At 36.6% G+C, this 72,089-nt stretch overlaps 1 protein-coding gene across 2 annotated transcripts; it reads left to right on the top strand.

The window, feature by feature from the left end:
- Positions 1 to 37,556: 37,556 nt before the first annotated feature.
- On the top strand, positions 37,557 to 42,698 carry LOC149126542 (endogenous retrovirus group K member 24 Gag polyprotein-like). 2 transcript variants are annotated; one of them, XM_089332817.1, is made up of 3 exons: positions 37,557 to 40,054; positions 40,846 to 40,931; positions 41,689 to 42,698. In XM_089332817.1, exon 1 carries the CDS (start codon positions 37,939 to 37,941, stop codon positions 38,656 to 38,658), a length of 720 nt encoding a protein of 239 aa, XP_089188943.1. In that variant the 5' UTR covers positions 37,557 to 37,938; the 3' UTR covers positions 38,659 to 40,054; positions 40,846 to 40,931; positions 41,689 to 42,698. The 2 variants fall into 2 exon arrangements, 1 of the variants encoding a protein (XP_089188943.1); XR_016233823.1 differs by having other exon boundaries at positions 37,558 to 37,788.
- The last annotated feature ends 29,391 nt before the right edge of the window (positions 42,699 to 72,089 follow it).

The raw sequence follows: 72,089 nt of genomic DNA, 5'->3' as shown, positions 1-72,089 counted from the left end.
TAATGGAAAGCAAATCTCATTCAATTTAAAGAAAAACTTCAAAATGCTTAGGGATAGAGTGATAAAAATTCTTAAAGATGTTATGAGTTACTAGGTATTTCCATGTGAGTTATTTTCTTAATCTAAAATATTTAACCAGAAATTTCCCAACTTAAATTTTTAAGAACATGCTTGTCACTAATTTAGAGCATTAAAGATACATTTCTTGGTAACTGTTGAGGTCCCTGAGCTTTTTGCTTTCATAAAATTTAAGGAAAATTTTTGTTAAAAAATAAAATGGATTTTTAAAACAATTATGGTTAAATACGTTAGGGGTCATTATCTTTCTTTATAAAAAAATCCAGGTAAACATACTGTCTATGGAGGTTTATATCATTTATCCTAAAGTAAATTAAACATTTGATTTTCAGTTTAATGTCAAATAAGTCATTAAAACAGCAAATAGTCTCACCCTATTAATTGGATATAATTATCTTTTTTGACTTGCATGTTATTAACATCCTGAGTTAAAACCACTATTTTCTTTTAATATATGAAAAATATGCATAGTTGGCTTTGAGAATAAAGAACAGAAATGCAAAAATAATTTAGTCATTTCAAATGCAAATTCATATGCCTGTAATCCTCATTTCCATTCATGTGACTCCAAAATGACTTTATGTATTTAATTGCAAGGAATAACAATCATTCTGTATAGAAAAACATCTGCTACATATACATAGGAATATCATTCAACTTGAACAAAAATTTACAACATGTATCAAATTGACATTACAGAGGCTGTAAAACAACAGATAATGAAATATTATCCAATGAATTGCATTTGTTTGAGGACACTTACAATGATGAATATAGTCACATAAAAACACTTCACTCATCTGTTTTGATCTAAGTTTGCATACATATCATATTATTCATTTTCTTCATATATCACAATGTTAAAAAGTAGAAATAGCAAGAAAATCAGGCTTTTATCTTGTGCTTAGCAAGAATATTACGTATTTTATAAGTATCCTTTATTCCTTAAAAATTCAGTCATCAATTCTAAATATCTTACCATCTGCAGTTACAAGTACAGTAGCATGCTTAATTTCTTAACCAGAAAATAATAAAATAATAATGTCAACTTGCTTAAGTGACTTGTGCATTATTGCATATAAGGAAAGAGAGAAATACTTTTAGGAAAGCAAAAAAAAAATACACACACACACAATAAGTCAGTGATGCATGAGAAGCAGAGCTGGTATATTTTAGTGGTAGAGTTGTTACTTTAAAATATTAAAATTTATTTTTCAAATTAAACAAAATATTAAATTATTACAAATATACCTACTTTATCATAGAAAGAGAAAATATAAATCTGATTTTTTTTTTTGACAGGCAAGTGGACAGTGTAAGAGAGAGAGAGACAGAGAGAAAGGTCTTCCTTTTGCTGTTGGTTCACCCTCCAAAGGCCGCTGCGGCCGGCGCACCGCGCTGATCCAAAGGCAGGGGCCAGGTGCTTATTCTGGTCTCCCATGGGGTGCAGGGCCCAAGCACTTGGGCTATCCTCCACTGCACTCCTTGGCCGCAGTAGAGAGCTGGCCTGGAAGAGGGGCAACCGGGACAGAATCTGGCACCCCGACCGGGATTTGATCCCAGTGCGCCAGCGCTGCAAGGCGGAGGATTAGCCTATTGAGCCGCGGCACTGGCCAAATCTGATTTTAAATTCATCTTCTACCTGATTTATTTCACAATATAGAATGGATAATTTATGAAGATGCTATAATAAATAACCTGTGCAGAGTTAAACCTTAGGACTGTGAAAGGAACTTGGTTGGAAAAGGCATTCATCTACAAACACATTCAAATTGCATGATAATAATCCTATTTACCATAATCACTTATAAAAGAATCATTGACAGAAAAAGTTGGTTTAAGAAGAGTTTTATAGAAAAAATGAAACCCCGTTCTCTACTAGGTCTCAATTGTTGAGAATTATAAGTATTATTATTTTTTGAGATGAACGCAAAGGCTCCTTCTCTGCAAGACCACTGCTCCAAAAGTTTGGCAGTTCTTCGAAATGTTAAAAATGGTGTTACCATGTGACTCAGCTATTCCTGCTATAGAAATAACACATGTTCAAACAAAAAAGGCTTGTACACTCATAACATAACAGCATTATCCATGATAGCCCCAAAATAGGAGCAAATTAGTCTCAAAGGTAAATTAGTCTCATCCAAACAAATATTTTTTAAAGAAATACTGATGCAGGTACCAACCTGGATGAAGCTTGAGAACATTCACATAAGAGGAACCGGTCACAAAACATTACAGATTGAATGATTCCATTTATATGAAATATCTAAGCAAATCTTAGAAACAGAAGCTAATGTCAATGTTTACCTTGGATTGGGAAGTCTTGGTAGCACAAAGAAATGAAGAGAGACTGCTAATGAATGCAGATTTTCTTCTAAGGGTGTTGAAATGTTCTAAATTTAGATTTTCATGATTGTTAACATAATTCTGGGAATGTACTAAAAGTTGTGAAAAGATATATGGGTGAATTCATGGCATATAATTTATATTTCAAAACTGTTTTAGAAAACTGGGCATATATAACATTCACTCCATCTCTCTACATTAAAATTACAGACTTTATTTATTTACAAACATATATTTTTCAGTTTCTAGATCCACTTCAGTATTCCACATTGCATTTTGTTGTTACATTTACTTAATCTCTTCAATCTAGTTGTTTTTCCTTTATTTATGTCTATTTTAGGAAGCCACTTACTAAGTCCAGCTTTCAGTCAAAGGTAGTGTGATTAAGTTCCCACTTCTTGATGGACAAGCAATAGAGAATTTGTGATGATTTGTTAAAATCACCAAAGCAGAAAATGTAGAGTTAGCTATGTGAAGGTGTGCAAATATATAATTTCTGTTTTATGTTTGTTCAGTATATTTGTCATTCATCAGTGGAGGCAGTAATTAGTAATTTCAGTTCTAACAGTGATTTTATTTTTCCTCATTTGTTCTACACTTTTAAGTTAAACTTATCCTGAAAGAAAGATTTATCCTACATATGTTAATTTGATTTACGTATTCAGCAACATATTTCTATTATTACATACTTATGATGTGTACTTTCCCCTTTCGAGTTATAAACCAATACTCACCTTTCATTGTCCAGTTTTTGCTACTCTATGCTTCTGAAAATTACTGTGAGTTCCTGTGTCCTTCCAATACGTATCATTTTTTAATGCTTTCTTATTTTATACTACTACCAAGCAGACCAGGCCTAGTTTACATTTTCTTGACCCTATCTCTGGTATTAACAATTTTTTTAGGATCTGGGTTTGTGTTTAGAGAATGCTGTTTAGAAAGCAAGGTCTGGTGCTAGATGCACTCATAGATGCTGTGGTGGCAATTTTTCTAGGCCTTCTGAGAAGACAGAGTTGAGAACTCTATCTGTATAAGAAAATATTTATGTGATCATTTCTGTAGCTATCTATCTGTGTATACTGTAGGAGAAGGAAAATATAATTCTCTTCCACCTTTCTAAGATCTTGTTGGAACCCTGTAGTAAAAGATTTATAAAAAAGTATATAAATTTCTTTCATATAAATTTTATGGAAAGATCCTTAATAAGAACATGGGGATATAAAGAATTAAGTCAACTTAAATGCTTTTGTGCTAACTTTGATAATGAGTGGAGAATCATGGAAGCATGTGACAGCCCAAAGTTATCATAAAAGTATGGTAAATGGGTGAAACTCAACAAGGACTATTTGCTTAGATTATTTTCTGTATCATATCTCTGTGTATTTAGAGATAAAGATTCTATTTTCATCAAACTGTCACATGAGATTTTATGATCTGCATCAGAGGAAGGTCATAAATCTCTTCCTGCAATGCTGTTTTTCAAAAATTATTTCAGCCTCATATATTCAAAATGTCAATGTGTCATATGTTGTAGTGGAGTGTCTAAAACTCTACCAATATAGATGCTCTTCAATTTAGGAATGGAGGTGGGACGAACATTGTGGGTTAATGCTGCCAAGTGAGAGCAACAAAGTGAGTTAAGCTGTCAAGTGAGAGTCTGCATCCTGTATCAGAGGGCCAGTTTGAGCCCCAGCTTCTATGCTTTTGGTCCAGTTTCCTATTAATACACCTGGAGGCAGCAGATAATGGATCAAATAGTTAGGTCCCTGCCACCAATAAAGGAGACCCAGGTGGAGTTCTGGGCTCCTGGCTTCAGCATACCCCATCTCTAGCAGTTGCAGCCATTTGGGGAGTAGACCTGCAGATGGAAGATTGTCTCTCTCTCTCTCTTTCTCTTTCTCTCCACATGTGTGTGCATGCCTGTCTCTGCATCACACTACCTTTTAATTAGACAAAAATAAATGAAAATTTCTTTAAAAATCTATGATGAGGTTATATCCTGATTAAACCATCACAAGTTGAAAATATCAAGAGTTACAAATGTGTTTAATACAGCTAACAAACATGATAGCATAGTTACTACTGAATTCACATCACTTTGTTATCGTCATGAAATTATGCTTCATAAGTGGAACCATCATAAGTTGGAACTCACATTTTTGCTAAAATGAGTTTATACTTACATACCCAACTTGAATCCTTCAAAATGATGAAGTGCATGACACACTACCCTAAAATATTTGAGAAAACAGCAGAAGTAGGAAGTTCACTATCACATTTCTTACCCTCTTCTCCTCTGAATCAAGTCATAAAACCTCACTGGAGAAAGCAGAGAGAGGGAGAGAGAAAGAGGGGTCTTCCTCCACTGTTTCACTCCCCAGATGGCAGCAATGGCCAGGGCTGAACCAGGACTGGGCCAAGACGAAGCCAGGAGCCAGGAGCCAGAATTTTCTCCTTGGTCTTCCACGTGGGTGCAGGGACCCAGGCACGCGGGCCATCTTGGGCTGCTTTCCCAGGCATATTATCAGGGAGCTGCATTGTAACTGGAGCAGCTGGACTCTAACCAGCACCCATATGTGGTGTCAGCATCAATACTGCAGCTCTGGCCCTACTTACCAGTACTTTTGACACCTTTAGAAGCTTTCTGCAAGCCTTGACTGGTTATCACTTTTACAGTCTTCAAAACTTACATCATAACATCATCCAATCTCTCTCTCTCTGCATCTTTCCTCCCATTTACTTCTCAATCTTAGACTACTCTGGCCCATTTAAGAGCTCTTTTGTGTACATTGACCGCAGTAGACCATCACATCTCAGGATATTTAATTTAATCATATCTATAAAGTCTCTTTTGATGTGAAAGGTAATACATTAATAAGTATTTGGAGCTGGAATTCAGACAATTGTGTGGGACCATTATTCTGCCTGCTCAAGTAGCTTAATAGTTTATTTCATGGGGCCACTATTGTGCAAAAAAGCCACTACATGCAATGCCAGCATCCTTTATGGGTGCTGGTTAGAGTCCTGGCAGTTCAACTTCCAATCCAGCTCCCTGCTGATGTGCCTGGGAAAGCAGCCAAGGTTGGCCCAAGTGCTTGTGCCCCTGCCACCCACTTGGGAGACCCACATGAAGCTTCTCGTTCCTGGATTCAGCCTGGCCCAGCCCTGGCCATTGTGGCCATCTGGCGAGTAAACCAGCATATGGAAGATTCTCCCTCTGTGTCACTCTCTGTAACTCTGACATTCAAATATATAACTAAATCTAAAAAAAGCTTATTTCATCAAACTTAATAAGGAATGAGAATTCATCAAAGCACAATAGCCATGTAAATTTCTTTCTATTTTTATTATAAGTGCTTTCAGTGGTCTTTTATTTATTTACTTATTTATTTATTTTTATTTGACAGATAAGAGTTAGACAGTGAGAGAGAGAGACAGAGAGAAAGGTCTTCCTTCCGGTGGTTCACCCCCCCAAAATGGCCGCTATGGCTGGCGCTGTGCCAATCTGAAGCTGGGAGCCAGGTGCTTCCTCCTGGTCTCCCATGCAGGTGCAGGAGCCCAAGCACTTGGGCCATCCTCCACTGCCTTCCTGGGCCACAGCAGAGAGCTGGAATGGAAGAGGAGCAACCGGGACTAGAATCCGGTGCCTACATGGGATGCCAGCGCCACAGGCAGAGGATTAGCCAAGTGAGCCATGGTGCTGGCCTGCAGTGGCCTTTTAATTATTAAATAATAGTTAAAGTTATTATTCATGTGTGGCTGTATGGGTTTGTACAGATGTTGGTTAATAAAGACTGCTTTATCAATTGTAGCTCACACTATACTCACCTAATTTTGAGAAGCCACATAGCTTTTATAAACATTTTTCAGACAAGAGTAAGCCAAATGAAACTAGTATATATTTAATGTTCTTCTGTTGGAAGATGCTAATTCCCACTTTGAATCTGGGAATTGAAGAGGCAAGGAATGACAAATGAGGAGGAAGGAAAAACATGTATTGATGAAGGTTGACAATTGCATATATAATGTTCAGTCATATAGGATACATGAGGACTTGTTTGACATCTGCGAGCTTTTATCCCACATAAATGGAGAACTGCTTAAATTATGGGATTAACAAGCACCTATTCATTTGGGGAGTACAGAGGCTTCATTCTCTCCTTATTTGAAATGTGCATAATTCAGTCCTTGGAAATCAGAAAATAAACCTTCCAGCAAAAGTTTTCATTAGGCATGCTATACTTTTAAAGCTCTCTAGATTTGGGTTTCCAAATGACTAAATCTATACTGCATAGAAAAGAGACCAAGGTTAAAACATACCATCACTTTATCACTGGCTTATCTGCACTCTTTCAGTTGATTTTATTCTAAGTGATTTTACTTTATGAAAATGATAGTTATTTTTGGAGGTTGATGATATGTTGTGTTTGGAATTTACCTCTTTTTTTTCACTATTTACCTTTAAGTGGTAAATAGTGAAGCTAAATAGTGAAGCAAATCATCCTTAAAATTAATTTAAAAGCATTCAAAGAATTGAGTTCATATTTTCCTCTGTTCTATTTTTTTCCTTTATTTGAAAAGACAGAAGAAGATGGAAAAAAAAGATCTTCATCTGCTAGTTTATTTCCCAAATGCCAGCCACAGCTAGGTCTGGGCCGGACAAAGCCTGGTGCCCAGAAATCAATCTGGGTCTCCCAGGTGGGTGACAGGGTGCTTGGGTCCATTATCTGCTTCTGCTGAAAATGTGTATTATCAGGAAGCTAGATCTGAATAAGAGGATGCAGGACTCACACCAGGCACTCCAGTGTGTGATGTGAGCATTCCAAATGGTTACTTATCTAATGTGCCAAATGCCTACCCATTTCTTGTATATTTAACTGTGTTACTGATAATGTGAATGTTAACTTGCAGCTTGTTAACTCTGTGTATTCAAAACCTATAGCATTTCATTCATAATTAAAATAATTGCAATATTAATGTGCTGTTTTGAAATGATATAATCACAGCCTCTGTTTGAGACATAGATTACTTGCAAATCTAATATCTAGCTGTTGGTTTTGCATTTTTCTCACTATTGATTTAATATATTTTTTGCTAAGCTTTCTGATACTGCATATTACCAGTGAAAAATGCCAGTTCACTAGCCAGCTATTTAATTTGCTTGTTATTTAATGAATTTATTTCTGAATATATTAATGATTTCATTTTTTACTATTTGCCATCTGCATGTTAAAATAGGATAATATCAGTTTTAAAATATATGTGATTGTTTTAAAAACACATTTTCATAAATAAACATGAAAACCACAACAAAATATTAAAGGTATATATTATCAATAAATATTTGAGAAAATTGCCTTTTAGCAAAACCTGTCACAATAAAATTGGAAATTTATCTGGCAAATTTTTGTATGTATACTCATATATCCTTAACTATGCTATTTATAAAGTTAAGTATACATGATTTAATTTTGACATTATTTTTATGTTCTACATTTTTATTGTGTATTGTGCCTCTTAGTTAAGACTAGGACTTTCATCAGCAACTGTGCTTTAAGTGAATTTTGATAGCTATATTCACCTATGAAAGAAAATGTTAAGGATTAAATTAGAATATAACTTTTATAATAAGTATGATAAAGATAAGAAGTACATTTTATTTGGAAATATTTTATAAAAATTGAGTATTTAACTTCTTTAAACATTAATTTTAAATCTACAGTTATTCTCTACCAATTCTTCCTCTGAGTGATTTTATGTACATGTGAGCTTTGCAAACTGACATATCCTTTCACTCAAAAGCATCTGGAGAACTGTATACTGAAAGCAAAGAAGTATGTTGTTTGAGTTCAAAACACATTTTTAAAACATTAATTTTAAGTCATCAAAATAGAAATATCTTTTAGGTAAGTACGTATTTGTGGCTTATTTTTATAAATTTTTCTTCTAGATATCCCAATTTCCTTGTGATGAGAGATGAACCATGTGTCAAATGTGATATTTTCAGAACACTATTAAAAAAGAATACGATTACATAGATTTATAACAAGGAAAGATGAATCTTTAAAAGTTCAAAAAAAGTATATTTTCTGGATCTCCAATAGTAGGTCATTTTCCGTGCATAAATCTGTTGCAGTGGATTCGTTTCTGTGAGGAAGAGCCTCGGGGGCAAGAGGTGCAGAGTCACCACACAGAGCCCAGGAGTCGGGTGAAAGCAGGCCTGAGGCAGGCAGCCCGCAGACTCACTTATTTCAGTTGCTACTGCTGCTTATATAGCCAAGGCAGCCAATTCTGTCAAGGGGCGGTCTGTGCCCTAACCAATCTCAGCCTGTTGCCAGGCAGTCTCCAAAGCCATCCAATCACAGCCTGTTGACAGTCAGGCTCTGTTGCCAGGCAGTTTTTTTTTTCTTTTTTTTTAATATTGTTAATTTTTATTTATTTGATATGAAATTACACAAACCACAACTGTACAATTTTTTTTTTTTTAATGTCTGAAACCATCAACTCACAGCCTATTGTCAGTCAGGTTCTGTTGTCATGTGGTTTCTGAAGCCATCCACTCACGGCCTGTTGACAGGCAGTTTCTGTTGTCAGTGGCCATCTTGGCATGATCTTCTCACCTTCTCATTCCACCACATAAATCATCGCTCAATATTTTTTGATGAAACTATAAAGGGAATATGTAAAAAGAGGACTGTACACATATGGAAGCTTAAAACATTCTGTATATATTGTTAACTGGGAAAAAGAATGTTAGGTAAATAAATGTTTTGTCATGAAACATCCAAAAAATAACAAGTACTTAAATAATACAAATCTGAAATTTATTAATTTGCTGAAAAGTCCTGTTGATTTGTTTTGTTTCTGACTCTACCTTTGAATACTTACCATTTATTGGAAGATTTCAAACGGAAAATAAAATATTGTGGATATCAACGATTAGATATGTCAGGGATGTTAAACACAGATGACATTCAAAGATTTTTCACAAAATGATAATTTACAGAGTTATAACACAATCTTGTATTTTATTTGTTAATGTTTTTTATTGTTCTTTTCTAGAAGATAAAAATATTGACTTTTATGGAGTACAAAACTTATTAGTTCCAAAATAAAACACACTGAGTTCCTTCTTTTATCTATAATATTCTGTTTACTTATAATTTTAAATGTCTTCTAACCTTTGAGAATGCATTTTCTTTTTGAATTTGACAATGTCACAGTATAAAATGTTTTAAATTAAAATGGCTTAAGTATAGATTAGTGAACAATGACATATTGAGTGTTTCTATTTTATATAATTATTAATCATCTGATTATTTATGTCTGTGATTATGGATTTCATTTTTTTTCCTTTTTCTATTTTTACTAATATAAAGGAAACATATTTAAGTATTTCATAGATACAGTTCTAAGAAGATAACCATATTCCTTCCCTACCTCTCTGTCCCTGAATCTCCCTTCCATAATTCCTTCCTAGTTTCCCTTTAAGTTTTGCAACAACATAAGTTCAATTTACTTTATAACCACTTGCTTAATGTACCACTAACCATAATGTTCCAAACTAAAAAGTAGAGAGACCACTGTTACACCAAAGTGTAGATAAGAGCTAAAAACAATAACCAAATCATAAGCTGTCAGTTTCATTCTTACACATTTTTTTGTATTCTGTGTTAACTACCACATATCAGAGAAAACATATGGTATTTGTTTTTTGGGACAGGCTTATTTCGCTAAACATAATGTTCTCCAGTTGAATCCATTTTGTTGCAGATGACAAGATTTCATACTAGCTCACAGCTGAGTAGTATTCCATAGTTTATATATACCATTTTGTTTTCTTTATCTAGTCATCAGTTGGAAATCTGAGTTGATTCCATATCTCAGCTATTGTGAAGTGAACTTTAATATCTCAGGTGGGCACAAATAACTCACTCATATGTTGATTTAATATCCCTTGGTTAATTCCCAGGAGTTATATGCCTGGGTCATACAACAGATCTATTTTCAGATTACTGAGGAATCAAGTAAGACACACAGAACATGATCATGGAATGGATCTTTGGATGAATGGTAATGATGCTTAATATCAGAGTGCCTGGATTTGATAATTGCCCCTAGGTGCTGATGCTAGTGCAGACTTGAAAAGCCATGATGATGGCTCCAGTAATTACATCACAGCCAACTACAGATCTAGATAGGGTTCCAAACTTTTAATTTCATCCTCCTGCCAGAGTGTGCATTTAGGGAGCAAGCTAGTGCTGGGATCTCTCTCTCTCTCTCTCTCTCTCTCTCTCTCTCTCTCTCTTTCTCTACCACTCACCTCTCAGATTAAAAAAAGACCAAATTTTAATTACTCAAATAAACAATGTTGATATATTTACAATATCTTAAACATAAATTTTCCTTATTTACTTTCCTAAAAATGTAGTTCATGTAAATATGGTTTCTTAGGTACAATGATATGTAAAGAGAATATACTATTTTATACATTAATTTTATTAAAAGAGATACGGTGGGGAGATTTATTTGAACAGTGTGTTTACTTTTTTTATCCCCACAGGGGCCTGCACTGTGGCATAGCCAGTGAGGCTGCCACCTGCAGTGCCAACATCCCATATGGGCACTGGTTCAGGCCCGGTTGCTCCACTTAAATCCAGCTCTCTGCTGTGGCCTGTGAAGGCATTGGAAGATGGCTCAAGTCCTAGGGCCCCTATGCTCGCATGGGATACCTGGAAGAAGCTCCTGGCTCCTGTCTTCAGATCGGCAAAATTCCAGATATTGCGACCATCTGGGAAGTGAGCCAGCAGAGGGAAGATCTCTCTCTCTTTGCCTCTGCCTCTGCCTCTGGGCAACTTTGACTTTCATGTAAACAAATAAAACCTTTTAGAAAAGATAGCTCCACTGGGGGCAGTGCTGTGGTGCAGTAGGCTAATCCTCCACCTGCGGCGCCAGCATCCCATATTGGCCCAAATTCTAGTCCCAGCTGCTCCTCTTCCTATACAGCTCTCTGTTATGGCCTAGGAAAGTAGTAGAAGATGGCTGGGGTGCTTGGGCCTCTGCACCCACGTGGGAGACCTGGAAGAAGCACCTGGCTCCTGGTTTCAGATGAGTGCAGCTCTGGCAGTTGAGGCCATTTAGGGAGTGAAGCAGTGGATGGAAGACCTTTTTCTCTGTCTCTTCCTCTCGATGACTGTAACTCTACCTCTCAAATAAATAAATAAAATCTTTAAAAAATTACCACACAGACAACTTCATATTAAAACATAAGTGTTTAGCTTATTACTTTAAACAAGAATATATAATTTAGGCTATTTATTTTTATCAATGGTGAAAAAAGCATCTTTGTACATATATTTATCACAATTTTATAAGTAAATCTTTAGGCTTATTTTTCTTTTTTTCCATTTATTTTATTTATTTAAATGACAGAGTTACATACTGTCAGTACGTATGTCCTGTGAGCCAGAGTAGAGCCAGAAAGAGAAAGGCCTTCCATCTGCTGCTTCACTTCCCAAATTAATGCAATTGCTAGAGCTGAGCTTATCTAAAGTTAGGAGCCAGGAGCTTCCTCCAGGTCTCCAGCATGGTGCATATGCCCAAGGACTTGGGCCATCTTCTACTGCTTTCCCAGACCATAACAGAGAGCTGGATCATATCAACAGCAGTGGGGACAAGGATCAGTACCCATATGGGATACTGGCAGTCAGGCCAGGACTTTAACAAATTGTACCACAGCACCGATCCCAGATTTATTTTCTTAGCCAAAGCGATCAGATTTTTATTTTAAGACATGTTGCACATTGTAATAAATTCTATATCATTTTTGGAAATGTTAATGTTTGATCCACTAAATCCTGCACTAATACTGAATATAGGTGAAAAGTCAGTAAGAGATTTGTGTAACCTCCCTTTTTTTTTTGTAGTAGCTTCCCAGAAAGGTGAGCTACAACAGGAAGTGCTGTGACGGTTTATAAAAGGCTCTGTTAAAGGGGTAGATATATAAACAGTACTCTGGCTTCTGAATCAGCCCTTAAGGCATTCAGATCTGACTAAAAAGCATATGAGAGTTTCTCAGGCATGGAAAGCCAAGACACTCTGGAAAAAAAAAATGACCTAAATGAAAGATCTCTGTGAGTGAGATCCCAGCGGAAAGAACAGGCCATCGAAGAAGGAGGTACCTTTCTCTAAAGGGAGGAGAGAACTTCCACTTTGATTATGGCCTTGTCTAAATAAGGTCGGAGTTTGTGAACTCAAGAGGCTTCCTTAGCCTTGGAAACTCATGACAAGAGCCTCGGGTGATTACTGTCATCATAAATAAGAGTGTCAATTGTTAAATCAACAACGGGAATCACTGTGCACTTACTCCCCATGTAAGATCTCTGTATTTAATGTGTTGTACTATGTGAATTAATGGTAAAACTAGTATTCAAACAGTACTTTATACTTTATGTGTCTGTGTGGGTGCAATCTGTTGAAATTTTTACTTAGAATATACTAGGTTGATCTTCTGTATAGAAAGATAATTAAAAATGTATTTTAATGAAGAATGGGATGGGAGAGGGAGTAGGAAATGGGATGGTTTGCAGGTGGGAGGGTGGTGATGGGGGAAGAAACTGCTATAATCCAAATATTGTACTTTTGAAATTTATATTTATTAAATAAAAATTTAAAAAACAACAAAGGGGCAGGTATAGTTTTAGAGTCACAATAGATTCATTCATGATGTTATTTAGTTTCATGACCAAGTTTTATTAAAAAAAAATGAAATGAGGGGTTCTGGGATGCATATTTAGTGATTAAATGACACTCGGGATGTTAGCATCCCACATCAGAAGGCTTGGGTTTACTTTCAGGCTCTGCTTCCAATTCAACCTTCCTACGAATGCACACCCTGGATGGCATTGCTACACACAGCTTCCACACAATCTCCTGGCTTCCACTTGGCCAAGTCTCTATTTTTGCATTTAATCAGTGAAGGAGCTCTTTCTCTCTCTCACTCTTATTCTTTGGTCTTAAATTAATAAGTAAATAATTCCTTTTAGAAAGACTGCCTTTTCTTTTAAAAAGAAATGTTTGAAAACATAGATGCATCAATAAATACACCAGGCTTGGCAGAATTATAAAAGGCATATGGAGATATAATTCATATAATTTGAATATCAAACACTTTATGTTGTACATATTAAGCTTTACTTTTAGTGATATTTTAGATTAGGTGATTCCAAATCTAACTCTAATCAGAGTTTAACAAATTCCAGCCAAAATGGTTATTTGTCATTTACAAATTACAGTTGATTTAAATCTAGAGATTATATAGAGGAAAGCAGTTAACAAGGTCATAAGAAAGAGATTAAAAAAATATTAAAGTTAATGCCTACGTCGCACTTTGGTAAGATTGAGAGAGTAATGGAGTTAGGAAGAGTGCTAAGGTGCTTAGTCAGAAATTTCAAGAGTCTGACCTTGTCACATTAGGTTTTAGGTGGAAATAGAACATACAAGAAGATGTCACAGATAAAGGTAGCAATAGTTAATTGAATAAAGCAGAACATGTAAGGGTGGGCAGACTCATGGAATTGGAATTGATTGGATGATAATTGAAGATATGGGAAAGAATAAAGAGAAGTGGAAAGAGAATGGAAGAGAACATAAAAAGGTAATACATAGTGAATATAGTATAATATGAGTAAAATTTATAAATCACTGGAAAGTTGCTAATATTATAACTGGTATTATAATTAGAAAGAGAAAGAAGATCATTTAATTGTGAAAACATACCTGAAAGATACTTTATTGAGTAAGAGAACAGTTAGAATTCTCAAGCATGAAATATATAAACATGATGAGAATAACAAAGTTTTGACACCCAAGGAGTTTATTAATAAGTATGTGTGAATACTGAGAGGCTGGGAATTTATAGAATCAGTTAGTTTTCTAAGAATAGTATCTACTTTATGAAGGGAGTATTAGATGAAAATACAGGGCTGAAAGTAGGTTATAAGAGATCAAGATGAGAAGTGGATGACTGAAAGCCAAGGTACATTCTTAAATTGTCTTTTCAAGGGCTATAGCTATAAAGGAGTTTATAGTAGTGGGAAAGAAATGGCATGCATTACAGCTGCAATATCAAAGACTGACAATGGGTTAAAATATGAAAAGAATAAAAAAGAGTATGCTACGTGTTTAAGCATAGATGCAATGGAAAGATAAATGATATCATTTCTGAAGTTTGAAATATTAACTTGGCTTGAGAAATTCTTTCTCTATGAAAGTATTACTGTTACATGAATGTTTATTCACAACTTTGTCACCTACATATTTTCAAGTTAATGAAATAATACTGTTTAATATGCCATGCCAAACTATCTTAAATATCAAAGTCATTTCTGTTGCACGGTTTGTCCTGCTATACACCAACATTTTGCCTCTTATATTGCTGTTTTCTCCCTTCTTCCTTGCCATGTGCCCATTTTCAACATATCCACTGGCTCTGCTTCTCAGTTTTCTTCTTTACTCAAGGTCTGCCGTTTCCTCAAGAGACTCCAGCAACTACTTGAACGTAAAACCTAAGGTTTCACAATTTCCTTTTAATTGACCTCTTTTTCTCTACTTTTTTAACCACTTCATGGCAAAATATAGTTAGTGATCACAAAAGTACTTTCTCCCAACCCACCACCCATTTTCTTCACTACCCTGTTATCTAATTGGATATCACAATAACAATCATTTCAGTAACACACCCTCACTTTACCTCACTAGTATCCTAAATTCTTTTGATCCTCTAAAAGTCGGATGCATCTGTCTAGCATAGCATAACTTCAACTTTTGATAAATCCCCCCATAAACAAACAAATCCCACTATTTGCTTTCTCTATGTTTCGTTTATCTAAGGATCTGGGAATACTAGTGGAATACTAGTGGAATGTCACTGCAAATGTAACGATTATAACCAATTTCAACTGCACTCTCACTCTTCCAGAGATGTCAAAAAGTCCATTTGTTTAACTTACTTTACCATAGCCCACAATGACTATAACTCTAAATTTATGAAACATTCGGTACCCTTCTGCTTTGTTATATGTGTTCAGTCTGCATTTTATATTTTCTACTTTCAAGATATGTGCTTTTTAATATATTTTGATTATTAACGAGTCACTGTAATCACTACTTGCGACATTTTGGTAAACATAGATACTAAGTTATCTTGAATGTACTTAGTAGTTACCTATTTTAAAATTTGCCTGTTTTTCTAGTTAACAGTTTTTATGATTTTCAGATACATATGTATTCTCTATTATTTACTTGTGAAGTTGTCTTTTGTTTTTATAGAAATATATTTTAAACAGAAGTGTTGTTTTATTATTTCTTTTGACAGAGAATAAGATTTCAACATAGTTTTCAAGATAGTGTCATTGAATGGTTATTGACTTTTCTCTGTCTTAGAGATTATTGTTAACCACAAAGTCATACATGCATTTGCCTTTAAAATCAGCCTCTTAGAGTTTTATCATTTTATCTCTTACATTTAAATATGTAACCCATTTCAAAGTGGTTTTTCTGTATGCAATGATCTAGAGCTTAGATGGTGATGATGATGAATTTTGCCATATAATAATCCAGTTCTTCAGTACGGAAATTATTTTCATATCTTCTTTAAATGACTACATTTTTTTATTTATTTTTTGTTTAGTCAAATAGGATCAAAGTCGGCGAACTCAAAAGGCTTCCATAGCCTTAGTAACTCATGACTAGAGCCTAGGGATATTACTGACGCCATAAACAAGAGTGTCAAATTGTTAAGTCAACAACAGGAGTCACTGTGTACTTACTTCTCATGTGAGATCTGTCCTTAGTGTGTTGTCCAATGTGAAGTAATGCTATAACTAGTACTGAAACAGTATTTTTCACTTTGTGTTTCTGTGTGGGTGCAAACTGATGAAATCTTTACTTAATATATACAAATTGATCTTCTGTATATAAAGATAATTGAAAATGAATCTTGATGTGAATGGAATAGGAGAGGGAGCGGGAGATGGGAGGGGTGTGAGTGGGAGGGAAATTATGGGGGGGGGGGAAGCCATTGTAATCAATTAACTGTACTTTGAAAATTTATATTTACTAAATAAAAAATTAAAAAAAAAAGATTCTTGGACACATGCAACCTACCTAAATTGAACCAGGAAGACATAGAAAACCTAAACAGACCCATAACTGAGACAGAAATTGAAATAGTAATAAAGGCCCTCCCAACAAAGAAAAGCCCAGGACCAGATGGATTCACTGCTGAATTCTAACAGACATTTAAAGAAGAACTAACTCCAATTCTTCTCAAACTATTCAGAACAATCGAAAAAGAGGGAATCCTTCCAAATTCTTTCTATGAAGCCAGCATCACCTTAATTCCTAAGCCGGAAAAGGATGCAGCATTGAAAGAGAATTACAGACCAATATTCCTGATGAACATAGATACAAAAATCCTCAATAAAATTCTGGCCAATAGAATACAACAACACATCAGAAAGATCATTCACACGGACCAAGTGGGATTTAACACTGGCATGCACGGATGGTTCAATGTGCGCAAAACAATCAATGTGATACACCACATCAACAGACTGCAGAAGAAAAACCATATGATTATCTTAATGCAGAGAAAGCATTTGATAAAATACAACACCCTTTCCTGATGAAAACTCTAAGCAAACTGGGTATGGAAGGAACATTCCTCAATACAATCAAAGCAATCTATGAAAAACCCACAGCCAGCATCCTATTGAATGGGGAAAAGTTGGAAGCATTTCCACTGAGATCTGGTACCAGACAGGGATGCCCACTCTCACCACTGTTATTCAATATAGTTCTGGAAGTTTTAGCCGGAGCCATCAGGCAAGAAAAAGAAATTAAAGGGATACAAATTGGGAAGGAAGAAGTCAAACTATCCCTCTTTGCAGATGATATGAGTCTTTATTTAGGGGATCCAAAGAACTCCACTAAGAGACTATTGGAACTTATAGAAGAGTTTGGAAAAGTAGCAGGGTATAAAATCAATGCACAAAAATCAACAGCCTTTGTATACACAGGCAATGCCATGGCTGAGGAAGAACTGCTAACATCAATCCCATTCACAATAGCTACAAAAAACAATCAAATAGTTTGGAATAAACTTAACCAAGGACTTAAAGGATATCTACGATGAGAATTACAAAACCTTAAAGAAAGACATAGAAGAGGATACCAAAAAATGGAAAAATCTTCCATGCTCATGGATTGGAAGAATCAACATCATCAAAATGTCCATTCTCCCAAAAGCAATTTACAGATTCAATGCAATACCAATCAAAATACTGAAGACATTCTTCTCAGACCTGGAAAATATGATGCTGAAATTCATATGGAGACACAGGAGACCTCGGATAGCTAAAGCAATTTTGTACAACAAAAACAAAGCTGGAGGCATCACAATACCAGATTTTAGGACATACTACAGGGCAGTTGTTATCAAAACAGCATGGTACTGGTGCAGAAACAGATGGATAGACCAATGGAACAGAATAGAAACACCGGACATCAATCCAAACATCTACAGCCAACTCATATTTGATCAAGGATCCAAAACCAATCCCTGGAGTAAGAACAATCTGGTCAATAATTGGTGCTGGGAAAATTGGATTACCACGTGCAGAACCATGAAGCAAGACCCCTACCTTTCACCTTACACAAAAATTCACTCAACATGGATTAAAGACTCAAATCTATGACCCGACACCATCAAATTATTAGAGAGCATTGGAGAAACTCTGCAAGATATAGGTACTGGCAAAGACTTCTTGGAAAATACCCCAGAAGCACAGGCAGTCAAATGACTACATTTTTAAGAAAATCAATTAATCCTGTGCATGATAACCTATTTGTGCACACTTTATTTTGTTTTTTGATAGGTTATAACACCATCATTTCTTTTTTTTTAACTTTTATTTAATGAATATAAATTTCCAAAGTACGATTTATGGAATACAATGGCTTCCCCCACATACCGTCCCTCCCACCCACTACCCTCCCCTTTCCCACTCCCTCTCCCCTTCCATTCACATCAAGATTCATTTTCGATTATCTTAATATACAGAAGATCAGCTTAGTATACATTAAGTAAGGATTTCAACAGTTTGCTCCCACACAGAAACATAAAGTGAGAAATAATAGATGATTTTTTTTAAATGATGATGAAATCAGATCAGACCTATTGTCATGTTTAATCCCAGTGAGAGTCAAGTTGGGAGTTGATAATTTCTTTTTTTTTTTTTTTTTTTTTTTACAGAGGATCAGTTTAGTATACATTAAGTAAAGATTTCAACAGTTTGCACCCCCATAGAAACACAAAGTGAAATATACTGTTTGAGTACTCATTATAGCATTAAATCTTAATGTACGGCACATTAAGGACAGAGATCCTACATGAGGAGTAAGTGCACAGTGACTCCTGTTGTTGACTTTACAAATTGACACTCCTGTTTATGGCATCAGTAATCTCCCTATGCACCAGTCATGAGTTTCCAAGGCTATGGAAGCCTTTTGAGTTCTCTGACTCTTATCTTGTTTAGACAAGGTCATAATCAAAGTGGAGGTTCTCTCCTCCCTTCAGAGAAAGGTACCTCCTTCTTTGAAGACCTGTTCTTTCCACTTAACACCATCATTTCTAAAACATACTCTCCTTTAGGGGATGTCATATTTGATAATTATACAACATTTGAAAGTCCATGTACACTTTCCAGCTGTCAGAGTGCACTCCTTTTTTTTAATATTTTGGTTATCATTAATTAGTGTGCCTTGATCACTATATTATAACATTTTTAAACATACCTATTTTTGTAACCATGTAAACATATCTTGAATATACTTAGTAGTAGAATAATTCAATAAAACTTTCTGTTAAACTTATAAACAACCACTTTCCAAAATATTTGCATGTAAAATATTTTCTATCCTCTGCCTAGACTCATCTGATCAATTTCTACCTTGTAAAGAACATAGAGTAAATCTTTAGCAGTGGCATCTTAACAATGCCTAGTTCATAATCAGTGCTCTTTTTCTTAGCCTTCCTTATATTTCTTCACATTTTACAATTTTAAATATGGATGGTTTGAAGTTTTTGTTAAACTTATTCCTCCACTTTTAGTCTTTTTAAATTAGATTTTTTTAAAAAAACTTTTATTTAATGAATATAAATTTCCAAAGTACAGCTTATGGATTACAATGGCTTGCCCCCCATAACGTCCCTCCCACCCGCAACCCTCCCCTTTCCCACTCCCTCTCCCCTTCCATTCACATCAAGATTCATTTTCGATTCTCTTTATATACAGAAGATCAGTTGAGCATACATTAAGTAAAGATTTCAACAGTTTGCTCCCACACAGAAACACAAAGTGAAAAATACTGTTTCAGTACTAGTTATAGCATTAAATCTCAATGTACAGCACACTAAGGACAAAGATCCTACATGAGGAGTAAGTGCACAGTGACTCCTGTTGTTGACTTAACAAATTGACACTCTTGTTTATGGCATCAGTAATCACCCTAGGCTCTTGTCATGAGCTGCCAAGGATGGAAGCCCCCTGAGTTCACTGACTCTGATAATTTTTAGACAAGGTCATGGTCAAAGTGGAAGTTCTTTCCTCCCTTCAGAGAAAGGTACCTCCTTCTTTGATGACCCGTTCTTTCCACTGGGATCTCACTCGAGGAGATCTTTCATTTAGGTTTTTTTTTTTTTTTTTTTTTTCCCCAGAATGTCTTGGCTTTCCATGCCTGAAATACTCTCATGGGCTTTTCAGCAGGATCCGCATGCCTTAAGGGCTGATTATGAGGCCAGAGTGCTGTTAGGACATTTGCCATTCTATGGGTCTGCTGTGTATCTCACTTCCCATGTTGGATCATTCTCTCCCTTTTTGATTCTATCAGCTAGTATTTGCAGACACTATTCTTGTTTATGTGATCCCTTTGGTTCTTAGTCCTATCATTATGATCAATTGTGAACAGAAATTGATCACTGGGACTAGTGAGATGGCATTGGTGCATGCCACCTTGATGGGATTGACTTGGAATCCCCTGGTATGTTTCTAACTCTACCGTTTGAGGCAAGTCAGCTTGAGCATGTCCCGAATTACACATCTCTTCCCTCTCTTATTCCCACTCTTATATTTAACAGTGATCACTTTTCAGTTAATTTTCAGCACTTAAGAAGAATTGTGTATTGATTACAGTATTCAACCAAAAGTATTAAGCATAACAAACAAACAAAATACTAAGAGGGATAACAAAATGAAGTTTCTCATTGTTGGTAGTGCAGCCAATAAAAACAATTGTTTCAAATATACATGTTATTATCTATCATTTTCCTAAATTCACTTTGTATTAACAGTTGCTAACTGGTAGAGTCTCTGAGATCTTCTGTATCAGAAATCATATCAAGATGTCTGTTTCATTCTGATACTTTTTTTGTATTCTATATTGAAAGCCACATATCAGAATAAACATGATATTTGTCTTTTGACCCTGGCTTGTTTCAATAAGTATAATAATTTCCATTTGCTTCCATTTTATTGTAAAATACAGGATTTCATTTTTTTTTTTTATAGCTGAGTAGTGGAACTGGTCTTTCTACAGTTTACATGTTTAATATTATGGTTTGTGGTGAGTTAAGTATATGATTACAAAGTGGATTAAAATTATGTTTCTGCAAAAAATTCTGAAAAGAAAATAGGGGAGAGAAAGAGGGTGATGGGGCAGAGAGCAAAGAAGGAATATTGTATGGTTATCTTCTTAGAATTGTGCCTATGGAATGCATGTAATATGTTCCCTTTATATTAACAAAAATAAAATAATTGTATCATTTAAGAATGAATATTGACTTACTTCATTTTTTTCTTAACAGTGTGGCATTTTTAAATTGTGTCAGTGTTGGCTAAGATATCCAATAAAATCTTGTTTTAATATAGTAGAATGTAAATCACAGAAATGTTATTGATGTACAGAAAAGTAGTCACTTTTTACCTGTTTTTACCTGTAGATTTTTCAGAAATCATCTAAGCTTTTGAAACCTCTCTATTCCTAGTTTTCTGGGAACACTGTGAATTGAATTTTGTTAAATGCTTTATACATTCTAAATGGGATACCTTTTTTTCTTAACATAGAATACTTCTGATGGCTAAATATCAGGTTTCCACACAAATTCTCTACTTTTTATTTGACACCAGTTGGGTATCTTGCAATTTGTATAATTTTTAAACTATGCACTTAATGTTAACATTGGAACCCACAAGTTGAGGGCTCAATATCAAAAACTGATATTGCTGTGGATTTGTTCTGAGAGTAGGAGTGTAGTGGGGGTAAGAGGCACAGAGTCACCACACAGACACCGGGAGTCAGGTGAAAGCAGGCCAGAGGCAAGCAGCCCACAGACTCATTTATTTCAGTTGGTACAACAGCTTATATAGCCGAGGCAGCCAATCCAGTCAAGGGGTGGTTTATGTGATAACCATTCACTGCCTGTTGCCAGGCAGGCTCCTTTGCCAGGTTGGTTCCAAAGCCATTCCTGAGTAACTGACGCTTGCTTGTCAGTAGCCATCTTGGCACGGCCTTCTCATTCCACCACTGACTGTCCTCCATGTCTGAGGTCAAACCACAACCTCTTAAACTTCTGATTAAATGGTTATAAATTAGGTTTCCGTCAGCCCTTTCTCAAGTATCATAATTTACTATCATGGTTCTCCAACTCAGTGGAGCACATAGTAACAATGCCTGCTTTATTATAAAGAATCTTACAAAGAATACAGATGAACAGCTACAAGATGAAGTGCGAAGAATGAGATAAGTGGGAAGTGGCAATGATCTTCCATACCCTCTCTGGGCACATCAGCCTCCCAACAACTTGAAGAATTTGTTTATCAACAAGAAGCTCTCTGAATTCTAGATTCAGAGAAGACTTTACCATGGAGAAATGATCAGCTGCTAACTCAATCTTCTGTTCTTTTTCCTCCCAAGAGAATGGGGGCGGGGCATCTCTTGACCTTTATTAACACGCCATCCAGAAACTACATAGGAACACATGGGACAAAATTGCTCCTATCACTCTTGGCCTCCCTGGCTTCTTTTGAGTGAATGTGTACTTTATCTAATAGAAGAATGGCTAGCTTTGCTTTCTTTTGGGTTTCATTCATGTGAAATATCTGATTTCAATCTTTCACTTTTAACATATGCTTGTCCTTAGAGATGAAGTGATTTCTTATAAGCAGCATATGGATGAGTCTTATTTTCTTTTTTAAAATCCATTTGATCTTGCTATGTCTTTTAATGATAGAAGGTAATTCATTTATGTCTAGTAATTGATAGGTTAGGACTTACTACCACCATTTTGATACTAGTTTTATAATTCTTTTACTTCTTTCTCCATCTCTTCAATTTTCCTTTGTGGTTAGTTGATCTCCTCTAGTTGTGTATTGTGATTCCTTTTTATCTTGGAGAATTCCATTGTGTATTTTTCTTTTACAGTAACCATGAGGCTTAAAAACACCTTCTTTTGATTATAACAAATTATTTAAAATTGATAACAAATTAATTGATTAAAAATAAATGAGAAAACATACAGAGACATGCAATACAAATAAGCAACTCTACATTTTCACTTCTTTCCCCTACACATTTTTAATATTTGATGTCTGAATTTACATCTATGCTGCCTATGTGTTTGTATTTTATGTAGTATTTATTTTTGTCTGCTTTTTAATCTTGATACTAAATATAAGAACTGTTTATTTACCCTTTGTAATATTAGAGCTTTTTGCACTATTACTCTTACCAGTAAGTTTTCTATCTTCCTACTCATTAGTTTTAATTCCTTTCAGTTAAAGAACCCTCTTTAACATTTATTGTAAGACAGATTTCATCGTAATAAATTTTCTTGTCTCTTATTTGAGAATGTATCTTTTTTAAGTTTTTTTTTTTTTTTTTTTTTTTGGACAGGCAGAGTGGACAGTGAGAGAGAGAGACAGAGAGAAAGGTCTTCCTTTTTGCCGTTGGTTCACTCTCCAATGGCCGCCGTGGCTGGAGTGCTGTGGCCGGTGCACCGTGCTGATCCAATGGCAGGAGCCAGGTGCTTCTCCTGGTCTCCCATGGGGTGCAGGGCCCAAGTACTTGGGCCATCCTCCACTGCACTCCTGGCCACAGCAGAGAGCTGGCCTGGAAGAAGGGCAACCGGGACAGAATCCGGCACCCTGACCGGGACTAGAACCTGGTGTGCCGGAGCCACAAGGCGGAGAATTAGCCTAGTGAGCTGCGGCGCCAGCCGAGAATATATCTTTTTTACTCTCTCATATCTGAAGCATAGTTTTTCTGGGAACAGTATCCTTGAATGACAACTTTTTTCTCCTCACTGCTGTGAAAGTCTAATCTTACTCCTTGGCCTGTAGGGTTTTTCTGAGAAGTCTGCAGTTAGGCTAGTTAGGACATCTATTTGTGCTATTTACTTCTTTTTCTCTTATAGACTTGAGACTTCTCTGTTTATAGTTAATCTTCGTGAACTTTGTTGCTACATATTTTGAGTTAACTCGATTTGATTGAATCTGGTGACCTCTGACCTTCCTACCTGAATGGAGTATCTTTCTTTGTTTTGAGAAATTTTCTTTTATTCTCTTATTAAATATTTTCCCCATGTTTGGTGCTTTCAAGTCCATTTTGACAATGTTGACTAGGATAATTGTTCTTTTTGTTCTTTTTATGCTGATCAGAAGATTTCTTCACTTTTCTCAGTTCTTTTTTCTTTTTCCTATTTCAATTGAGTATTTAGTACTAGCTTTTCTTCACTACTGCTGATATTTTTCTTCTGTATGATGTGTTCTATCAATGATCCATCATATTTTAAACTTCATTGTCTGCACTTTTCAATTCAGGAATTTCTGACTTGTTTTCTTCAGTTATTTCCAAATTTCTATCAAATTTCTGTGTTATACAATTTTTTGTTGAGTTTCCTTTAAACAGTTATCCTGGAACCAACGTTGTCACATAGCAGATAAAGCCACTGCCTATGATGCCAACATTCCATATGAGCCCTGGTTTGTGTTCTGAAAGGCCTACTTCCTACCCAGCTCCATGCTAGTGGCCTGAGAAAAACAGCAGATAATGGAGAAAATACTTGGGCCCCTACCACCCACGTGAAAGACCAGGAGAAGATCCAGGCTCTTTGCTTAGGTCTAGCCCTTCCCTGACTGTTGTGGCCATCTCAGCAGTGAACCAGTGATTAGAAGATATTTGTTTTCCTTCTCTCTGTGTAACTCTGACTTTCAAATAAATGAATAAATCTTAAAAATAAATAAATAAGAACACTTATCCTGAAATCTTCAGTCTTCAAATTTTATTCTTAGGTGGTTGGTTTATGGCATCTTATTTTGCTCATTAGGGTGAGGAAATAGTTCCCCAGAAGTTCTTAATGCTTAAGGGCATATGATACCATCTGCATTGTAAGATTTGTTATAACAATTTGGCTTAATTTATGATTGTACTTTTAGAAATTTTAAGCATCCATTTAATTTTCTTTTAATCTGTTGGACAATTCTATTTCAGCACTATAAAACACCATAAGTTATGCCAGTATGTTGTCGATTTTTTTCACAGTTTCAGTCCTATAGTATGTCCCATGCTCATATTTGTCCAAATTCCACAGTTACTGCATTGTTAAGATTGGACTGGGGAATTTCCTTAAAAAGAGCAGTCAGTACACACACCAGTCTTCCAGAAACTGGTATTGGCCCAGATTTCTAGTCATGTGCTCACCAATGCTATTAAGCTAAGTCACCATTGGATCTCACAGATGAGTACTACTACACATATAATGTGTACATAGAATATACACACATAAATATGCATTTGTTTGCATGTTGGTAATACTTGAATACTTTGTGTATGCTATTAGTCATCCATGCATGTACGTGCACACATTCTCAGACATCACTTAGGTCTAGCCCTGCCCTGACTGTTGTGGCCATCTCAGCAGTGGACCACTGATTAGAAGATCTTTGTCTTCCTTCTCTTTTTTACCAATGTCCAAGTTATTGTCTTTCTAAACTTCAAATAAACCCCACTATTCACAGCTGCAGTGATATTTGCTACTCTCAAATAAGTTTCTGCTTTGCCAGCTGCTGTTATTTAGTATCCACTAATAGACTGGTAAACTGGGGGAAGAAGGAAATTGCTTCGGTTTTCTTCCTGTCTCTGGTTTGTTGTCTGTCTTTATATGAATCACCCTGACAGATTTTCTTCATCCTGAACCTGGCAGTCTGTTCCTATTACAGCAATTGAACCCATTTTGTAATTTTTCCGTGTCTTAAAATTAATCTTATATTTGCACCTTAAAATGCTTAATGCCTGTCACTATGTGCTGATTTCTTGACAGTCTTGATCTCAGCTCTACAGGGAACTTCCTGTGAGTTTAGGGACAATGAGACACTGGAGGTATATAGCAGCAGGACCCTCTCAGGCATATGACCTTAAACTGCACAGCCATCCTTAATTTTCCCCACTTTTGAAATCCTGTCTCTACCTTTTGCATTGGCAGCCATTTCCTACAAATCTTATAGCTATACTATCCTTTTAGGAGTTCTATATTTTTAATTTGTGCTTATATACATATTAAATAAACTTTTGTTAACTTTTCCCACTGAAAATTGGCATAATTTCTATCTCTATATTTCTATCACTGTATCTCTAACACATTTGCACAGAGTTATTTTACTATCTTTAATAGAGTCTGACATGACATTTCTTTTATTTTTATAACCAAGCCCTACAATAATTAAAATAATTACTTTATATCCCAAATTGAACAAATCTTCCCTCTCTTATTCCCACTGTTATATTTAACAGGGATCATTTTCAGTAAATATTTAAACACCTAAGAATAATTGTGTGTTAATTACAGAGTTCAACCAATAGTACTAGAACAAAACAAAGAAAAAATACTAAAATGGATAAAGTATTACATTGTACATCAACAGTCAGGAAAAGAGCTGATAGAATCAAAAAGGGAGAGAACACTCCATCATGGGAAGTGGGATACACAGCAGACTCATAGAATGGCAGATGTCCTAAATAGCACTTTGGCCTCAGAATCAGCCCTTAAGGCGTTCAGATATGGCTGAAGAGTCCATGAGCATATTTTAGGCATGGGAAGCCAAGACACCCTGGAAAAAAAAAAAAAAGAAGACCTAAATGAAAGATCTCCGCGAGTGAGATCTCAGTGGAAAAAACAGGGCCATATGGAAGGAACATTCCTCAATACAGTCAAAGCAATTTATGAAAAACCCACGGCCAACATCCTATTGGATGGGGAAAAATTGGAAGCCTTTCCACTGAGATCTGGTACCAGACAGGGATGCCCACTCTCACCACTGCTACTCAATATAGTTCTGGAAGTTTTAGCCAGAGCCATCAGGCAAGAAAAAGAACTTAAAGGGATACAAATTGGGAGGGAAGAAGTCAAACTATCCCTCTTTGCAGATGATATGAAAAAGAAATTAAAGAGATACAAATGGGGAAGGAAGAAGTCAAGGTACAGAAACAGATGGATAGACCAATGGAACAGAATAGAAACACCAGAAATCAATCCAAATATCTACAGCCAACTAACATTTGATAAAGGATCCAAAACCACTCCCTGGAGTAAGGATGCTGGGAAAATTGGATTTTCACATGAGGATCATGAAGCAAGTCCGCTACCTTTCACCCTGCACAAAAATTCACTCAACATGGATTAAAGACTTAAATCTAAGAACCAACACCTTCAAACTATTAGAGAGCATTGGAGAAACCCTGCAAGATATAGGTACCTGCAAAGACTTCTTGGAAAATACCCCAGAAGAACAGGCAGTCAAAGCCAAAATTAACAATTGGGATCGCTTCAAATTGAGAAGTTTCTGTACTTCAAAAGAAACAGTCAGGAAAATGAAGAGGCTACCAACAGAATGGGAAAAAATATTCACAAACTATGCAATAGATAAAGGGTTAATAACCAGAATCTACAAATAAATCAAGAAACTCCACAACATCAAAACAAACAACCCACTAAGAGATGGGCCAAGGACCTCAACAGACATTTTTCAAAAGAGGAAATCCAAATAGCCAACAGACTCATGAAAGAATGTTCAAGATCACTAGCCATCAGGGAAATGCAAATCAAAACCACAATGAGGTTTCACCTCACCCAGGTAAGAATGGCTCACATTCAGAAATCTACCAACCATAGATGCTGGTGAGGATGTGGGGAAAAAGGGACACTAACCCACTGTAGGTGAGAATGTAAACTGGAAAAGCCACTATGGAAGTCAGTCTGGAGATTCCTCAGAAACCTGAATATAACCCTACCATACAACCCAGCCATCCCACTCCTTGGAATTTACCCAAAGGAAATTAAATTGGCAAACAAACAAGCTGTCTGCACATTAATGTTTATTGAAGCTCAATTCACAATAGCTAAGATCTGGAACCAACCCAAATGCCCATCAACAATAGACTGGATAAAGAAATTATGGGACATGTACTCTATAGAATACTATACAGCAGTAAAAAAAATGAAATCTGGTCATTTGCAACAAAATGAAAGAATCTGGAAAACATCATGCTTAGTGAAATGAGCCACTCTCTAAGGGATAAATATCATACGTTCTCCCTGATCAGTGACAACTAACCGAGCACCAAAAAGGAAACCTGTGGAAGTGAAATGAACACTATGTGAAACAATAATTTGATCAGCCCTTGTCCTGACTGTTGATGAACAATTTAATACTTTATCCCTTTTAGTATTTTTTTGCTTCTACTTAATACTATTGGTTGAACTCTTTAATTAACACACAATTATTCTTAGGTGTTTAAATTTAACTTAAAAGTGATCTATGTTAAATATAAGAGTGGGGATAAGAGAGGGAGGAAATGTACAATTTGGGACATGCTCAAGCTGACTTGCCCCAAACAGTAGAGTTAGAAACATATCAGGGGATTCCTATTCAATCCCATCATTATTGCATGTACCAATGCCATCTCACTAGTCCCGGTGATCAATTTCTGTTCACAATTGATCATAATGATAGGACTAAGAGTCAAAGAGATCACATAAACAAGACTAGTGTCTGCTAATACTATCTGAGAGAATTAAGAAGCAGAGAATGATCCAACATGGGAAACAGGATACACAGAAGACTCATAGAATGGCAGATGCCCTAAATAGCACTCTAGCCTCAGAATAAGCCCTTAAGGCATTTGGATCTGACCAAAAAACCCATGAGAGTAGTTCAGGCATGGAAAGCCAAGACACTGTGGCAAAAAAAAAAAAAAAAAAAAAAAAAAACACCAAAAACAAACAAACCTACATGAAACAGCTCTGTGAGTGAGATCCCAGCAGAAAGAACGGGCCATCAAAGAAGGAGGTACCTTTCTCTGAAGGGAGGAGAGAACTTCCACTTTGACTATGGCCTTGTCTAAATAAGATTGGAGTTTGTGAACTCAAGAGACTTCCATAGCCTTTGCAACTCATGACAAGAGCCTCGGGTGATTACCGACACCATAAACAAGAGTGTCAATTGTTAAATCAACAATGGGAGTCACTGTGCACTTACTCCCCACATAGGATCTCTGCCCTTAATGTGTTGTACTATGTGAATTAATGGTATTACTAGTACTCAAACAGTATTTTACCCTTGTGTTTCTGTATGGGTGCAAACTGTTGAAATCTTTACATAGTATATACTAAATTGATCTTCTGTATATAAAGGTAATTGAAAATGAATATTGATGTGAATGGAATGGGAGAGGGAGTGGGAGATGTGAGGGTTGTGGGTGAGAGGGAGGTTATGGGGGGAAAAAAACCACTGTAATCCAAAAGCTGTACTTTGAGATTTATATTTATTAAATAAAAGTTAAAAAAAAAAAGAAACAGCAAATTGGCAAATGACGGAATGGAAGAAATATTTGCAAACTATACAACTGATAAGGGGTTAATATCCAGAAGCTATAAACAGTTCAAGAAATTCAACATCACCAAAGTAAAAGATCCAGTTAAGAAATGGCTGAAGGATTTGAACAGGCATTTTTTGGAAGAGGAAAGGTAAATAGCCTACAGACACATGGAAAAATACTCAGGATCACTAGCCATAAGGGAAATGCAAATCAAATCTTCTAGGAGGTTTCACTTTACCCTAGTTAGAATGGCTCTCATACAGAAATCATGAACAACAAATGCTGGTGAGCATGTGGAGAAAAATGTAACCTAATCCACTGTTGGTGGGAATGTAAACTGATGCAATCACTGTGGAAGACAGTATGGAATCACCTCAGAAATCTGAAGATAGAGCTACCATATGACTCAGCCATCCCCCTCTTGGGAATTTACCCAAAACAAAAGAAATTAGCAAGAAGAGTTGGAGTATGGGTCGGAGGGAGGGTAGGATAGGAAGTATCACTATGATCCTAAATCTGTGTATATGAAATAAATGTAGTTTGCATACCTTAAATAAAATTTTAGAAAATTTAAAAAGCAATTGAATTAAAATTTTTCACCAGAATTACAATAGAATATTATATATTTATATTCTATATATGGTAATTGGATTTATAAAGCTGTGGGAGGAACAATACTTTAGCTTCTTGATACCTCATACCAGAGAGCACTGTAGTAAACTATGTTACTTTTTTTTTTTCTTCCAGAGGAGATACTACACTACAAGTTGACATTAACTGAGTCTAGCTATAGTTTCAATGAATTCCTTTAAAATTTATCAACATTTCTCAGAATTACCAAATAAATAACAAGAAGAAAGGAAAACACAAAGATTCAAACTAGACTCTAGTAACTGTCCACTGTTTTTCTATACAATTATGGTCTATAAATGATTTTAAAAGCTTGGAAGAGGATATTTTGAAAATTTTCTATCCATTTAAACCATACTGAAGAATAATTGAATGAAGAAAACAGAGGGAGAGTTGAAGCAAAGGGTGAATATAGACATGAAAGGGTTTGTCAACTTCAGAAATGATCTACAAGTTACAAAAAATTTTTCAATATCCTGTGAAATAACTAGCTTTTTAGGGATTTAGGAAGAATATTCACTACTAACTATATGTGATAGAAAATTTGCACCTGTATACATCTTAAAATTATCAACTATTAGAAATAAAATGTAGCAAAATGTACATGTAACACTGACTTTTTTACTCAGTTATTATGTCACTTACATACAAGTGATAAAAGATTCTATTTCTTCCTAAAATCATACTTCTGCTTTATAAATGGCATGTTTTGAAAGAACAATGTATGTAGAAGCCCAAATAATAAAATGTACTACAAAAGATTTTTCCCAACTTAAGTAAGAAAATCTTTGAGCATTTGTATGTATGAGAGTAGTTCAGAGACTTTGTGCAAAACAGGTTCTTTAATACTACCTTGAGTTACTTCTAGATTTGCCTGTGTACAGCATTGTAAACTTATGCAGACTCTCTAAATCCATTGAATTTCAATTTTCTCAGTTATAAAATGGAGACAGAAGAGTCTTACCTTATAAATAGTTGTGATTAACTTTATTAGAACAGTGGTACTGGTAAACAAGGAACATTTACTTCATGTTAAGTGCTAATTTTGAACAAATTATAGATTAGAACATGTCTTATAAAATAATGCAATATAATTTTAAGAATAAATCTATGATTCTTTTAGTTCATTTGTTTATAAAGTTACATTTTTAGTATGCTTAATTAGAAAATTTTCAGGTTTAGTATTCATCTTTTTACTTATTTCTTCTCTATTTTTGCAGTACATAAGACATGAGACACAGTTACTTGATGTTGGACATGTAGGAAGTTTACAATAGCTTCCCTTTGGGAGCTCTTAGTATAATAGGGAAGATAAACAAAGTTCTCACTGAACACAGGATGATAGAGTGTTTGACAGCCCTACACACAGAAGGCTCTGGGACCTATGCCAGGAACTCTACCTCTTGGGACTTTAAAGTCTTGTTAGAGGAAGTGATTCATAAGAATATTCATACTAAAAGAAATGAATTTTAGAAAAGAAATATTGTGTAAAGAAGTAAATTATGGGAATAAATGAAAATTTCCAGGAAAATAGAAACAAATAAAAGGAGACAGAACAGTGAGAGATGATATTAAAATATAAATAGTTTACAAAGAGAGTTTTCTATGTCAATTGAAAATTCAGATATATCTTGTGAACATGAGAATTGGTATAGTTTAAGCATATTTTTCTACTTTTAAATTTTAACTGATACATAGTAATAGTGTGTACAATGTGTATTCTGTGTATTTTGAGTCTTGCATTTATTAGCAATCAAATCAGGAAAATTGGCATATCAAATGTTTAGCATTTCTTTATGAAGAAACATTCCAAATGCATTCATCCTGCTATTTGGAAATATATATTACATTACCATAAACTATTAACATTTGTGTTCTATTCATATCTTGGCTATTGTGACAATGTTGCAATGAGCATTGAAGGGCATATATAGCTTTACCATACTAATTTTGTTTCTTTAGGTAGCTAGTGGACTGTTGTGTCGTGAAATAGTACTATTTTTAATTTTGGAGGAAATCTTTAAACTGTTTTTTATAATGAACAGACCAATGTATATTACCACCAATAGTGTCAAGCATTATCTTTTTTTTCTACATCCTCATTAGCAATTGTTAGATTTCTTACTTGTATAATATTCAAGAAAACTAAAATTAAAATATATGGTTATTTTGGTACAAGAAAGTGGAAACCCATTCTTATGAGGGGTTCTGCAAAATTTCATGAAAACTGCATATTATAAAATCTATGTACACATTTCATTTCCCTCCCACTGACTTTCCTAAATATCCTCATATAGTCTGGATATTAACACCTTATTTGATGAACAGTTTGCAAATCTTTTCTACTGTTAATAATTGCTGTTTGTTTCCTTCGCTGTGATGGAAGTTTTTAAGTTTGACATAAAGCATTTTTCTACTTTTCTTCTGTTGTCTGTGGTTTTGTGTTAGACCAAAATGTTTACTCAGTCAAATATCATTAAGTATTTCTGCAATGTTTTTCTTATAGTACAATAGCATATTGTTCAGAGTCCATTTTTAATATTTTAACCATTTTGATTTGATTTTCATATAATAAGGAATAGAAGTTCTGTATGTTGCTATGTCCATTTTTTCTAGCACCCTTTAGTAAAGAGATTGGACTTCACATCAACATGAGTTTGTAGCTTCTTTGTTGGGTAATCAGTTGGCTATAAATTTATGCACTTATTTCTGGATTCTCTGTTCTGTTTCATTGATCTATGTGTATATTTTTATGGCAATAGTCTATTTATTATGAGATTGTAGTACATTTGAAGTCAGGTGGTGTGATACATCTGGGTTTCTTTTTGTTGCTATTGTTTGTTTTTGGTCAAGATTCTTGTATGTAGCTCTTTGGGGTTATTATTCTTTCAATTTTAATTTAGAATTTTTTTCTGACTATATGAAGGATATCATTAGTATTTTCATACTGAACGCATTGAATATGTTGATTGCTTCAGGTTTTATGTGTATTTGGACAATGCAATTTTTTTCTAAGTCCAAATGGAATTTTTCTTTCTTTATTTTATTTTTCAGAAATTTGTTATTGATACATGTACCTGCTACTAATTTTTATGGTGTGATCATATTCTCCAAATTAGCTAAATTTCTGTATTAGTTCTATTAGCTTTGTTAGTGAAGTCTTTCGGAGTTTCTGCATATAAGATCATTCCCTCTGCAAACAATGAAAATTTGACTTTTTACTTTCTGATACAGGTGCCTTTTAGATCTCCATTATTTATTTATTTAATTTTATTTGAAACAGACAGTGAGAAAGAGAGATACATATAGATGATGGAGAGGGGTAACCTCCATCTGTTGATCCATTTCCCAAATACCAGAAACAACCAGGGTGGGGTTAGACTAAAGCCAGGAGCCTGGAATTCAGTCTAGTTTTCCCATGTGGTTGGCCCACGAGCCATCATGTATCAGCTTCCAGTACGTGTTATCAGCAGTTTGGAATCAGCGGCAAAACCAGGACCTGTGATATGTGTTCTTGCCATCTGAAGTGGTGGCTTTACCCACTATGCCAAATTCTACCCCTGTATGTCATTCCTCCCTTTTTTCTTTCTCTTATCTGAACACCTGGGTGAGTACCTCCCCTTCTGTGATAAATAAAAGTAGTTAAAGTGGGAATCCTCATCTTGTGACAGATGTTAGAATATTTTCAACTTTTCTGCCATTCAATATGATGATACTTGTGAGTTGTAATGTGTGACATATATTATATTGATGCACCTTCCTTCTGTATCTTCTGTCTGTACCTAATTCAGAGTACACGTCTATGAGAGGGTGGTTTACAGTGGAAACCATTCAGAACTGAATGCTTCTTGTGTCTAAGTCTGCTGCTTGGCTAAGATGACTGGAATGAGGGCTTTTCAGACATCTTTCTATGTAATTATTCTCCACAGGCTAATAGTCTTCTGGGCAGCATAGCAGTTGAGTTTCTTACATGTAAACTGTATTTCCCCAGAGTAGATATAAAATGGAGATTACTTTACTATGGGACCTAGAAAATGGTACATCGCCACTTCTTGACTATTGTTTCATAGCAGATGTCAAGCCTATCTGTGGAGAGGACCACTGACCTCACTTTCTGGAGAACAGGTCAAAGGATATATTTTGCCATTTTTAAGTTACTGCTCCAACAATTATTATTAATTGATTTGTTGAGAGCTGATTAAAAGCCCAGTGATAGAAAACCATGGCAATTGTCAAGTTTTTACCTCTTGAATTTTAAAAGGGAAAATGGCACAAAAATGAAATCAAATATATGTATAACTTTCAGACAATCAAATAAATATACAGAATATATGGGCTTGGAGCTCAGTTTAGTAGTCTTTAGAATTACTTAACAAACTGTGTGGATGACAACTGAACGTCTGGCAATGAAAGCCAACGTTCAAGTACACTGGGGAGATGGAGCAGATAAAGGGGCCCATGAAGAAATGGTGGAGGAAAAGGCCATTCTCATATGGATGGGGAGTGAAAGGCCAAATATAATTACTGAGAAACAGTGGTATGATATATACGTAGAAAGAGAAGAGATTATGTTATACTAACATTTAAAGGAAGTTGGGCCGGCGCCATGGCTTACTAGTCTAATCCTCCGCCTTGCAGCGCCAGCACACCAGGTTCTAGTCCCAGTTGGGGCACCGGATTCTGTCCTGGTTGCCCCTCTTCCAGGCCAGCTCTCTGCTGTGGCCAGGGAGGTTAAGAGGCTATAATGGCTGGCTCCTCAGCTCAATAGGCTAATCCTCTGCCTGTGGCGCCTGCACCCTGGGTTCTAGTCCTGGTCGGGGCACTGGATTCTGTCCCAGTTGCTCCTCTTCCAGTCCAGCTCTCTGCTGTGGCCAGGGAGTGCAGTGGAGGATGGCCCAAGTGCTTGGGCCCTGCACCCCATGGGAGACCAGGAGAAGCACCTAGCTCCTGCCATCGGATCAGCGGGGTGCACAGGCCGCAGCGCACCTGCCGCGGCAGCTATTGGAGGGTGAACCAATGGCAAAGGAAGACCTTTCTCTCTGTCTCTCTCTCTCATTGTCCACTCTGCCTGTCAAAAAATAAAAATAAAAAAAAATTTAAAGGAAGTTGGAATTTTACTAAGAAAGATAATCAACCATAGTTTCTGCTGCTGAGATACTAGCCAGCTATATCTGAAGTTTCCAGTGTATGTTTTCATAGCAAAAATTTTAGTAAATTCAGGGGGAACATCGCTAGCAGTTTCCTGAGAGAAGAATTCTTGGCTAATGATAATTTCACATAAACTATTCAATTTTACATAAAAAAAAACACAAAAATACATTGTGCGATACTTTCCTTCGAAGTGAGCACTCATCTAACTTACATCAAGAATAATAAAAAAAAGCAGGAACTAGTACACTCCCACCCATTCCTTGCTATATTCAAGTTATATTTCTCTGCCCAAAATAACTACAATCCTGAGTTCTAATACCACAGACTATTTCGCCAGCTTTTGAATTTTATTTAAATGAAATCATATGGTATACACTTTTCTGCATCTGGCTTCTTTACACAGTACAGCATTTGTGAGCTTCATCCATTTTATTTCAATGTATTTAATTGCATTTACCCTCAATGCTGTAAAGTATAAAGCTTTGAAGAAAAGAAATTGAAGTTTCCTCACATTTTGAAATCACAACCTAAATTAGGTGTAGCTTTACACACTGAAAAAAAATCAGTGCTACAGAATACAAAATATATCTTATACAGAGTATTCTGTACTATAGACTGAAAAATAATGGGCTTTGTTCCACATGTATTTGGAAAATTGATATATTACAGAAAAGACATTAGAAAAGAAAAAAATTTTAGGTGTCTAGTATTTAATGTTACATGGAAACAAAATAAAATTGGACTTCTATCCATAAGCAAAAAAAAAAAAAAATGGTTAGGTCAAACATCAAACACAACATAGGCACATAGGCAGTAACATATATATATATATGCATATATATATATGATAATATGTAATCAGCAACACTTTTAAAAAGATAAATATAGAATACTGATATATAAATGAATGTTAATATTGTTAGAAGACATTAAAATATAAAAGCATAGGGACCAGCGCTGTGGTACAGGGGATTATTGCCCTGGCCTGAAGTGCTGGCATCCCCTATGGGTGCAGGTTAAAAAACCAGTAGCTCCACGTCTGATCCAGCTCTCTGCTGTGGCCTGGGAAAGCAGTGGAGGATGGGTCAAGTCCTTGGGTCTCTGCACCCATGTGGGAGACCTGGAGAAGGCTCCTGGCTCCTGGCTTCTGATTGGCACAGCTCCAGCCATTGCGAACAACTGGGGTGTGAACATTCAGAAGGAAGACCTCTCTCTCTCTCTCTCTCTCTCTCTGACTCTCCTTTCTCTGTGTAATACAAATAAATATTTAAAAAATATATAAAATATAATACAATCTCAAAAATATATTTGCAGTTCATTAAACAATAGAAGTTTGTATTCAGAAAATTTATAAACTATCTGAAGGAAATAAAGGACCAAAGGAAATGAAAATAATGATTGATAAAGATTAGTTGAAAGACCAATGAACATTTGAAAACATGTCCATCCTCTCTGAGAGACTGAAAAATCAAAATAATGCTTTCCAAGTCTTTATGTTCTCAAAAATTACAGTGTAAGTCAACAAAATTTGTGTGAAGATAGAGGGAAGAGGATACTATCCTGTGAGTTGTCAGTTTTCACAACTTCCTAGGGAAAATTTATCATTACTTTTCTGATTGATTTGCCCTTCAGAAACGCAAAATATATCCACATGAACATGAGTTCAATAATATAGAATTACTTGGAATAGTATATATCAAGAGGAAATAGAGGCTAGGGCTGCGGCTTAATGGATAAAGCTGCCCCCTGCAGTGCCGGCATCTCACAGGGGTGCTGGTTCCAGTCCCAACTGCTCCATTTCCAATCCAGCCCTCTGCTATGGCCTGGGAAAGGAGTAGAAGATGGCCCAAGTTCTCAGGCCCCTGGGTCCACGTGGGAGACCTGGAAGAAGCTTCTGGCTCCTGGCTTCAGATCAACCCAGCTCTGGCATTTTGGCCAAATATTTGTGGAGTGAAGCAGCAGATGAAAGATCTTTCTCTCTTTCTCTCTGCCTCTCTGTAGCTCTGCCTTTCAAATAAATAAACCTTAAAAAAAGAGTAAATAAATATAACAAATGTAAAATCGTTGTTCATTGTACCTGATTTTTAAATGTATTGATGGTATAATAACCAAAATAATAAAATGTTGTGGGGAAATTATGCACAAGAGGCAATTCAAAGATGGCACCCAAAGGAAGTAAGGTGAGCGGTACCCAAAGTTGTTTACCACCAAAGCTGATTGGCCCTGCAGCATCAGTGGAGGTGGTGACAACTGATGAGGAGTGTGCAGACATATGACTGATCATGTAAAAAATTGCCCCATAAAATGACCTCTTAAGCAATTGGTTGGTCCTTATGCCCTGCCCCAATAATCCTGTGGTCTTGTGCTTTAAAAGGCTTTGCTACGCGTGCAATAAACGAGTTCTTGCTTGACTTGACTTCCGGCTGCATCTGACTGTTTCCGGGATCAGGAGGCTGGGAAACCGGCAAGCGGTGCACTTACCTTTCCTCAGACCCAGTCCATCCTCGTTCTGGTGGACTAAGACCCTGCATCTGGTGCCCAACGTGGGGCATGAACAGTAACTTTTCAGCTGAGGCTAAGTGGTCTCTCAGGGTAAGTGAAACCCTCAGTATGGGTAATGTGGTTTCATCCAAAGAAGACCCGGCCTTAAAGGCCATACAGGACTTGGGAGAGCCCAGAGACTCAGAGAAAGATGTCAGGGAAAGAGAATAGGCTAAGTTTGATCAGGAATGCAGAGACCCCATGGAGATGCACATTGTTGAAGTAAAAATGGAAGTAAAAATCACCCTGCCTAGCCCCAGAAGAACTGGAACTCCCCCCACCCCGTATCTCCCAGGGGCAGAGGCAGCCTCCCCCTATGTGGAGCTGCAGAGGGAGTTGCATGATCTGAACCCTTATGATTGCCTGGGAGGAGGGAGGAGAAATGAGGTGACCTATGTGGAAGCTTATCCAGTGGACATAAAGCAGAGTAAGGAAGTGAACTCTGGGCCTGGGAACCTACCACCTCAGGCCTACCCTGTTAATTTAGCTCCCGGCAGCAACAGACCTCTGGAGTGGTATCCCTGGGAAGCGAAAGACTTAAAGGAGCTTCGCAGGGCAGTGGCAGAATATGGGCCGAACTCCTCCTTGCCCCAAACCCTGCTGCAAGACATAGTTTATCACCCATGTGTCCCCGAGGACTGGTCGGACGTGGCCAAGGCAGTCCTCATGAGTTCCCAGTTCATAAAGTGGTGCACCTTCTTTAAGGAAGAGTGCCGGGTGAGGGCCGAAGCTAACCGAGCAGCCCAGCTGGCTATCCCTATTACATACGCTATGCTGGCTGGGACGGGAGATGGATTCTCTATGGGGAACCAGCAAGCCGTGCTACCCACTCCGTACCATGAACAAGTGAGGCAGGCAGGACATAATGCTTGGTACAAGCTGGATGAGGGGCCCACTAAATCTCCTATCGCAGAGGTGTGACAGAAACCGGGAAAGTCATTGCCAGATTTTACAGCCAGGGTCCAACACAGTGTCCATCATAAGTTGCTGGCTGGGGACCTTCGGGATCAGTTTGTTAAGATGCTTGTTTGGGAAGGAATGAATGCTGATCATCGCACAGCCTGCACTGGCCTGAGGGAGGCTCTTACATCCCCAGAGGCAGTTAAAACTAAGGTGGAGACTTCAGGTGTGGCGGCAACCCCTAAAGACCCAGAGCTGCCTCAATCCACTGCGCCTCCAATTCTGCCCATGTGGCCACTCCTTTATGGGTATTCCCCTCCCTTGGATCGGCCACCACAAATCTTGTAAACAGTGCACCTACCCAACCCCATGGCCAGTCCTGCTAGGCCCTGGCATGCGCAGTCTTCTCTGTAAATGGGGGACCATGGCCTTTCTCTGCACTCTCTTCCAGTCAACACGGCCTGCCTCAACTATGCAGGTATGACCAGACATCTCTAGGGAGAGTACTCCCTAGGGCTGCTTTTTTTTTTTTTTCTCCCCATTTAAGGGAAATGCCTCTGGCTACTGCTGGTCTTAGCTGTGGGAGTGAGAACCTTAATCCATTAACCCTTTCCAACCTAATGGGTCTTTCTCTTTGCAGTTAATGAAACTTTTTCTCCAGCCCTACAGGAGTCTCTCATTCTCTGCCGCTTTGTTTCGAGTTGTGTTTCCCTGTCCTAAGCAATGGGCTCCTATGCTGATGACCAGACCTCAAATATCAATGCCTCACCTTTAAAGTGGCCCCTCCATGGTGGCATTTGGCCCTGAGGGATCAGCTCAAAATCAAAGTAGTTTAACCCTGAAAATATTCAAGATCTTTATCACTTCTGTGAACATTTGGGAAAATGGAAGGAGATCCCATATGCTCAAGATTTTCTGTCTTTGATCTAAACCTTCTATGTGTACTGCTCTCTGGTTAAGGTCCTATTGGCCACCAAAGTTTAAGCCAAAACCTCAGCCACCCATGTTTTTGACCCCAACTTCACTATCTCAGATCACTATACCTCCCCCTCCCACCTAGGAATTTGGACTTTATTTTAGAACCAGGCCTGGTCCAAAGTCTACTTTCCTTGTCTTATCAATGATCCTCTCCCAAGCAAGTTTGCGAATGGCTGTTTCCATGGTTTCCAACTAGTCTGTTGTCCCTCTCTTGTTCCAATTTTACTATAAAAATAGCAAGGGAGTGGTAATCCCATCCTTTTGGGCTCCCTGAATATTGAGAAACAAATTAGGTATCCCACCCTTCTGATGGCTCTTTTGTTTTATCTTGAGCAAGGCAGACAGGAAAATCAGGTTTGGGAACTGTGACAGCTGCCTGAACCTTTGCTTCAGAAGCAGTCCCACATGGCTGATAGACTATGATGTCATGGGGCCTAAGGTATTCTTAGGGGGAAAAAAAGGCAACTGTAACTAATTTTTCTTTTAATCTAAGAAGTTCACTACTCTTAGAAATATTGATTTGTAACTTGCTGAACTTATTTTGCAATTTATTTTAACAAGTTTCCAAGTAATCAGTACTCAATGAAACAACCATGGGTTATTAGTACTTCTTTTAGATAAATGCAATTTTAATTTTAATCACCTTGTAGCAATGATCAAACTTGGTCTATAGTCTATCTATTTGCCTGTTTTTAATTTTTAAGTGATTACCTTAAATCTAATCAGATCTAGCCCAGAGCCTTGGTTAAAATGCTCAAGATAAATGTACTAATTTTTGGCTAAGCGGTTTGACTCTCTTACAGTTTAAATTCTAAACTGAGTCTTCCAACTTTGAGGCTTCCAGTTGGATCCCTGGAATTCTCAAAGGATGAGACTCTAAATTTGTTAAAATAACAGCTGTTTGAATCAATTCAGATTATGGAAAGTACATTAAAATGTTGTAAATGATGTCAGACCTATGTTGTATTCATGTTTTTGCTTTTCAGCTAAAGTGGTCTTATGAAAATGAGAGTAAATTCAGTGTATACAAGCTTTTCATGTCTTTGATATGCTTTAAACTTGTTACTTTTATAGATCTGTTTTTACAAAAACTGTAACGTCTCTTTTTAATAGTGTCTGCTAAATTGGTTACTCTGCCATTTCTAGATTTAGGTCCTGTAAGCTCTTTTTGACTCTATCAAATAGTTCTGAGTTATGTGATGATTTCATGTGCTAACTCTTATGTTCAAGGTTTTTTATTTCTGGTTTATTCAACAACAAGAGGCATAAAATTCATGTTCTGCTGAAGTAATCTATTGTGTACTTTACTGTCTCTGGTAAGTTTAAGTTGATAAAAAATTTTTAAAAAAATGTCTTAAAAAGCTATGTTAAATATCATTATGATTACATCTGGTTTAAAAATGTTAAAATCGCCCTAATTAAATAAATGGCTGTCATTTCAGAATGTTAAGGAATTCTATTTTAACCAGATACTCTAAGTTCTCTTGGCATCTTTAACAGACTTGCTAAAAATCAAAGTTCTAAATTATCTAAAATTTGGTATCTCCAGAGGGACCCTGGATATGTCAAAAGATATATCTCTCATCTTGCAGAGATAATAACCAATCGGAATGTTTAGATTAAAAGTGCTGCCAAGATGTAAAATGATTCAACAATGTACTAAAATTCCTCACAACCCATAAGGACAATCATCAAAAATAAATTAAAAAAAAAAACAACTTATAAAACAAAAAGGGGGAGTCATACCCCCACAAGACCAGCTGCAAATGGCCATGCTCACCTTAAATATTTTAAATTTTCCAAGACATCAGCCCTTGTCAATCTTTCACAAACATTGGTCCCTCCGAGTACCCTACCTTTTGGTTAGGGTAAAATGGAAAAACCCACTAACGGGATGCTGGCAAGGACCAGGCCAATGATAAGTGCTGGTAGAGGATTTGGATGTGTCTTTACTCAAGGGGAATTCCAATCCCATTTGGGTACCTGCGAGAAACCTTAAATATCTCCCCTTTGCCAAAGAAGGTCACCCAGGAGGACCCCCTCCTGAGGAGTAATTTTTCTTTTCTCTTACAGGCATAAAAAGACCATATTGGACTCTCTGCCTCATTGTGACCGGATCATCATTGTATATCAGGAGTGTTGCTTTTATGCTAATTGCTCCAGCATTGTCCAGGACAAGATCAAGACCCTCCAAGAAGACCTTGAAAAACATAGTAATGAACTAAGCTCTAGCTACCTATGGTTGGGCCTTGGGAGATGGCTTCCTTACCTCCTCCCCCTTGTGGACCCCTTGGTCTTCCTTGTAAAACTGTCCAAGATTGCATTGCTGCAGTCTAGTTAATGGTGGTCTGACAACAATATGCCACTCTTCAAAAACCGAGTTATGCCGCTATTCAAGCACCAGATTGGAAATTATATACATTTGCCCATGGCCACTGCCAAGATGTAGAGTTATAATACATAATACCCTGAGTTGCTGAGGCGGTAGCCAATGATGGGTAAGATCCCCTGGGGCAGCCCTTAACAGCTAGAATAGTAGTCAAAGATGGGTAAGATCCCCAGAAGGGGCAACCTAAGACAGACATGCTCCCTAAAGGGCTGATCCCAGTCAGCAGGGACAACCTAAGACAGGCACACTCTCCGCTCAGTTCCTCTTTCTCTCTCTTTAATATAAAACAAAAAGGGGGGAATCTGCGGGGAAATTAGGTACATGAGGCAATTCAAAGATGGCACCCAAAGGAAGTACAGTAGGTGGTACCCAAAGTTGTTTACCACCAAAGCTGATTGCCACGCAGCATCAGTGGAGGTGACGACAACTGATGAAGAGTGTACAGACATATGGCTGGTCCTGTAAAAAATCGCTCTGTAAAATGACCTTTTAAGTAACTGGTTGGTCCTTATGCCCTGCCCCAATAACCCTGTGGTCTTATGCTTTTAAAGGCTTTGTTATGCGTACAATAAATGAGTTCTTGCTTGACTTGACTCCTGGCTGCATCTGACCGTCTCCAGGATAGGGAAGCTGCGAAACAGCAAGCAGAGCACTTACCTTTCCTCGGACGCAGTCCATCCTTGTTCGAGTGGACTAAGACCCTGCAAAATGTAATTAAATGATTGTATAATTACAGGGTCTTTTAAGTATTTTTAATAAAAATTAATATTTTTAGAAAATAATACTGATGCAGGGGCCAGTGCCATGGCTCACTTGGCTAATCCTCGACCTGCAGCACCAGCATCCCATATGGGCACCAGGTTCTAGTCCCGGTTGCTCCTCTTCCAGTCCTGCTCTCTGCTGTGGCCTGGGAAGGCAGTGGAGGATGGCCCAAGTACTTGGACCCCTTCACCTGCATGGGAGACCAGGAAGAAGCACCTGGCCCTGGCTTCGGATCAGCTCAGTGCCGGCCATGGTGGTCATTTGGGGAGTGGACCAATGGAAGGAAGACCTTTCTCTCTGTCTCTCCCTCTCACTGTCTATAACTCTACCTGTCAAAAAAATACTGATTCAGAAGTGATAATATTATGTCACTTTAATATATAGTTTGAAGTCATAAAAAGCAATATCAAAAATTTTAGTGTATAACACATATTATTGATATCCTGTATGAGACCCATGGAAGTCCACGGCTGCTATAAACACTGCATTCAGATACATATTGCTTCTGGTGGAGGAAGTACAGGAAAGACACTGACGAGCATCATCTGCAGGTCTTGACTAAAGAATTACTTCATTGAAGTTTAATTACAATTATAGCCAATGTGGAAAATGATCATGTTTTTTAGAATTGGGGGAGTAAGTACAATTCTTTTTGCAATTTTCCATTATTATTCTCCTTTCATATATTTCTATCAGCCTTAAATGTTGATAATACAACTTATTTTGAACATTTGCTGACTTGCTTTTAATAATAGATAATTGTGTATGTTTAAATATCAATTTAAGTAATCCTGAAGGAAGGTCAAGTACATTTTAGAGGGATTTACTAATTGGAATATAGTTTTCTCATAGAAACACAGGAGATTTTAAATATATTCTCATTGAAACTTTGGCAAATCTTTCTTTTATACAGCTCTGGATTCAAACAGGTTTATAAATATTTACTAATGAGATTAAGATTTATTTTCTATTGAAACTCATTGTTTGGATATGAGAAGATTATATTGTTTGAGAAAACTTCATTTCAAAAGTAATTCTTTTTATGTTTGGTCTTATTTAATTTAGTATAGCTGTAACCCCAGTTATTTAAATAGCCTAGTTTTTATATGCAAGTGAGCCATCAATATTTTCCTATAATTCTGTGAGCACATAAAATGAAAAAGGCATGGGATGTCTAAGAAAATCTTGTAATAAACATTTTATGTTTTAAACATTTGGAAGACTTGAAATTTCTTTAAAGTGTCTTCTTAGAGGTTTATCTTTTAACATTTTAGACACTTTTGACTTTTCTAAAGCTAGGTATCAAGACAAAAAGACTCTGAGGAATATATGATATCCAATAAGTCATAGGAGTCTTTGATGCCATTTCTGAGAAATCTCTTTTTTTGGTATGATCCATCCTAGAATAAGAAAAGACTTATAACTAGAACACAACCAGGTGAAATGTCATTGCAAACTTCCAGAATTAATCCTATGTCTCATTAGAGTAATTCTTATTGCTACATGAATAGAAGTTATGATAAATTTTCACAAAGCAAAAAACAATGTATTAAATCAAATTCATTTTAGTGAATTATTTAAGGGTACTAAAATGGAACATATACTGTATTGGCTTAAATATGATTAGATTCATAGCTTTGGAAAGAGATAATGTATTTTCTTTAAACATTGTTTGTCATTTACCATAGTTTGTGATATATGTAAATAGTTAAGGAACCACATCCAACTTTAATGTTACATGGATGTTTTCCAGAGCAAGAACTTCAAAATGAATTTATATACTTTAGCAAGTTAAAGTATGCACCTACCTTGTTCCAAAACAAATTTTATTTGTCCTCTCAATGAAAATAACTGAAATAAAACATTAAAAAAACCTTATATACCCTCTTTTCTTAGATGATTCAAATGATCATATAAATTATTATTATCTTTTAAAAATTCCTAAGAAAAAAGCATCTAAATATTCTCTTAAAATATCTAAATATTTCTCTTAACTGTCAGTTTCAGTTTTGGCTCAGTGTATGAGCAGTGGTAGAAAAATCTTCACAGACCAAAACTTTTATGTATCAAATTTTTTAGAAGAGAAATTACGAGAATACTCAAACCAAAATGTCCCTTGAATAAAATGATAATCAAGAAAAAAGCCACAACAGAGGATAATTATCAGCTATAGCATATATTCAGTGTTCTGATTTCCTTACACAGAAAGTCCTTCATATATTTTCATTTATTAACAAAGAAACATATTAGTTAATATGTTGATGATTTATTTTATAAGGTAGCTTAATTACAAAGTTACTAACATTTGTACTTTATTCATTGTCAACAAAGATAATTAGCCAAACCTTTTTAGCTCTGTTGCTAACTCAGAATTATATGATGTCATTGTGGCTTGGCAACATACCCTAGAGAGTATAAAATGACTATGGCTACAATTACATTCATTCACAGGGAAAAGTGTACCTCTTCAGATTCTGTAATCCAAAAGATTCAGTGCTTTTAAAGGATTCATGGACCTCACCTAGGAAGGGACTCAACAAAAAATGCATGGGGTGAAACTCATAGATATTACATTCAGGCTACCATGCAGCTCACGTTCTAAAGCTAAAGTTGAAAAGGGAAATCTCGAACAATCTGAGGATGAATATGAATCATCTACAGAGATTGTGACAAGGTTTATTTTGAAGATTGTAACAATGGTTCCATGAGTGGTAGAAGACTTGCAGAATATGTCATTAACTGCAGCCATGTTAAACATATACAATCTGTGTCTGTGGTTTTTTTTTTTTTTACTATGAAAAAATGTTGACATTTTTCAAGTTATTATGAAAATTATAAGCCTGTAGATCTGAAATGCTCAACAAAATTCTAGCACAAGAAACATGAAGAGCGCCAGCGTTGTGGCATAGCAGGTAAAGCCACTGCCTGCAGTGCCAGAATCCCATGTGGTCACCGGGTCTAGTCCAAGCTGCTCTGCTTTCAATCTAGCTCTCTGCTATGGCCTGGAAAAGCAGTAGAAGATGACCCAAGTCCTTGGGCCCCTGTACCCACGTGGGAGACCTGGAAGAAGCTCCTGGCTCCTGGCTTCAGATTGGACTAGTTCCAGCTGTTGCAGCCATCTGGGTAGTGAACCAGCAGGTGGAAGAACTCCCTCACTGCCTCTCCTTCTCTTTTTGTGTAACTCTAACTTTCAAATAAATAAATAAATCTTAAAAAAAGGAAATTCTACAATTATAAAAAAGAAACATGAAAAAAACTACACTAACAAACATAATAATTATATTTGTCAGAAGCTGTGGAAAAGAAAATATCTTATTTTGGACGTGCTCAATTGGACTTGCCTCAAATGGTTGAGTTAGAAATGTGCCAGAGGATTCCAATACAATCCCTTCAAGATTGCGTGTACCAATGCCATCTCACTAGTCCCATTGATCAATTTCTGTTCACAATTGATCACACTGATAGGTCTAAGAGTCAAAGGGATCACACAAGCAATACTAGTGTCTGCTAATACTAACTGATAGAGTAAAAAAGGGAGAGAACGATCCAATATGGGAAGTGAGATACACAGCAGACCCATAGAATGGCAGATGTCCTAAACAGCACTCTGGCCTCATAATCAGCCCTTAAGGCATTCAGATCTAGCTGAAGAGCCCATGAGAGTATTTTAGGCATGGAAAGCCAAGACACTCTGGAAAAAAAAAAAAAAAAAAAAACCCTAAATGAAAGATCTCTGCGACTGAGATCCTAGTAGAGAACGGGCCATCAAAGGAGGAGGTACCTTTCTCTGAAGGGAGAAGAGAACTTCCACTTTGACTATGACCTTGTCTAAATAAAATTGAAGTCAACGAACTCAAGAGGCTTCCATAGCCTTGGAAACTCATGACTAGAGCCTAGGGAGATTTCTGATGCCATAAACAAGAGTGTCAAATTGTTAAGTCAACAACAGGAGTCATTGTGTACTTTCTCCTCATGTGGGATCTCTGTCCTAATGTGTGTCCAGTGTGAATTAATGCTATAACTAGTACTCAAACAGTATTTTACACTTTATGTTCTGTGTGGTGCAAACTGATGAAATCTTTACTTAATATATACAAATTGATCTTCTGTATATAAAGATAATTGAAAATGAATCTTGATGTGAATGGAATGGGAGAGGGAGCGGGAGATGGGAGGGGTGCAAGTTGGAGGGAAGTTATGGGGGGGGGAAGCAATTGTAATCCATAAACTGTTCTTTGGAAAACTATATTTATTAAATAAAAGTGTTTATAATTAAAAAAAAAGGAAAATATCTTAAAAGTCTCAGCCAGCAGTGTGGCTTACTTGGCTAATCCTCTGCCTGCGGTGCTGGACCACAGATTCTATTCCGGTTGAGGCGCTGGGTTTACTCCTATTTGCTCCTCTTCCAGTCCATCTCTCTGCTATGGACCAGGAAGGCAGTGGAGGATGGCTCAAGCCCTTCGGCCCTGCACCCACATGGGAGACCAGGCGAAAGCACCTGCTCCTGGCTTCGGATTGGTCAGCATGCCAGCCGTAGCAGCCATTTTGGAAGGTGAACCAATGGAAGGAAGACCTTTCTCTCTATCTCTCTCTCTCTCACTACTGTCTAACTCTGCCTTTCAAAAAAAAAGTCTCAGGAGAAACATGTTTTAGATATGAGTGCAGATTTCTCCTCAGAGTTAATGCAAGCTATGAAAGAATAGGGCAACATTGTTACATACTACAAGAAAGCTTGCCCACTTAAGCTTCTGTGTGGAAAGAATTTTTAAAAAAAAGTCAAATAAAGTCTATTTAAAACACTGAAAAATAAGGAATTTTTTGGAAAAAAAGGCCTGCATGAACATTTTTAATAAAGGAATATACATGTATAAAACAATCTGACACATAATGTGAATTCTCTGCACTGTTTATATTTGGGAAGAGAAGCGAATAATACAATTGAAATCAATATTGTGTAGAGTAAAAAGTATGGCATAAGAACACTATATAAATGGAAATGTCTAACATCTAATGAGAAAGATGGTGGACACTGGATGATAACAGAGAGGTTGATAGCATATTAAAATATTATTATGCATAAAACCAGATAGACACAAAGCTGGTAAGAACTCAGATTCTGTGGAGAGATATATTAATGCCTGAATTTTAGTAGCACTCTCAGTAAAGCATGAATGTCTAATACCTGTTCTTTCCTCATTCTAAATAATTCTTATTGCTATATAGCAAGAAAAAAAATGTTGAAGCAATAGTGCATTTGGAGAATAATTACTGAACTCATTTTTGTATTGAATTGGAAATCCTAATTAAGAACCAAGATAGAAGACCACTGTTTGGCTAAATTTATTTTATTGGGACTCACTATGGAATTGGCAAATACAAATTTGAGGCTATAAGCAAAAAGAAATGGTAGAAAACAAAAGGTACATGAAATTACCTAAAGTTGCCTACTTGTACTATGTTGAGACAGAGAAGTAGGCCAAGAACAGAATGCTGAAAGATACAATTCTAATGTTTAGGGATAGACTAAGGAAAAGAAACCAGTAATAGAAACTGAAAAAGAAACAGTCTTACTATTGCCCATTCCATTTCTTTACCCATGAAATATGCCATTAGGTGTGTAGCTTCTCTTTGAAGTCCTTTGTTTATTGCTTATTCTTTCAGAAGCCACCAATATCTGAAGCTTTACATGAATTACCTAACCATAAGCTCTCTCCATCTGTTGGAGTTAGCTCTTTTTTGTTCCTTCAATCTCAAACTCTTCCTCATATTTATTTCTTTAGTTCTATTGAAAAACTCACATTATTATTATGCCTTAGACTATTTATAAATTTCCTCCAAATTAGGCAATATTTAAGTTCAACACTAAAAGGAGGAATTGGTAGCAATAACAGAAAACTTGCAAGTGTTATTAAATAAGATATTGAACTCATCCTGGAAATTGATGGCCATGTTTCATACAAGAAGAAAACATCCTTGGGAGTTACGAAGACTTAAGAAAAGAAAGGTAGGAAAAGTATGGAATAGCAGGAAGGTACCAATCACAATGAAAAGGGCCATGCAAAGGCAATGGAAAAGCACTTTTATGTAAGTTTTTGCAAAAGTTTGAGATACAAAATTAGTTTTTTTGATTTCAATGGCTTAAATACCAAGTTAAAATTTAAGTTCATCCTAAAAGTACTGAGCCATTGAAAAACTTCATGCTGGAGATTGATATAAAATTTTATATTACAAATATAACTAAAACATCAGCCTGGAGACTAATAGAGGACAGATAAAGGAATTGATGGAGAATTTTAAGTCTTTGAGTAATACTTGCTTGCATTTTAATCTAATTGAATCATTCTACTTTAATCTGTCTTCAAGGAAAAAGTACATTTAGAGAGTCTGAAACTTTCTGATTAAGAAGAAAATCTACATAACAAATACAAGGTTGTAGAGTAATTATGACAAAAATGTTTACTAACTTTTACCCTGAGGCAAATATACCTCATTTTCTATAAATTGAGCTGCTTATAAAATTAATATAAATTGTAATAGTTTAGAAATGTTAAATTCATAAGATTAAACAAATTTCTTTTTAGTTGAGTTCTTGATATTTTTACTCTGGTAGAAGCTGAATATTTTGTTGTGAGTTTATTCATGCATCTCTGTAGGGAAGCCTGTATGGAGAGGATCTGAATCCTTGAACAGCAATTAACACAAATTTATAGCCATGGGGGTAAGCCACCATGAAGGCAGATATCCTGACTTTAGTTAATCCTGGGTGTCTTTTGAGTGCCTTCTTATGAATAATACCAGCAGATATAGATTTCAATTTTTGAAGTATATAAATTGTCAGAGATGATAAATAATCACTGTGATTTTATTTCATTATATTTTGTGTAAGTTTCTATGTTGTAATAAAAATAATTCATGGTTAATTGAGATGGGGCACAAATGTAAGGGGATACACTAACTAAATCAATACAGTTCATGGCTGTTCAGAATTAATTGCTCATTGACAATTTTATATTTTTTTTTTGGCAGTTGTTGCATACTCCTTTAACTAAGTGATGAGATAGTGAGAAAATCACCAGAACCATCAAAGGGCTTGCTGTTTGTCAGGGCTGATGTGTTGTGCTTTTATGAAGTTGGAAATGAGAGGATTCCAGAACATTTGGGGCCATTTGGTAATTAATATTATTCTAAGAACTGTTTGGATTTATAAACAAACAATTGCAAAAGAAATACACTGGATAAAACTGACAGCAAGACCAAAATAATAAACCATCAGGGCCTGACTTATCAGGATCTTTCTTCAGTGAATTTAATTCAACAGTGGTATTTGAAGAGAAAAGAAAAATGAAGACTTTGTTCAAATATTTCTAAATATATATTACTGTAAAGGACCAACACTCTTGTATCACTTATGACATTTTAAAAAACAGTGATTTTTGCTCAGTTCCCAAATATAAATCACTGCTTAGGCCTAAAATGCCTTGACATAAGTAGAGAAGTTTCCTTGAGAAGGAACTGCCTGACACTACACCAGGGTTTACCACAGTATTTTTTTTCTCCAAAAGAATCTACAGCGATTTCTCATGTTCACTAAATGCTTAGAAAATAAAATATTCAGACCTTTAGAACTATTTGATGGATACTCTGAGCCGACAGTGTATTGATACCAGGAAATCAAAAAGCCATCAAGTGTCCTGAATCCTTAACTCCTTGTTAGAGCAATATTGAAATCCTAGAACAAATTCCTTTCATAGTGTTTACAATAGTTAAACAGCCGATAATGCTGTATATTCTCTTAGTGCAAGATCAAGATGTGTATACCCAGAGTTATCAGAACTCTGATTACATGAACTATGTATTTAAAAGTTAGTATAATTCATAAAGACTCATAGAAGTCACTTATCAAAATACTCTTTCAGTAGCAACATCTGGCAGAATGACTTAGTACAGGGCAAAATTCACAGACATGAGAAGATGCAAGGATATTAATATCCAAAATATCTGCATTTTTATTCTGTACTTTGATCAGTTCAAACCAGATAGATCATGGGAGATGATAGCGATCTTTTCTAACCTTATCTACGGGATCATAGCTTCCCTCATGAATGCAATATCTTTCTAAAATACATCACACAACTCGTACTACCTGACATGTGTTTATTTATGTATCTTGTAGATCCCAGGCCAGCCATAACAGGATAAAAAGCATTCTGAATTAATAGACAGACAGCAGCACATGCTTACCAATAACTCTCAAAACTACATTAATCTCACATGTTCTCCCTGATATGTGGCAACTAATAGAGTACCTAAAAGGTAATCTGTAGAAGTGAAATTGACACTTTGAGATGTGGTGACTTTGAACAGTCCTTGTCTCAACTGTTGAGGAACAGTATTTTTTTCCATATATTTGCTGAACTCTTTAGTTAGTGTAGGGTTAATCTCATGTGCATAAAGTTAATTGAAAATAGATCTTATTAAAAAAATAAGGGGATGACACTGTGGCATAGTGGGTAAAGCCTCAGCCTGCAGGGCTGGCATTTCACATGGGCACTGATCTGAGTCCCGGCTGCTCCACTTCCCATCCAGCTTTCTGCTATGCCCTGAGAAAGCAATAGAAGATGGCCCAAGTCCTGGGAAGAAACTCCTGGCTGCTGGCTTTGGATCAACACATCTCCAGCAGTTGCGGCCATCTGATGAGTGAACTAGCAGATAGAAGACCTCTCTCTCTCTCTCTCTCTCTCTCTCTCTCTCTCTGTCTCTCTCTCTCTCTCCCTCTCTCCCTCTCCCTCTCTCCTCTCCCTCTCTCTGTTTCTCTCCCTGCCTCTGCCTCTCTGTAGCTCTTCCTTTCAAACAAATAAATAAAAATCTTAAAAAAATAAAAGAAAAATGGGAATAGGAGAGGGAGGAGGATTCAGGATGGGAGTGCAGAAGGAGGGAGGGAGGAACAAATTTACTATATCTGTAAATTCGTATTTATGAAATGCATAAAGTTTGTAAAAATCATATGCTTTTCTTTAACAACAAAAAAGCAGCAGATGAAAAAAAACACACTAATTCTCCTATTCTCAGTTAACAATACATTTGAAGGAGCGTATAATCTATGGACAGCGCACAGATATCATTATGATGTCTTAAACTGAAAGCATTTGAATCAATTATTTAAAAATATTTTATTTATTTATTTTGGGAAGCAGAGTGATGGGCAGAGAAACTCCATCTGCTAGTTCACTTCCTAAATTCATGCTAATGTAAGGGCTGGGCCAGGGTGAAACCAGAAGCTGAGAACTCAACTTAGGTCTCCCATATGGTTTACAAGAACATGACCAGTAGAGTCACCATTCGTTGCCTTCTCAGGTATGGGTTAGCTGGAAGCTGACATCAAGAGTGTAGCCAAAATTTGAACCCTGATGCCCCAACATGGGATGTTGGTGGACCAAGCAGCATCCCAACTTCTAGACAAAATGCCCACCCCTGAACTGCCTTTTGAACTCTGAATGAGGCCAAGAACAAGAGAGGATCCTGTAACTATTTGAAAGTTTGGCAGTAAGTGGTACTGTATTATCTCTTGAGCTGTGTTACTCTGCTGGTGCCATGATAGTAAATTTATCTTTGGAAGAAAGCATGTGTTTTCAATCACTGGCCATCCCAACATGGATTTCTTAAGCAATGTTCTGTTGAAAATTATATATTGAAATATAGTTAATGAACTTAATAGAACTTAATTAAACTCCTAATTTTGAAATATTGATGAGATGATATATTTTCTGAAAAATTAGATATACATTTTTGCAATTTAATGAAAATACATTATGAACAGAAAAATCACTTCTAGTGTATAGATTAGGCAGTTAGAAATGGCAAAAACAAATGAGTAGATGTCCTAGACCTACATGCCACATACTATCACATTTAGATTTATCCTTTACACATTATAGATGGTTCCCTAAGATCATTCATAAAGAAGGAAAAATCCCAGGTTCATTTCCTGACTAGGTTGAAATAGCATAATTGATATAAATTTAAGTTTTTTTTCCAACTTGATTTGTCTAGAACCAAGAAATAGAAATTAAAAGAGGTCCTCTCAGTCACACATTATGAAATTTATCTACATAATTTTAAGATCTGTTAACAATGTTTTAGCTTGCTGAAGGAGGACATTTTTATTTGGGGTATCATAAGAGATCAATTAAACTATTAATTGGTCCTATTGTATTTTTGTCCCAAAAAACATTTTGGAAATATTGGAAATTACAAGCTATGTCTTAAAAATTTGAATTAGCTGTGTGGAAGATCTTATACTTCATAATAGATGTAACATGGTATGTGCGCATTGGAGCTACAGTATATGTTAAAATTCAAGGATATAGGAAACCTGACCTTGAAGACATTTAATAATTCACAATTTCAGAACTCAGCTTGGCAACTTTTAAACAGCTTTGATCATTCCCAATTTTCAGAAAGGTTGATCAGACAGTATAGAGTAGCCTGTTTTTGGAAGATGAAGAATCTAGAGTAGGTAAACAAGTTCTACACGACAATCACCTAATGACCATCAATAAATATATTGATAAACTAATAATGTACATATCTTACACATAGGATTTTTATCTTTAGAGATTTTGAAACAAAATATTCTGATTTATTTGTGTAGGTATAAATATATAAATTTTAAAAAATATGTTTTATATATGCTATATTGTGGGGAGCAACTCGGACTAGACTAAGTTACTGGAATTAAGACTTATTCTATGCATCTGCTCTCCCACAATATGGCGCTAGGAGAGGAGAAAACAGCTTCTACACAGCTGCCTCCAGTTCAGCCAATAAACTGTAGGACTTGCTCCTGATTGGAGGAGAGCAGCGTACTCGGCGTGTGGGCAGCCGAGTTGGGATTGGCAGAGGAGGACTATAAAGGAGGAGAGAGATGGCATGCACCAGGGAACATCTAAGGGGAACATCTAAGGGGAACACCTGTGCAGCCCCCGAGAGAGCCGGCCGGCGGTGTGCCGCTCCACTGCGGAAGTGGGGAAAGTGGCCAGGGGGAACCGCCCTTCCACGGAGGTGGAAGGGACAGTAGCCAACCCGGGAGGAACCAGCAGCAAACCCGGGGAGGGCCGAGCAGAAGAAAGAACAGCGCAGGGTCCTGTGTCGTTCCTCCACGAAGAGGGGGAGCGACACTATATAATAGATATATTTGTATATCTATAATTATACATATAAAATGAACCCCATTAATAAATATTCAATATTTGGCTATGTATTTAGAGTACATTGTGGTCATCATCTTTTAGTATTTTCTATAGCTCAAAGATTACAATCATTATGGCTTGCTGGGATTGCAGTCCTAGAGCATGTACATTCAACTTATGCAAAGCATAGAGCTCAGGGTTCCAGGCTCCAATTCCTCTCACAGAAACTGTCAGATTTGGGTATTATTGCTGACTTAATGCTCAGGCCTGAATAGCTACACTCAATATAATTCACTAAGCAGCAAAAAGAGAGCCGAACAAGACAGTTTGTCCTGCTCTCACAGAGCCAGAGTCATAGTCACAGACCCATCCAATCTCTCAGAAAGCATCCGTCTGTCCTACCTGCTCTTGGAGCTCTGGATCTGGGCAGTGGCTAAGAGTCTCTAAATTCACATTTTTTTGGAGTCTATACTGATCCCACAACCCCAGTGCTCAACTATTATACTGGCTGGAATTCTATGATCCAGGAACACTGATACACCAGCAAGACTTGATCCCGGTACCCAAGAAACTCATCACACCAATTCCTCCCTCCAGAGATGCCAGAAGATTTGCAACAGGAATCCCATTGACTGCAATGAATCACAGGAACAGCTCAGATACCTACTACAGCTGCCATCAACTATAGTAAATAAAAGTATAGGGAGACTTTAATTACAAAGTATAACCAGAATTAAAGATAAAGCACTCTACTAAAACAATACTGAGAGGCATATCTCCAGGAATAAAGTATTCAATTAAAATAAAAATCTTATAATAGTGACAGAAACAAGAGACCTTCAAGAAGCACAAAAATAAATGGGGAAATACAGAAAATATGATCAAAGTAAGTAATATGGATCCAAAAAAGGAACAGGATGATGAACTGACATTGGATTGTGAAGAAAGAGAAGTTGACGAAATCTCTGAAAAAGAAATTAAATGCATGATTGTAAGGTTATTCTAAAATACAGAGAAACAGTTAAATGAAATTAGAAAATCAGTGCATGGCATGGATGAGAAAGTCAGAAAAGAGAGAGAAATTGAAACAAACAGAAATATTATAAATGAAGTAGTCAATAAATTAGATAAAAAAATACAGTGGAAATCCTTAACAACAGATTAGATGAGGCAGAATAAAGAAAATCTGATCCAGTAGGTAGTCTTTTGAAATCTGAAGAAATCTGAAGTAGATATTAGAAAGAATGAATCCTCCACCTAGCAGCGCCGGCACACCGGTTTCTAGTTCCGGTCGGGGCGCCGGATTCTGTCCCGGTTGCCCCTCTTCCAGGCCAGCTCTCTGCTGTGGCCTGGGAAGGCAGTGGAGAATGGCCCAAGTGCTAGGGCCCTGCACCCCATGGGAGACCAGGAGAAGCACCTGGCTCCTGCCTTTGGATCAGCGCAGTGCGCCGGCCGCAGCGTGCCAGCTGTGGCGGCCATTGGAGGGTGAACCAACGGCAAAAGGAAGACCTTTCTCTCTGTCTCTCTCTCTCACTATCCACTCTGCCTGTCAAAAAAAAAAAAAAAAAAAAAGAATGAAAATGGTGTTCAAGATCTCCTTGATACAATCAAATGAACAACTATATGATCTTGAGAATTTATGAATGTAAAGAATGGTCTGAAAAGTCTATTCAATTATAATAATAACATAAAATAATAACATTAAAGTTTCCCAAATTTGAGAAAAATATGAACATACAAATACATGAAGCATGTAGAGATGAAAGCAGGTGTGATCAGAAAAAGATTCACACTGTGACACATACAGTCAATATCCTAAATTTTGCAAGAAAAGTACTATGTCACTTTTAAAGATCCCTTCAGATGGACAGAAATCAATTTTTTCTTATTAAAAACATATTTAATTTATATAATATAAAATTCACCCTTTCTGGGGCCAGTGCAGTGACACAATGGGTTAAAGCCCTTATCTGAAGTGCCAGCATCCCATACGGATGTGGGTTCTAGTCCCAGCTGCTCCTCTTCTGATCCAGCTCTCTGCTATGGCCTGGGATAGCAGTAGAAGATGGCCCAAGTGCTTGGGCCCCTACACCCACATCAGAGACCCCAAAGAAGCTCCTGGCTCCTGGCTTTGGATCTGCACAGCTCTGGCTGTTGTGGCGAATTGAGGAGTGAACCATTGGATGTAAGACCTCTCTCTCTGTCTTGACCTCTCTCTGTAACTCTGCCTTTCAAATAAATAAAATAAACTTTTAAAAAAATTCACCCTTTCAATGTATAAAATTTGGTGTTTCCAGTGCACTTGGCACTGTTGGCCATTTGATTTTTCTCTCTTGAAAAATGTCTGTTCAAATCTATTGCCCATTCTTTGGATTGTTTGTTTTGTTGTTGAATTTCTTAAGCTTTTTATAGATTCTGTATATTAACACTTTATCAGTTGTATAATTTGCAAATATTTTCCTCCATTCTGTCCATTGCTTATTCACTTTGCTGAGTGTTTGTTTTGCAGTTCAGAAGATTCTCAGCTTGAAGTAATCCCATTTGTCAATTTTGGTTTGATTACCTGTGCTTCTGAGCTTTTCCAAGAAGTCTTTACCTATGCCAATGTCTGGCAGAGTTTTTCTAATATTTTCCACTAATTTTATGGTATCACATCATAGAATGATGTCTTGGGTACACTTTTAGTGGATTTTTGTGTAAAGTGTAAGGTAGGGGTCTAGTTTCATACTTATGCATGTAAAGATCCAGTTTTCCCAGCACCATTTGGTGAAAAGATGGTCATTGCTCCCAGGATTGATTTTACCTCCTTTGCCAAAGATAAATTGGTTATAAATGTGTGGATTGATTTCTGCAGTTTCTATTCTGTTCCATTGGGCTACATGTCTGGTTTTGTGCCAGTAACAGGCTGTTATTATTATACATGCCTTTTAATATGTCTTGAAATCTGATATTGTAATGCTTCTGGCTTTGTTTTTGTTCTGTAAAATAGCTGAAGTTCTTCAGGGTGTCTTGTGTTGCTTTTTGAATTTCAGCATAATTTTTTCATCTGAGAAGAATGGTATTGGTATTTTGATTGGGATCACATTAAATCTGTAAATTGCTTTCAGTAGTTTGGACATTTTGAAGATATTGATTCTTCTAGTCCATTAACATGGAAGATTTTTCCATTTTTTATTTTTTCTACTTCTGTTTTTAATGTCATAATTTTCATCATAGAGGTCTTTGAAACCCGTGGTTAAATTTAATCCAAGCTATTTAATTGTTTGTAGCTATTGTGAATGGGATTGGTATTAAAAGTTTTTTCTCAGCCATGGCAGTTTTGTCTTTGTATACAAAAGATATTGATTTTTATTTGTTGATTTTATATCCTGCTCTTTACCAATCTCTTGTATGAGTTGTAATAGTCTCTCAGTGACAAGAATCACTGGCCAAATGTTGTTCACTCCACTCACTGCTGCCAGTACTGCCAAGAAGATGGTGCCCTATCTCAGCCAGTTTCTGTGTGTGCACACAAAAGCTTCTGAAACTTCTCCCCAAACCCAAAATGGCAGCAACCCTCTCTCAACTGGGCAATGGGCACCATATTGGGGAATAAGGGTTGAGAGAAACACCTCTTTTACTTCTATTGGGTCCATGGGTTACTGCTAGCCCCTAGGGCTCCAAGCTGGACTCATGCCACACTTTCCCTTCAGCTATATCACCATGGTTGCTGCAGTCGGATCTTACCTCCATCTGCAAGCTGCTGCCTGCTCCAGATCTCAGCTGCTATGGTCGTGTGATGTGTCCATGTTTATGTTGCGTGTCCATACCTTCCACATTCCACAGTGTTCCTCTTCCTTCCATAGAATTTCCAATGTGTTTTTCTAATTCTCTCATGAGAGTGAGGGTTAATTCCTACACTTCCTATCATTTTCTTTTTTCTAGTTATCCCTAGCCTACAGCAGTAGGTTATTCCATATTCGCCATCTTGGAATCTCCCCGTTAGAATTTCACCCAGTCCTTTTTTTTTTTTTTTTTTTTTTTTTTGACAGGCAGAGTGGACAGTGAGAGAGAGACAGAGAGAAAGGTCTTCCTTTTTGCCGCTGGTTCACCCTCCAATGGCCGCCGCTGCAGCCGGCGCACCGCGCTGATCCTGGCAGGAGCCAGGAGCCAGGTGCTTTTCCTGGTTTCCCATGGGGTGCAGGGCCCAAGCACCTGGGCCATCCTCCACTGCACTCCCTGGCCATAGCAGAGAGCTGGCCTGGAAGAGGGGCAACCGGGACAGAATCCGGCGCCCCAACCGGGACTAGAACCCGGTGTGCCGGCGCCGCAAGGTGGAGGATTAGCCTATTGAGCCACGGCGCCGGCTCTTCACCCAGTCCTTTTTACTACAGCTATCCTCATGGGTGGGACATGGTATTGGTATCTCCCTGTAGTTTTCATTTGTGTTTCCCCAAAAGCTAATGACCTTGACCGTCTTCTCCTGTGGTATTGGTCATCTGTGTCTTCTCTGCAGAAAAGGCTGCCTGGACCCTTTATACATTTGTAATTGGGTCTTGAGTAGGAGTAGGAGCAGGAGTAGGAGTAGGAGCAGGAGTAGGAGTAGGAGTACTAGTGAGTTGTAAGAATGCTGCACGTGTCTGACACAGGTCCTTTAGCAGACAGATGGTTTAGAGCTGTTTTCTTGTACACCTGGCTGATTCTGCAGCAAAGCACTTAGGTCCTCCCAGGCACACTTGGTTCTGTATTATGCCTGTTCACAAGCCTGGTGCTCTAGGTCCACCAGAGCCTCTGTGTTCTCCTCATTCCCCTCACCCAGGCAACCATAGACCATGGATGTGTCCCCTCTTATCAACATTTATCAAGACTCCTGGCAATTTGCATTATGTGCCTAGATAGGAAAATAATAGTACCTTACACATGCATTCACACTCTGGCAGCCTGAGAGACCTTGCTCCATGACTGAAGGTACAGCCAGCCAAGGGTGTAGGGCTCCAATTTTTCCCAAATCTCTGCAACCAGACAGCATTATTTCCAAAAGACATCACCCATGATGCTTTCCTCCCAAACCCTTTAATGTCACCCCAACTGGCCTTCGTATCCCATAAAGCTACTCCACTATCACCTTGCAATACCACTCCACTATCACCTTGCCCCTCAGATTACATGGCACTGTTCTTTCTCATATAGAATGTTCTCTCACAGCATCTGATAAACTCTGATAAGCCTCTGCACAAATCTGGAATCTTGGCTTCTCTGTCATCTACTCTGAGGGTCCTTCTAAGTCAGCCACAGCAAAAACACTCTCCGCCTTATTACCCATGTCTTTTAATTTTTTTTTTTCATTTTCGATTCTCTTTATATACAGAAGATCAGTTTAGCATGCATTAAGTAAAGATTTCAACAGTTTGCTCCCACACAGAAACATAAAGTGAAAAATAATAGATAATTTTTAAATGATGATGAAATCAGATCAGACCTATTGTCATGTTTAATCCCCAGTGAAAGTCAAGTTGGGAATTGATGATTTTTTTTTTTTTTTTACAGAAGATCAGTTTAGTATACATTAAGAAAAGATTTCAACAGTTTGCACCCCCATAGAAACACAAAGTGAAATATACTGTTTGAGTACTCATTATAGCATTAAGTCTCAATGTACAGCACATTAAGGACAGAGATCCTACATGAGGAGTAAGTGCACAGTGACTCCTGTTGTTGACTTTACCAATTGACACTCCTGTCTATGGCATCAGTAATCTCCCTATGCTCCAGTCATGAGTTTCCAAGGCTATGGAAGCCTTTTGAGTTCGCCGACTCTTATCTTGTTTAGACAAGGTCATAATCAAAGTGGAGGTTCTCTCCTCCCTTCAGAGAAAGGTACCTCCTTCTTTGAAGACCTGTTCTTTCCACTGGGATCTCACTCACAGAGATTTTTTTTTTTTTTTTTTTTTTTTTTTTTTTTTTCCAGAGTGTCTTGACTTTCCATGCCTGAAATACTCTCATGGGCTTTTCAGCCAGATCCGAATGCCCTTAGGGCTGATTCTGAGGCCAGAGTGCTATTTAGGACATCTGCCATTCTATGAGTCTGCTGTGTATCTCGCTTCCCATGTTGCATCACTCTCCCCTTTATTTATTCTATTGGTTAGTATTAGCAGGTAGTAGACTTGTTTATGTGATCCCTTTGACTCTTAGTCCTTTCATTATGATCAATTGTGAACTGAAAATGATCACTTGGACTAGTGAGATGGCATTGGTACATGCCACCTTGATGGGATTGAATTGGAGTCCCCTGGTATGTTTCTAACTCTACCATTTGGGGCAAGTCAGCTTGAGCAGGTCCCAAATTGTACATCTCTTCCCTCTCTTATTCCCACTCTTATGTTTAACAGCGATCACCTTTCAGTTAAATTTCAACACTTAAGAATAACTGTGTATTAATTAGAGAATTAAACCAGTCATATTAAGTAGAACAGACAAAAAAAAATACTAAGAGGGATAATGTATTAAGCTGCTCATCAACAGTCAGGGTGAGGGCTAATCAAGTCACCGTTTCTCATAGTGTCCATTCCACTTCAATAGGTTTCCTTTTTGGTGTTCAGTCAGTTGTCACCGATCAGGGAGAACATATGATATTTGTCCCTTTGGGACTGGCTTATTTCACTCAGCATGGTGTGTTCCAGATTCCTCCATTTTGTTGCAAATGACTGGATTTCATTGTTTCTTACTGCGGTATAGTATTCTATAGAGTACATGTCCCATAATTTCTTTATCCAGTCTACCGCTGATGGGCATTTAGGTTGGTTCCAGGTCTTGGCTATTGTGAATTGTGCTGCAATAAACATTAGGGTGCAGACCGCTTTTTTGTTTGCCAATTTCATTTCCTTTGAGTAAATTCCAAGGAGATGGATGGGATGGTTGAATGGTAGGGTTATCTTCAGGTTTCTGAGGAATCTCCAGACTGATTTCCATAGTGGCTTGACCAGTTTGCATTCCCACCAACAGTGGGTTAGTGTCCCTTTTTCACCACATCCTCGCCAGCATCTGTTGTTGGTCGATTTCTGTATGTGAACCATTCTAACCGGGGTGAGGTGAAACCTCATTGTGGTTTTGATTTGCATTTCCCTGATTGCTAGTGACCTTGAACATTTTTTCATGTGCCTGTTGGCCATTTGGATTTCCTCTTTTGAAAAATGTCTATTGAGGTCCTTGGCCCATCTCTTAAGTGGGTTGTTGGTTTTGTTTTTGTGGAGTTTCTTGATCTCTTTGTAGATTCTGGTTATTAATCCTTTATCTGTTGCATAGTTTGCAAATATTTTTTCCCATTCTGTCGGTTGTCTCTTCACTCTCCTGACTATTTCTTTTGCATTACAGAAACTTCTTAATTTGATGCAATCCCAATAGTTGATTTTGGCTTTGACTGCCTGTGCCTCCAGGGTCTTTTCCAGAAACTCTTTGCCTGTGCCAATATCTTGAAGGGCTTCTCCAGTGTTCTCTAGTAACTTGATGGTGTCAGGACATAGATTTAGGTCTTTAATCCATGTTGAGTGGATTTTTGTGTAAGGTGTAAGGTAGGGGTCTTGCTTCATGCTTCTGCACGTGGAAATCCAGTTTTCCCAGCACCATTTATTGAATAGACTGTCCTTGCTCCAGGAATTGGTTTGAGATCCTTGATCAAATATAAGTTGGCTGTAGATGTTTGGGTTGATTTCTGGTATTTCAATTCTGTTCCATTGGTCTATGCATCTGTTTCTGTACCAGTACCATGCTGTTTTGATTACAACTGCCCTGTAGTATGTCCTGAAATCTGGTATTGTGATGCCTCCAGCTTTGTTTTTGTTGTACAAGATTGCTTTAGCTATTCGAGGTCTCTTTTGTCTCCATATGAATTTCAGCATCATTTTTTTCTAGATCTAAGAAGAATGTTTTTGGTATCCTGATTGGAATTGCATTGAATCTATAAATTGCTTTTGGGAGAATGGACATTTTGATTATGTTGATTATTCCAATCCATGAGCATGGAAGATTTTTCCATTTTTTGGTATCCTCTTCTATTTCTTTCTTTAAGATTTTGTAATTTTCATAGTAGTCTTTAACGTCCTTGGTTAAGTTTATTCCAAGGTATTTGATTGTTTTTGTAGCTATTGTGAATGGGATTGATCTTAGCATTTCTTTCTCAGCCGTGGCATTGCTTGTGTATACAAAGGCTGTTGATTTTTGTGCATTGATTTTATACCCTGCTACTTTGCCAAACTCCTCTATGAGTTCCAATAGTCTCTTAGTAGAGTTCTTTGGATCCACTAAATAATCATATCGTCTGCAATGAGGGATATTTTGACTTCTTCCTTCTTGATTTGTATTCCTTTAATTTCTTTCTTGTCTGATGGCTCTGGCTAAAACTTCCAGAACTATGTTAAATAGCAGTGGTGAGAGTGGGCATCCCTGTCTGGTGCCAGATCTCAGTGGAAATGCTTCCAACTTTTCCCCATTCAATATGTCTTTTACTTGTAGAATTCATGCACCTATCAGTTTAACACAGGTTCTAACTTGATAAAACTGAGCACCAGAAGTGAAAGCCTGCCTACGCTGGGATCTTATAGACCCTGGCAAAAGGTTGGTCTCACAACAGCCACCTACTCCCTTAGGTGGTGTCTCACAACAGGGGCAGAACATTCTTCAGTTCTGATATTCCCTAGGCCTGGCACTCACAGCTTGAAAACAGAAACAGAAGCCCAGAGAGCCCATGCTGACAGAAAATTTACCAAAAGAAACACTACAGATCAAGAGAGAATACAAAGATATTATCCAAGTTTTAAAAGAAAAAAAAAAAACTTGCCAACCCAGACTACTTTTCCCAGTGAAGCTCTTGTTGAGAAATGAAGCTCTTGCAAAAATTGAAAGTGTTCATCACTGCCTGGGCAGGCTGAAAAGCGAGATGTAAGCTTGTACTACAGATAGAAACACTGAGGGCAATGTGCGTCACAGAAGAATAAGGAAGAAAACGTCTTAGTTAAAACCAAGGATTTTACAAACAAACAATAGGAATACGTATGGAAAATGATAGGACAAAATTATTATTTACCAAAAATAACACTGAATATTAATGGATTGGGGCAGGCGCTGTGGTGCAGCGGGTTAATGCCCAAACCTGAAGAGCCGGCATCCCATATGGGTGCCGGTTCTAGTCCCGGCTGCTCATCTTCTGATCCTGCTCTCTGCTGTGGCCTGGAAAAGCAGTAGAAGATGGCCCAAGTGCTTGGGCCCTTGCACCTGCATGGGAGACCTGGAAGAAACTCCTAGCTCCTGGCTTCGGATCAGCACAGCTCCAGCCATTGTGGCCAATTGGGGAATAAACCATCTGATGGAAGACCTCTCTTTCTTTTTCTCTCTGCCTCTCTTCTCTCTGTGTAACAATATCGATTAAATAAATCTTAAAAAAAAAAAAAAAGAATGTAAATGGTCTAAACTCCCCAATTAAAAGATACAGATTGGCTAAACAGATAAAGTAAACGAGACCTAATTATATGCTTCTTACAAGATATACACTTCAAAAATGACGATAAACAGAGACTAAAAGTTAAAGATAGAAAAAGATATTTCATGCACATGCAAATGGAAATCAAAATAAAGAATAGTAGGTACACTCATATCAGATGAAATAGACTTTAAGAAAAAAATTGATAAAAGAGATAAAGAAGGTCACTATGGAATGATTAAGGGATCGACAAGTGGATGATAATTATAAATATATATGCTAGGACACCAAGGTATATAAAATAAATGTTTGAGGCAGGCATTGTGGTATAGTGGGTAAAGCAGCCTCCTGCAACACTAAAGTTCCTTATGGGCACCATTTCATGCCCTTGCTACTCCATTTCTGACCCAGCACCTTGCTATTGTCCTAGAAAAGAAAACAAAGAAAACTCAAGTGTCTGGGCCACTGTAACCCATTTGGGAGATGCAGATAAAGTTTTTGCCTCCTGGCTTTGGCCTAACCCAACCCTGACTGGGCCTTCATCTCTGGAGCAAATCAGCAGATGGCAGTCCTCTCTTTCACTCTGCCTCTCCTTTGCTCTAACTCTGTTTTTCAAATAAATAAATAATTCTTAAAAAAAGAAATGTTAAATGATGATGGGTCTAAAGTGAAGCATAAGCTCTAATAGAATAATATCATGACAATTAAACACTTCATTTTCAACAATAGGCAGACAAATCAGACAAAATCTCAAAAAAGATACAATGCAGATAATCTAGACTATTGAACAAAGGGACCTAATAGACACCTACTGACTAATCCATTCTACAGATTAAGAATACAAATTCTGTTCACAAGTATATGGAATGCTTTTTAGGATAGACCATACACATGGACATAAAACAATCCTCAAGAAATTCAAAACATTTCAACACTGTGAGAAACAGTGACTTGATCAGCTCTTGTCCTGACGGTTGATGTACAATGTAATACTTTATCCATTTTAGTATTTTGTTTTTGTTCTAGTACCGTTGGTTGAACTCTGTAATTAACACACAATTGTTCTTAGGTGTTTAAATTTTAACTGAAAAGTGATCCCTGTTAGGAATTTGGAAAACATGCTGAGTGAAATAAGCCAATCCCAAAGGGTCAAATACCACTTGTTCTCCCTGATAGGTGACAACTAACTGAGCACCAAAAAGGAAACCTGTTAAAGTGAAATGAACACTAGGAGAAACGGTGACTTGATTAGCCCTCACCCTGACTGTTGATGAGCAGCTTAATATGTTATCCCTCTTAGTATTTTTTTTGTTTGTTCTACTTAATACTTTTGGTTGAATACTGTAATCAATACACAATTCTTCTTAAGTGCTGAAACTTAACTGAAAAGTGATCACTGTTAAATATAAGAGTGGGAATAAGAGAGGGAAGAGATGTGCAATTCGGGACATGCTCAAGCTGACTTGCCTCAAACAATGGAGTTAGAAACATACCAGGGAATTCGAATTCAATCCCATTGAGGTGGCATGTACCAATGCCATCTCACTAGTCCCAGTGATCAATTTCTGTTCACAATTGATCGTAATGATAGGACTAAGAACCAAAGGGATCACATAAACAAGAATAGTGTCTGCAAATACTAGCTGATAGAATAAAAAAGGGAGAGAATGATCCAACATGGGAAGCGAGATACACAGCAGACCCATAGAATGGCAAATGTCCTAACAGCACTCTGGCCTCATAATCAGCCCTTAAGGCATGCAGATCTGGCTGAGAAGCCCATGAGAGTATTTCATGCATGGAAAGCCAAGACACTCTGGGAAAAAAAAAAAAATCTAAATGAAAGATGTCCGCGAGTGAGATCCCAGTGGAAAGAACGGGTCATCAAAGAAGGAGGTACCTTTCTCTGAAGGGAGGAGAGAACTTCCACTTTGACCATGGCCTTGTCTAAATATGATCAGAGTCAGTGAACTCAGGGGGCTTCCATAGCCTTGGCAGCTCATGACTGGTGCATAGGGAGATTACTGATGCCATAAACAAGAGTGTCAATTTGTTAAGTCAACAACAGGAGTCACTGTGCACTTACTCCTCATGTAGGATCTCTGTCCTTAGTGTGCTGTACATTGAGATTTAATGCTATAACTAGTACTCCAACAGTATTTTTCACTTTATGTTTCTGTGTGGGAGCAAACTGTTGAAATCTTTACTTAATGTATGCTAAACTGATCTTCTGTATATAAAGAGAATAGAAAATGAATCTTGATGTGAATGGAAGGGGAGAGGGAGTGGATAAGGGGAGGGTTGCGGGTGGGAGGGACGTTATGGGGGGAAAACCATTTTAATCCATATTCTGTACTTTGGAAATTTATATTCATTAAATAAAAGTTAAAAAAAAAGAAATTCAAAACTTTGAAATACATCTTATGTCTTTTCTGACCATAATGGAATGAAGATTGATATTAATAATGGAAAAGAAACTCATGAAATTATACAAGCACATGGAAACTGAACAAAATGATCCTTAGCTAGCAGTTGTTCATAGAAGAAAAGGAAAATAAAATAATTCTTGCAAGTAATGAAATGAAAAAAAAAGCAAAGCATCAAAATTTATGGTATATATAGAAAGAGATGTGTAAGCAACAAAAGCAACAAAAGAGCCCCCTTATTAATTCAGGTTTGCGATGCTGGTTAAAATTTGAAAAAAAAAAATCAATTAATGTAGTCCATTATGTCAATAGGCTAAGAGAAAGTAAACATAAGGCTGTATTAATAGGTGAAGAAACAGCATTTGACAAAATCAATACTTATTAATTTTATTAGTTCTCTGTTAACTATCATTAGAAATATATTTCTTTAACTTGATAAAGAAGACTTAAAAAAGACTTACTTAATATGAGACACAATTTTCTTTCCTTTTAAGATGAGAATAAGAATTCTATTTCCTTTCTCACTATTCTTAATTAAGATTTAACTGGAAGTCATTGCTAATATATTAATCACAGAAAAGTAAATAAAAAGCATATGAGTTGGAACAGAGCAAATAAAACTGTCTTTGCTGACAATATGTTTATTTATGAGGAAAATCCTAAAATTCTAGACAAAATAATGCATAGAACTAATAAGTGATTATAAAAAAGAAAATGCAAAAGCATTTACTTTTCAACATATTGACTGCAAACAATTCACATTTATAACTGAGTATAACACCAATTATAATAGCACTAATTATAAAAATACCAAGATATTATTTTCTGCCTCCCAGCCTTGGCCTTAGCTAGAAGATAGAATCTGGAGCAGAGCAAGAACTCAAGCCTAGGCACTCCAATATGAGAGGGGAATAAAAAGTGGCATCTTCACCATTGTGCCAAGTACCTACACCACCAATGCATAATTCTAATGCAATAAATGAGAATCTATATGAGATTTATATGATCTGATATAACATTTTTTAAAAAATCTAAATCAATGGAAATGTATTTCATGTTCTTGGATAAAGATGTTCAGTATTATTAAGGTATCAACTCTTCTCAATGTGCTCTATAGACCCAAAGCAAGTTAAAGCAAACTCTCAGCTGAATTTTGTAGATGTTTAAAAATTTAAAAACTTTTTTATGAAAAGATAAAATATTTAGAGTAGAAGCTAATGACACTAAGAAGAACAAAGCTGGAGTATTCACATTGCCTAATTTCATAACTTTTTATAGAGATACAGTGGTCAGCACAGCGTAGTGCTAGTGGAGCAAGTGCTAGTGGATCAAGTCCCTGGAACAAAATAGAGAGCCCAGAAAACAGATTCATATAGGTACAGTCCACTGATCATGGATGAAGAATGAAGGCTATTCAGTGGAGAAGGGACAACATTACAACAAATAGTACTAGACCACCTGGGTATCTGTACATTAAAAAATGTGGACTCAGAATTTGAAGGTTTTCAAAAATTTGCTTGAAAGGGATCAAAGCTTACAAAAGATGACATAAAGCAAATTAAGTACACTTGGAAGAGGCAATGCCATTTTAGATTTCCCCGCACTATCCATGCGGAGAAATACAGTTTAACTGAACATAACTGAAATTAACAACTTTTGTGTTTCAAAAGATCCTGTTAAGACAATTAAAAGATAGTTTTCAGATTGGGAGAAAATATTTGCAAAAGAAATTGCAAGATTGTCTTACCAAATATTCAAAGAAGTCTTACAAACCAAATGTAAGTAAACAACTATCCTGATTTAAACAGGATTTAAAAAGATACTACAGAATATATAGTCATGACAATTATATAAGAAAATACATTAAATATCATACATTGTTAGGAAATTTAAATTAAAACAAAAATGTGATACCACAATACTCGTATTAAAATAGTCAAAATTGCTAATACTAAGAAAGAGGTACTGAGGATATGGAGCAAGAATATTCATTCATTACTGGCAGGAATAAAAAATTCTGCAACCACCTTGGATGTTTCTAATTAGGCTGCATACAAGCTATCAAATGATCCAGCCATCACACCCTTAGATATTTACTCAAAAGAATTAAATATATATATGTGTGTACACAAAATTTGTGCATGTTTGTAGCAGTATTATTCAGACTTACTGGAAATTGGATGTAACTATGATTTTTAAGAGGTATATGGATAAACCTATTGATATGTCCAGATCATAAGTTAATATTCAGAAAGTTGAAAGAGGAAAGGAAGGAAATATTAAGGCATAAATAAACATAGAGGAACTATAAATAACAAAAGCAAACATGAGGGTGTCTCATAGAAAACATTCATAGAAAATGAATATGATAAAAATTATGCAAGGTTTAAAAATTTTTCCAAAATAAATTTATCATTTAATTTCACTTTCTATGCACTTTTTGAAGTATTGTCATATAAAAAGGCCATGCAGTGTATGATTCTTCTTTCTTTTTTTAAAAAGCAAAACTGTAGTAATATTTAAAAGATCACTGGTTGCCAGCTTTCCCAAGGAAGCAGAAAACAGATAGGGAAAAATATATGTAAAACTATATTGTGAAATATTATAATGGCAGATTTATGACATGGTATATTTGTTAAAATACAGATAAGTGTAGAACCATATTATTTTACTATAACAGGTAATTGTGAAGACATTTTATCATTATCAGCTTGATACAATAAGAAAAGGACAAATAAATTCTATTCTTTGGAGATTCCTTAGATTTTTGTTTTATAAAGCTATCTTGAAACTGTTTGAGAAGGAAAGGGAAGCAAATGTCATGAAATGGCATACTGTTTTCTGTTCAGGGAATAAAGGAAACTTGCTTCACTTACGCTAGCTAACCATTATCTAAATTGACATACTGAAGATCATGGCATGACAGGAACATTGACAGAGTCTAGATATTTTGTTGGTTACTGAATAGTGGAGTTCTTTTGGCAATTCACCCCAGCCCTCTAGGCTTCGTTTTTTTCATCAATAAAGCATAGGTCCTTTAGATAAAAACAATTAAAGATTGCATTGTAGAGGGTTATCTAAAACTGGACTGGAACATGTTTGTATTTGTCTCTGAAGTCCCCTTTAAATCTACATATGTCCACCAAATTACTAGAGGAGAACATTGGAGAATCTCTGCAAGACATGGGCAAAGGCGAAGATTTCTTAGAAAAGACCTCAGAAGCACAGGCAATGAAAATCAAAATTGACAGATGATATTACATCAAGCTAAGAAGCTTCAGCACTTCAAAGGAAACACTCAGCAAAATGAAGAGGCAACTGATAGAATGGGAGAAAATATTTGTATTTAGACACAATAAGGACAACTTAATGTCTAACTTGTGATAAGCAGCTTCAATTTTAAAACACCCCTGATGATGTTCAGCATTAGCTTGCCTATGATACATAGATAGAAGGTTTAACACCTGGTTTGCACAGTCTAGCATAGGTATGTGAACAATAGTGTACAAAGGATTGGCATTAAATGTTTGCCAGTGTTCTTTTCAAACAAATAGACCTTGGTGATTGTTAATACAAAAAAGAAACATCATATACAACTGTTGAAGAATCCTGGGGACTGGTACAAGTCTCAGGCAGAGAAAGTTGTTCATATTTTGTTTAGCTTCCTGTATTTTATCTTTATAAAATCTTCCAGGGTTAAAACTGGCAGAGTCTTATGAGTTCTTTTAATTTTCCTACCTATGTACCTGAATCAAAGGATCATACCTTTATGACTTTATCATTTAAATTCATTGCCAGGATTTCAAATGTTAGGATTTGCTTAAAACCTTGTATTTTTTCATATTATTCAGTGACTACTGAAATAAGAACAATTGGAAAACAGATTATCTATGAAGTCAATAAAAAAATTAGAATAGCAATGCACAGCTTGAATCTTAAAAATTCTACATGGTCAAGCTCCAGTTATTTTTCTAGACTGCAAGAAACCCCACAAGATTTTCTAATGATGCTTTTTAAAAATAATGAAAAAGCTAATATTCTGAAAATATCTATATTTACATTTACTAGCAGTAATTGGCTGTAATGATTGTACACACAATAAACATTAAGTCACAAAGTATAAAAAGACAATTACTATATGATGATAAGCAGTCACTTCATCAAGAGGATATATAAATTGCACATGTATCTGCACCTAATATCAGATCACCTAAAATAAAAGATGAATGTTAACATAACTGAAGGAAGAATCAGAAAACAATAAAATATTAATGGGGGCTTCAATGTCCAACTTTGGCCAATGGATGGATATTCCAGACAGAAAGCCACTAACAAAGTAGTGGACTTAAAACATCACTATAGAACAAATAGACCTAGAAAACTTATTCAGAGCATTTCATCCAAAAATAGCAGAATACATATTCTTTACAAATAAAAAAAAAAAGGAACATGCTCCACAATAGATAATATATTGAACCAAGAATAAAACCTCAAGAAAATTCAAGAAGTTTAAAATAATATCAAGAATTGTTTAAATATTTATTTTTATGTGAAATTCAGAGCTATAGAAAGGGAATTAGAGAGAGAGAGAAAGAGAGAGAGAGAGAGAGAGAGAGAGAAATCTTCCCTCTGCTGGATCACTAACCAGATGGCTGCAACAGCCAGGCTTGAGCCAGAAGCTTCGTGTGAGAAGTTAGGGTGCAAGAATTTTATCTAAATATGAAGAAATGAAACCAGAAACCAGTTATATACTGAATATTCACAAAGTATGGATTTTAGACAACACAGTTCAGATCAACCAAACAAACAATGGATAATAGATGCCAATTTTAATTCATGAGCCTGAAATCTCCAATATCATCAAGATGGCAATACTATCAAAATCAATTGACTGATTGAATATGATCCCAATCAAAATACCAAGGACATTCTTCTCAGCACTAGTAAAATGATGTTAAAATCCATATGGTATCACAAGAGACCCTGGAGAGTTAAAGAAATATTACACAACAACAACAAAACAAACAAACAAACAAAAAAAAACAAAAAAAAAACAAAGCTGGAGGCCCCACAATACCAGATTTTCAAATCATATTATAGGCCAATTATAATCAAACAGCACAGTACTGGTGCAAACATAGACATGCAGAGAAATGGAACAGAGTAGAAAATCCAGAAATTAATCCATGCAACTAAAACCAATTTATCTTTTACAAAGGAGGTAAAATCAATCGCTGGAGAAAGGACAGACTCTTTAACAAACAGTGCTTAGAAAATTGTTTTGCTGTGTTCAGATGTATGAAACAAGACACCTACCTTAAAACTTATAAAAAAGTTAACTCAAAACTTATCACAGACCTTAATCTACAATCCAATACCACCAAATTACCAGAGGAGAACATTGGAGAATCTCTCAAGACATGGGCAAAGGTGAAGATTTCTTAGAAAAGACCTCAGAAGCACAGGCAATGAAAATCAAAATTGACAGATGATATTACATCAAGCTAAGAAGCTTCAGCACTGCAAAGGAAACACTCAGCAAAATGAAGAGGCAACTGATAGAATGGGAGAAAATATTTGTAAACTATGCAACTTGATAAAGGATTAATATTCAGAATATATAAATAGTTCAAAAAAACTCAACAACAACAAAACAAACAATCCAGTTAAGAAATGGGCAAAGGGTGTGAACAGACACTTTTCAAGAAAGGAAATTCAAATGGCCACAGATAGAACAAATGCTCTGGATCACTAGCCATCAGGGATATGCAAATCAAAACCACAATGTTTCACTTCACCCCAGTTAGAATGGTTCTCTTCCAGAAATCAATAAATACTGTCAAGGATGTGAGGAAAATGTACCCTAACCTACTTTCAGTGGGAATGTAAACTAGAACAGCCATTGTGGAAGACAGTATGGAGATACATCTGAAAGCTGAAAATTGATTTCCAATATGACCCAGAAATTCTACTCTCAGGAATTTACCAAAGGAAAAGAGTTATCTGTACTCCCATGTTTATTGTAGTTCAGTTCACAATAATCAAGACTGAAATCAACCCAGATGTCCATCAACAGACTGAAAAAAGAAATTATGGTATATGTGTAGTATGTAATACTACTTGGCTATGAAAGAAAGAATGAAATCTTGTTTTTTTTATAGCAAAATGTATTCAACTGGAAACCATTACACTTAGTGCAATTAGCCATTCCCAATTACACAAATACCATATGTTTTCTCTGTTCTGTGGTATCTAAT

This window comes from Oryctolagus cuniculus, chromosome 5, assembly GCF_051225735.1.
Source record: "Oryctolagus cuniculus isolate XC-2025 breed Fujian yellow rabbit chromosome 5, ASM5122573v1, whole genome shotgun sequence".
In the NCBI taxonomy this organism is placed as follows: domain Eukaryota; kingdom Metazoa; phylum Chordata; class Mammalia; order Lagomorpha; family Leporidae; genus Oryctolagus; species Oryctolagus cuniculus.
The sequence above is the reverse complement of the archived record's forward strand: the minus strand, read 5'-3'. Positions and strand labels throughout refer to the sequence as shown.

What these genes read in the sequence shown, in the direction of transcription:
- LOC149126542 (XM_089332817.1), top strand. Translation starts at nt 37,939, where the DNA reads ATGGAGATGCACATTGTTGAAGTAAAAATGGAAGTAAAAATCACCCTG.